The 72,089-nt window shown below is 37.7% G+C and overlaps 1 protein-coding gene across 1 annotated transcript; it reads right to left on the reverse strand.

Annotated features, from left to right (window-relative positions):
- Positions 1-328: 328 nt before the first annotated feature.
- LOC142395141 (VPS10 domain-containing receptor SorCS1-like) lies at positions 329-49,664 on the reverse strand. Its single transcript, XM_075478422.1, has 27 exons — positions 48,883-49,664; positions 33,830-33,897; positions 32,339-32,438; positions 31,969-32,127; positions 30,564-30,637; positions 26,169-26,233; positions 25,575-25,693; positions 25,149-25,238; positions 24,492-24,671; positions 22,739-22,885; positions 20,994-21,096; positions 20,589-20,665; positions 19,856-19,947; positions 19,613-19,720; positions 19,364-19,481; positions 17,154-17,287; positions 16,052-16,165; positions 14,815-14,986; positions 14,211-14,397; positions 13,379-13,512; positions 13,167-13,290; positions 11,060-11,172; positions 10,015-10,149; positions 7,344-7,443; positions 5,134-5,242; positions 3,992-4,146; positions 329-2,239 (listed from the first exon to the last, which is right to left on the reverse strand). Exons 1-27 carry the CDS (start codon positions 49,549-49,551, stop codon positions 2,181-2,183), a joined length of 3,705 nt encoding a protein of 1,234 aa, XP_075334537.1. The 5' UTR covers positions 49,552-49,664; the 3' UTR covers positions 329-2,180.
- Positions 49,665-72,089: the final 22,425 nt, after the last annotated feature.

Here is a 72,089-nt window from a genome sequence, read left to right on the forward strand (position 1 = left end):
CCCATTAGAATCACTCCAGGCTACTCTGTGTTTTTCAATGTCCTCCCGCTCAGCCTTATTGTATCAAGCAAATGGCTGCAGGGAAACTTTGAGCATGCTAAGCGACACTTAATAAGAGGCTAAGCACAAAAAACAACTAATCCGACAATGTGTCTAAATCAAACTCACCAGACAGACACACAGTCTGCTGAGGTGAAGACATGAAGTGTGCTGATTGAGAGGCAATGGTTGTCAACTATCATTTAAGCAGCGAGAATAAACTAATCCTGCTTCTAAGAATGAATTCACACTGCATTACTGTTGTGTTTCTGCTTTATTCTGCAGCCATGGTTACTTCTAGATCAAATGAAAAACACAGTAACAACCCACCGAATAATCACTTCACTTGTAATGAATCGTCGTTTAGCTTATTGAGAAACAGAAAATACTCCAGTTCACATTTTTAACATTCATTTTTTTTTTCCTACTTAAGACATATTTCAGGTAATTGAAAGAGAAAAAAAAAACATCATGCAAATATGTTCACAATTATATTCACAGGTTAATTATTGGGACATGAAGACAATTTAGGAAAAATAAATAACAAGCGCAAAAAAATAAATAAAATTCTTCTCATGACTGCATGGAGAGTTCATGTGAGTTTATTTATGCTTCTGGTTCAATCGGAGGATTGCAGCGAAGAGGTATGGAGAAGCCTCTAGTCAATTTGTCTTGCTGACATACGATGCTGACAACACTTAAGAAGAAAAGTTTGATGAAGAAGAACTTCAGTACTTATCCCAAAGAGACAGCAGCTGACCGAAGCGGTGTGCGTAGGCTGAGCCATGCTGACAGGAGATACGTCTTCTCTATCTCAGTGTCCCTCGCAGCTGAGGAGATGAACAAATCTGCAGCCTTTTGTCCGCTGAGTCCTTGGGGGCAAACCTAGAAGACTGCAGGCCCCTCTGCATGACTGGAAACTTGGGAAACACTGCATGGAGATACTGGTATCATGCTGGTGTCTAAATAATCCAGAATAAATGAAAGAGCTTATAGTGCAAAATAAGAAAAAAAAAAAAATTGTGTTGAGGAGGAACCACAACCTTCACAGTGAGATTAGTTAAAATAAAATAAATATTTTGTATATGTGTCAAGGAATCTTTTAACTTTGTAGCATTAAAGCAAATAACCCACGACCTTATGCAAAATTAAAGACAAAAAATGTGGCACTGTATCACGTTTTATACTGCATTACAGCGATTACTTGCTGCACTGTAACTATACACTTGTTTACATGACTTATTCAGTAAATTTCCATTTTGTGTTCATTGTAGAAACTGGCATGTGAAGGAAATTGCCCAGGCAACATATTAATATGGAGCACTAGTTTGCAGTCAAAATGACCATTGGACAATCAAACATGAGATTGCTGCTGCAATAATAAATCATATGAATGATTTAGATCAGCCAGAGTCAGATTTATGATGTTTCACTGTTACTAAAATGACAAGCAGGACTGCTCAGACTCTCATCTTCTCGTTATACTTATCCGCTATAATCTTCTGTTCTTTTTTTGTTATGACATATATAAAATTTTGAGCAGCAGAGCGACAGGCTTGATGGAATACACAGATCTGAGACTGGGAGCCCTCCATCATCTCCTGGATATTGCAAGCTTTCATTTGATGAGAATCTGGTGATAAGATTTACTGATTGCAAAGAGCTTAATGAATCTGCTTCCCTCACTGTCTTACTCAGATAAGTTAGTTCCACATAGCTGCATAAAGTAAACTTCACAAACACAAGCCCAAAAACAGGTTTAGGAGAATATCTTTTTAAATATTTCTACACATCCCTCTCGTGCAGCTATTTGATGTTTCCATGTTTGAGACAATGCTGCTGTAACCAGCTGAGACATAACTTTTACTCCTTCCATTATAGATGTACATTATTTACATAAAAAGATCAATGTCCTTGCAAAAATACAAGTATTTCAGTCAAAAAGTGTTCCTTTTCAAGAGGCAAGTATAAATCTGTACAGTCTCCTCAGAGGGATTTAGGCAGCACAGTGTGAACTGGTCCATCCATGCATGGGTAGCAAAACACTCGAGACCAGTCATTGTGACCGCGGTTTCCTAGCTTGCTGGAAGTAACTGCCAAAGAAGATGTATTGCTTTCGAGTCGGTCATAGACTCCAAACATTAAAACACATGGGGCGCTTCATCAGAGAGCTTGATGTCTGTGTGAGATGGCAGGTAGCCTGGCAAGGGAGAAGAAAGGGAAGAGACAGAGGAGGAATTTTATGTTGCTATTTGCATAAGGGTATATTTTTTCAGGCAAACACATTTATCTTGGTTGGGTCGATTGTTTACTGTAGGTATGGGAAGACGTAAATCAACGGGAACTTCATAGATATTTCTTGATGAAAATGCTTTCACCACTCTGCAGCTTTCGTGGTGAGCTAATTATTTTATTGGATCAAATAATTCACCCCGGACATTCTCATCACTTTAGCTGGCACCTGATTGTGCTTCACTTACCTGTGTATTCTAATACCTCGCTATGACTAACTCAGGATGGCAAATGCATAAATATACGACACATAATAATAGCTGCATCTTGGCAACTTGCATGACAATACAGCAGGAGGAAAAATGGCATCAGCACTTAACATTAAGTGAGTGTATCTTCGCTGTCAGTGAGCTTCAACTTGTGGCCACAGTTCCTCACTGTTGTGACTTCTTATGCTGTGCTAAAAGCTTATTTACAAAAACCTACTGCCACATTGAGCAGAAAGTTTTGGCTTTATATGCTGAGGTGGTGACATACGCATTTATGATTTTTGTCACAACCCCAAACAACAAGGTGATTAATAAGATGTTTTTCTTTATGCCTTGTCCTGGTTAAGACAAAGTCATTTAATCTTTCTGTTAACTTTTAACATAGTTAGTTTGACTTGCATGTCATGCTAAATACATTAATAGCCTAGTTGACATACAAGAAGACACAACTGTACAGAAAAATTAAAGAAGAAACCAAATTAAAGTGTCTCAGTGAGGTGACGGGCTACAGGAACAGCTCAAGTGTGACTATTTTTTGGATGGAACACAACTCCTCCAAGACATTTCCCCCATTTGGAGTTTTGATGATGATAGTGGAGAGCATTGTTCAAAACGTCAGTCCAAATGTCCAATAACTGTACCAACAGGTTGAGATCTGGTGATTCACACCATTTTCATACCCATCAAACCCTTTGGTGACACCTCATGCCCTGTGGATGGAGGTGTTTTTTCTTTTCTTTTTTTTCTTGTTAACATCATGATATGAAGGGGATCACTCAGAGCAAAGCTGTCTGGATTTTAAGTGACTCTTTCCTCTAAGGACACATACACTGTGTCAATTTTTTTTATGCATTCAGCTTTTCTCTTTAAATGGTCACCTGTCTGTATATTCAACAGTAAGACAAGCTTCATGTAAAACATAGATAAAACAAAAAGAAATGCCTAAGCTATATTTATATATGTACTTGAACGTGCTACAGCAAAAAGCATGCCACTATGAAAAGAGCATGCTGTGCAAAAGTAGCAAAGAAAGGACAGAGAGAAAATAAACTGCTGAACACATTATAGTTATAATTTGAATTTGTCATGTACACAGTTTGGGTTTGGTGGATATGAAGTGTAGCAATGAGTCTTTATGGCTTCTTTACAGACATTATTGTCCACTGTGTGGGTATGAGCCATTTCATTTTAATAAATAAATGAAAACCTTAAAGGAGAGAGCAATTTCCTTCCTTTGCTACAATTGAATATCAACTTACCTCCATTATGTGAGGCAAATAATCACAAAGTTTTAATGATTTAGGTACACCAACATTAAGTCACTCGGCAAACAGTGACAAAATAGTGCACAAAATGAAAAGTTGATCCCCTCTGTCCAACAAAAGCTTAAAAAAAAAAGTCAAGACTGAACAAACCCTGTAGCTTTAACCAGGAAATAGGTGCATTCATACCTCTGCTTTTTGAATCCAGCTGTACGTCCACATGATCCAGTGAGGTCAGCTTGTCCCCCTCTGGGTTTGGGACAGCTATGGAGGTCACTGCTGGGATGACCTCTTGTTCTTTATCAGGCTGCTCTGCTGTGTACGTGTTCATGCCTGGGATCTTCCTGCAGGTCACCCAGAGGAGGGGGTTAAAAAATTTCAAAAAAGACAAGTTGATGGAAAACTGCCATACGGTCTGTTTCACTAATGCCTTCACTAAGTGTCACACATTATTTTTAACTGTTAAAAATGGCAGAGGATTGCTTGAAAGCTTGAAACTAGGGCATATTGCATTCCACTGGGCTTTGCTCTCTCACTCTCATATTGTTCACCTCAGTTTTCAATCAATTTTTTATTCCCTCAGATGCATTCCCAATTCTGCTTAAAACTAAATTCTTGCATTTCTAATTTCAGATTTCCCACACGCTTGTGCGGTGACATTTAGGAAAGCTTAGGAAACTCTAAGTTGATGTCTTAATGTAGCAATTACAATCCAGAAAGTTGAAGTCAGGTAATTTTTTACTATATAATGAGTGACATTGCAGAGGAACTAAACCATTCGGCCATGATTGGCATGGGATTACCTGCAGCAGAAGATGCTATTTACTGTATGTCCCTCACTGTATAATATATGTTGTCTCAGGACTTATCTTCTCAACCTTTCCTGCCATTCTGCAAAGGATGCCTCACCTTGAATGGCTGTGTTTAGCATTTCCGAAAGGTCAACCCTCACATTGTCAGATAGATGAATATTGATAACTGCAGGACTCTGACACCCATTCAGCACTCTGGGAGAATTGATTAGGCTGTCATTCCCAGTAATATTCCACAGATTGAGACAGAGGGGAATTGTCTTATTCCTCCAGCTATTATTGTGTTGTGGCTGTCCATAGCTCTGAGCTATATGGAGTCTGAATACTTGTGTAAAGTTTTAGAGTTCAGCAGTGCAGCGGTAAACAGAGATAATGAAGGCAATTCCAAGGCTGTGTAAACAACAACCACACACATAGACATACACAACAATAAAACAATAACAGATCATTTCATCGATAATTGCATCAGTGTGTCTGAAAATCTCTCACAGTATATTTACTGTATTTACAATACAGTACCTTTTAAATTTATATATTACAAAGACGGCCAAGCCCATCAGTACCACGGACACGAGCATGATGACTGCAGTGCTGCTATGTACGCTGTCACTGCTGTCCACAAGAGGAGCTTTAAAGGAGGAAGATTGAGAGAATGAGCACACGTGGAGGTCAAATGTACAAAGGAATCCTATATGAATATAAATTATATATACAGTACTTAGCAAAAGTCTCAAGCCTCCTCTCATTTCTTTAAATTTTGCAACCACTTTCTTGTAATCTTTAAAGTGGTCTTGAGCAATAATTTCTCCAGGCTCTTTGAAGGTCTTTCAAAGTTTTTCCCTGGAAACCAGCTGTTTTTTCACTAATTCTAAGTCCAGTCCTTATACCTGACCATTTTCAGAAGAATGTGTTTTTTGTTTGTTCAGCCTTAACACTTAAAACTTATCTGACCATTACGTCCCTAAATCACAAAAAGGCATCCAACTCAAAGAATTAACCTTTTTATTTGAGTCTACACATAACAGACATCTTATCAAAGAACCAACTTTAAATTTTATCTCCAGGCACTTTGTTATTAGCAGCCTGTTGCAAAGACACATCATTGTTTTGAATCGCATCTATGAAAAACCTCAAAGATAACACATTTTGACAGACATAAAATAGTATTTTTGCACCAACAAGGTGATTCCCAAAGATAGATTTTGGACCGGTCTGATCCAATATGGGTATGTGCTCTGATGCAGATGAGGTAGTGGACTGATGTCACCGATCCATGTCCTTGTTCACGACTGAATCCAGACTCAATGCAAGTTCTAATGAAAGCTTAAGCTTTCAGCTAAAATGGTGTGACAGAATTAGTTCATTATTACTCTGAGTTTATACATACATGTCATTTCTAATGTAATCATGTGATGGAAATAGAAAAAAACAATCATAAAAACACATCAGTTTTTAATCAAATCATAGTGTTTACTTTCTGAGGCCACTGTTACTGTTAATAACATTTTTAAATAGCTCTTGCCTGAGTACTATTATTCCTTCTGATCTTGTTCTTCCATTTATATGGCTTTTTATTCTGCTTTGCTATCCGCTTGCTGCTATAACGTGGCATTTTCTCAATATTCTGTCTAATAAAAAGGAAGATCTTACTTTACTATTAAAGTATAAATAAAAAAGTTCCGGTATAAGAATGTATCGATATTGCTGAATATATAAATGTATGTATCTAAAGCAAATAGTGGGTTGGTGCATCTGTGCCCAAAGCTATTTGCCAAAAAACTTGTCATTTCTGAGCATGGTGTGTAGCTTGTCCTTTTCAAAATTCCAGAAAACTGAACAGGTAAAGGAAAAAAGAAGAAGTTTCAGCAGATTAACAGGGTCTGAAAGTAGAGTATTTCCCTCAGAAATAGAAAAAAAATTCCATCAAAGAGCTGACACAGGACCTGAGGCATGCACCTGCCCCTTTAGTTGATCCATCTACTGTTCACTGAAGCATCAGAAATGGTCTCCACAGAAGAGTAGCTGTCAATAAGTCATTCTTTAGGAAAGAAAATAGGAACAAAAGGATAAAGTATGCCCAATGACATAAGTACTGAACTGAAAATCAGTGGCAACAGGTCTTATGGAGTGATGAATCCTCCCCGAGTCCCAGACCTTAACATTATTGAAGCCGTGTGGGATCATCTTGACAGAGAACAGAACAGAAGGCAGCCAGCATCCAGTAAGAGCTTTGATTGTCCTTCGACAAGCCTGGAGAACTATTCCTGAAGACTACTTAAAGACATTACAAAGAATCCTTGTCTAAGAGGGTTCAGGCTGTGTTGAAAAATAAATGAGCTGATACCAAATGTTGACATTCGAACGTGTTGGAATTGTACCAACTTTGTTTTCGCTTTATATATTGCACTTCCTTTTATGTTTGCACATGTTTCAATAAATTGCTGAACCTATTTCCTGCTTTCCTGCCTCAATTCAGTATATGGAGAAATAAAGGATGAGTAAAGACTTCCGCACAATACCGTATATTAAACATCAATTAAATGACTTAAAGAGCTACTACAACTTATTCTAAACTAACATAAACCAAACCAAACAAAACTGTCCATTCAATCTCATACAATTGTTCTTTTCAAGACAACATTTTAACTTGTTACTACAGACTTCATCTTCAGACTCAAAACTGGCAGAACTGCACTAAGTCAGGCTGAAGACATCAATAGCAGACTTACCAGGAGACTGCCGTGTGGCGTACACGTTCACCTGTACCCCCGGTTTGAGTGTGAACTGGATGAGGTCCTGGTTCAGAGCACTTAGAAGAACTTTGGAAAGCTAGGAGAAGGGACACAGTAAAGACTTTTCGCTGCAGCTGTACAGCAACATTGCACTGTCATCAATATTTCAACCAGTCATTTCATCCAAACGTCTGAATTATGAATCAGAATTATTTTTTTTTCCCTCCAAAGAGGGGTAAATGTTGATATTACACATGCAAAACTGCTACTCAGAAACTTTGCAGACTTTAAAGAAGAAGAAAACATGTTCAGGTAAAAGGGCGTTCTGCTTGTAGTGCAGCAGTGACATTTAAAGAAATAATAATCTTTTTCCATTTCTGTCACAGAGGGACTTTTTCCGTTATATTTCATTGGCATAACTACTCTAAAGAGAATGCGAATTACCCATTTAAAAGTTCAACGAGTCAACGTTATAGGAAATCAAAGCATGTTCTAATATCATAAAAATTGTCGTTTTCATTTTTTTTTCCCTGACGTGCTCAAAGTTCTGTAGCTTTTTTACACACCTTGATGAAGTAGTCATTTAACAAGGGACCCAAATGCCTTCCCAGTGCCCATTTGAGTCCTTAGCCATGCCTCACTAATTCCATCTCGCTCTTTCTAAAATCTTTCTACTGGTTAAAATTAGACTGCTCTACACAGCATGAATAATTACTTTTTGTTCTAGTGGCATATCAGGGTCAGTAAATCTATTACACATTTTAATAAGCCGCTCCACACATACACTCAACGCACACATGTGTAAGCATGGGCACACGTTCATCTAATGCCTCCATACCGCAAGTCATTCACTGGAGATGAGAACAGTGAACTGAAGATTTATTACCCTATTGTCTGTGAGGTTCTGCCAGGTAATCAGACAGGCTTTAGATAAATACATCTCTTTAATTCCCAATCCCAGCAGCCTGCCCCATTTTGTCTCCCTTCTCGATGGTGCCAATTATATGATGCATCAATGTAATTAAATACCTATTAACTTAGTTCAAGACTGACTGTGAGCCCACAAAATCATGTTTATTTGTGATGAATAAATGAGCTTCTCTGCGCTGTGCTTTAGAAACAACTCTGTTTTATAATCCTTAAATAACATAGGAGGATATCAATTTAAAAAATTCTTAAATTGAGAAAGAAAGTAATAACTGTCGTGAGGCACGATGCTTTGAAATAATGTTGTTCTTATTATTCAAAGGTTTGTGTAAAGTCGAAACTTTTAAAATGCTGCAGTCTTCATTGATTGAATAGGAACTTCATTGAAGTTCTGGCATGATTGTAAATGTCCTTTCAGAGCTCCTGCTTTTACATGAGACAACATTGCCCTCTAGTGGTGACTTAAAGTATTACTCTTTAGAAAGGATTGAAACATAAGGAAGATGTTTTAAGCCAATAAATCATTTGGCACTTCAGCACCATAAATGCAAAATTTTATCGGCATTTCTGTGAAATAAAAGAAGCAATCAAGAAGAAAAAAGTTTATGCTGAATGGATGAATCATAAAACTACGAAAAGAGAAAAATTCAGAAGCAGGTCTTGCAGATGACTGCAGAGGTCTTGAAACTACACAAGGAGAATGAACTGGCCTGCTATTGAAAGTATGGCGCTTTATGAGATGAGATGGATGTTCCTGCACGCTTGGAACCATGAGCCTATCAAAAACACATTGCTCTTTTTCTCTGTGTGATCATTTAATTTACCACACCAGAGTGCGAGCATGTTTTGGCCCAATTATCTCAAAAAATGTACAGTCCTCATTATTGCTGACCTTTATCAAGGCAAAACACGAAGTTGTTCCTGCCCACTATACAGCCAGTGGCATCTATTTATTCTAACTTTGGTATGAAAACACAATAGCAGAAACTTTAAACTTGGCTGCCTTAGGTGATCTATTACAATGAGCATCAAGCTTGCATTTGTTTTTGTCAAAGTTAGCCTCACTGTTGTGTGATAAAGGGGGGGCAGATTCTCCTCAAGCTGCACAAAAAAAATTGTTTTTCTATGCAACAATATTGTTGCATAGAAAAACAATTTAGAAAAAATATATATATATTTTTATCATTTACATCATTAATGATGTAAATGGTAAAAATAAATGCGGACATGATTCTCATTGTGATGCATTGCTTCACTAAAATAAGTTTCAAATCTCCAAGAGAATACTGACAGAAACAGTTTAGTGAGGGTGTAACCTCTCTTTTAAAACACGGTGATCTCTGATCCTGAGCATCAGTATCAAGGTTAGGGTTATTCTTTAAATTAAGACTAAGATATTAACATCAAGTAAAACATTAGAAAACATCAAATATTTGCTGCATATGTGATAATCATGCATAACCCGATAAGCTGTTTTTCCATATATATCTTCTCACTCACTCATTTCACTGGGTAATACAGAATTAAAGTTACACAACGGCATGTTTCTATCTGCTGAGAGAAAGAGCCTAAATATCGGTTTTCTTCTAAATAAAGCAACAGAGATTAAAGTGATATGTCAGATTGTCACCTGATGTATTCTTTAGGGAAGTTTCTCTACACAGAAGTCTCTTTTGTGAGGATCATAGAAAACAACACCGAACACCGCCAGGGGCCTCTAAATGATCTGATGAGACAGTACCTGATCCACGTGTGCCCACTTTTCATCCATGGCTCCCTCTCTTGACCTCCTCTCAGGTACAATAAAAACCTCAGCTGTGGTTGGTAAACCCGGGAGCACTGTGACCAGGAGTTGATCCTCACTGATTGCTGTGACCTTTAATAACAGCAAACTCTCATGAGAACGGCTTTTTAATTGACACAGTTTTAGGTGGCAGTCTACGGTTCAGTCCCAAAATACAATCCTTAGGTAGTGTTTGTAAATACTTTCTGCTCCATATATCATTTGCCTAAATGCCAGTCCCTGTCGAGACATAATGTCTGGATCAAATGGAACATGCATGTTCAGTCTGACAGTCTTTGGTAAAGGCCAAGGCTTTTAGTGTATTTATGCCATAACCAGAGGACTCCCTGTCAGTGTCCTGGTGTAAACTGTGGTAATATCTGACAAGACAGAAGGTCAAAGTGAATGTTTCATACTGAGGGATACTGTTATATATATATATATATATATATATATATATATATATATATATATATATATATATATATAGAGAGAGAGAGAGAGAGAGAGAGAGAGAGAGAGAGAGAGAGAGAGAGAGAGAGAGAGAGAGAGAGAGAGAATAGACTATCCAGGTATTTTACATAACCTTCTGCACAGTGTCTGGAGGAGAAAACCAGAAACTCTTAGTCACAGTTAGTCTCTTTTTACTTCAGGTTTTCATGTTCTCTCACCAGCATTTCCCCTCTTTACAAAGCAAATGGAAACTGTCACAGAGCAGCACTTTCACTGGCCAGCAGTTATTTGACTAGTTCATTTGAAAGCTTGTGCTTCAAATAGTGATTTTGCATCTATAGGAAGGAAATATTTGTTAAAATCACATGTGTGCATTAGATACGGCATAACAAAGAAAATAAATGCTACTAGCTCACTAAATAAAGTTTTTCTTTTCTTCCATAGGAAAAGCTGCTGATTTCCAGAATCTAAATGAGACCTTTTTCGGTTTAGTTCAGTGCTGATTTTATCATGAGATGGCATTTATAACAGCAGCAGCTACAGAGCTGACCTGAACAATGTAGCTCTTCACAACTCTGCTGATGTCCTCTCTCCACTCAGACACCCCGGGGTTCAGCTCATCCAGATTAGAGGAAAAGGCCAGAGCATGTGACTGGAAATAATCTGAAATACAAGCAGAGATCTTCCTTCTTACTTCATAATACAGAAATTTACAATATAACAAGAACTTACTTCAAATAGTTTGTGAGGCCAACTGGACAGAAGCAAATGGAGATTTTCATCAGAGAATAAATGGTGGGCTGGAATTGCAATATGACTGCTAAATTGAAACTGAAAAAGATGAAAGCTCCGCTTGTTTGTTTGTTTTTTTATTTTGTTTCTGTGACCTTCTCTATTAAATTTGTAAATCTATTATTGATCCCTGCACATCAAACATTACCAATTGCTACATTCCCAGCTTTATCAGGTATGACTAGACAAGACGGTCGGGAATTGCCATGAGATAAAGCACACTGATCGTGTACTGTTGGCATAAAGGAAATTAATTGGTGCTCACCGAAAACCTACTTTAATGCTAACTCCATCATCAGCTTCTAAGGAAAGCCCAATGATTTCACAGAATGTGGAATTTATATATTTGCACTTTAATTCTTAGAAGCATTTAGAAACCTGGGAGCAAATTAAACCAAAAGTAAAACATGTAATTTTATACATGTGGCTGAAGCCTCTCCAAGCTGCCACAGGGCAAGAGGCAGTGAACACCCTGGACATGTCACCAATCCATAAAAATCTTAACGTTATTGTTACTGACGAGAAAATTATTATCTGATGGTAGATGCTCAAAAAGTTGAGCTTTGTGTTTAATTCCTAACTTTCCTGACCTATTTCATAAAAGCGAAACTTTCAACATCAAGGGCTGCCATGAGCTGCTGGTTATAAAATACAGATTAAGAGGTAGAAAGAAAGTCTCAAATCAGACTTCTGTTTTTGAAGAAGGCTTGCGGGTTCAAATGTGGGTCAATTATTTGAAAAAAAAAAAGAAGATATATGTGGAATTGGAGAGAGTTTTTCCTGCAACCTTTTAAAAAAATTGCAGCAGTTTTTACAAGGTTCATTCATATGCTTTTTCTGGTGCTTTTAGTCATATTTAATTACCTTAGGGAGAGGAGCCCAAACTAGACTAAAATGTTTTAGTTATACCACAGACTAGACTGATCAACGTTCTTAATCAAAGCTTTGATTTTTGGGATCAGATGGCCTCAGGCACCTCACCAGTAAAGATAAATGGAAAAAAAAATTGTTAATAGCTTAAGAACAACCCTGAGTGCCTCTCCTCTGACCACCACTGGGTGGCTGTCTGTCACACACATGGAGTAAGAGATTCCCACCGTTTCATCAATATCACCCCACACTTTCCTATTCAGTTCACTACTCCAGGCTTCAGCTGACAGTACATGGTCTATAATTGGGAAAATCTTGTTATGGGGAGATTGATATGACTTATTAACTACATAGTAACAACAATAACATAAAACATACTGTAATATATCATCAAATCATTCATATTAAAATATTACAGAGTATAGTAACTTGATGTCACATGAAATTTTTGGTAATGGGGTTTGTTTATGTGTCATACTGTAATCCAATCCAATTTTATTTATAAAGCACTTTACAACAACTTCAGTTGACCAAAGTTCTGTACAGAAAAAAAAAGGTTCTGTAAGGATCCTGCTACTACAGAAGTAAACAGGGACCTCCACGCTGACCTTCAGGTTCATGTTTTTATGCACATACTCGAAGACTGGCCTCTAAAATCCTGTTCAAATCCATTGGGGGCATTTTAGATGCAGCCACTGCAAAACTCTTCATGATCTCACACACAGTCCAGCCACTCAACAAAATTCGCAGGAGGTAGGAAAGCCTGTGCTAGGGTCAGTAATCCAGCCCAGCATATGGATCTTCTTGGCAGTGCAGTTGCTATTGGTAAAATCCATTTACATCCAGTGTTTTCATCACCAGATGTGAGGATGTCCCATCAAAATGTATAGAATCACTTCCAATTTCATAATTACAAAACCAATTTCAAAATTGTCTCAGTTAAGAAGTTGTTAAAATGCACTCTGTACATATTAAAGATCAAATCCAATAAATACCGTAAACTGCCACCCTCATTTGGTCCTGATGGAAGGTATTACCAGCTGAGGCCTGAACAGTTACACTATGACTTCCCTCCTTAGAGAAAGTGAAGGAGATCGCTCCATCAAGGGTCACAACAGGCTAAAAGGCAGAAGATAGTAGATGTGATTGTGAAATTTGGTGTTCTCAATAAATAGAATAAGAGAATGACATAGAATGTTGGCCTTACCTCTGTCTTGTTATCAAACCACCAGAAATAAGTGACGGTTCCCACATCACTGGGACGAAGTGCTGTTGTGAAATTCACTGCCTTGTCCTTGACAACCACCAAAGGAGCTGAGAGCTGCACTTGCTCAAGCTGACCTTTAGAGAGAAAACATATGAACTGCAAACTTGCGCCTTTTTATTAAAACTTGGCTTAATATAAAGCTTCCCATGTGCTCAAAATCTCAACAGAGGCTATGTTTGTAATAATATTTTGACAGAACAGGTGACTACCTGGAACACAGCGAACACATTGATGGACAGTGTGGAAGCTGTTTGCGCTGCAGTAGTGGTTTATCAAGAGCCCGGATATATTTGTTTATGGGTATTCCAGCCATACAATGGTCACCATTATAATTAGTTGAATTAAAGCTGTCCAGTGGTGGTTTTATGGAAGTGAGGGGTCTAAAAACGGCTGTCTTTTTGTATATCTCGGTTGAGCGGCTCTCACATTGTTGGATTTTGGTTTTGAATCGAGACCCACTTTAATGAGCCATTTTAAAGTTGTAGAAGCCCCCTGAGTATTTTGTATTATTTTTTCTTTCTAAATAATAACTAGTTAAGTGGTATAAACAATATGAAGGCTGTTGCATTTTATAGTCTTTGATCAGCTGTGACAAGGGGTGAAGATTAGCACATTGTGTAGTAATTTTTATCATATTAGCCAAACTGACAAATCACTCATCAGGCAGTGTGAACACTCACATACTTAATCCACACATGAAGTAAAAGGATATTACATGACTTTGCATGTTTAAGCCACACCTTGTCAAGAACCTTAACTTCATTGGACTCACAAGAGACATGCAGGTAAAGTATGACTCTGTCAAAACCCAGACTGTTGGTTGCTGTTGCTGAAACTTGGTAGATGCCAACTTTACTGTAGATATGCTTGACCCCGTCATCGATGGAGCTTATGTTATTGTATGATATAGTGGTTCCATCGCCAAAGTCCACTGTTATACTTGTCATGGAGCCAAGACCCTTCCAAGAGAAAAGAAAATACTGTCACTTGCTGACTCGATACAGAGTGCACTTTCAGAGACAGCTACAAGAACGAGGTCATGCTACAAATCATGTCTATCCATATTAATTTGATAGGCTGGTTCTTCAGTCTCTGTGCTAAAACATGAAGCCTACAAGCATCACTCTATAAAGCATACAGTTGAGGCTGGTGGTTGAAACAAAGTACGGTATGAAAGTACAACAGAGCAGGTTATCAAAGAGTTAATGTGGTTCAAGTCATTCTGAACAGCTCACTTTAACAATTTGATTATCACACAGTATCTACACAGGACATATTCAATCAACACATTGTTATTTTCAATACTTCCTCTGCTTTAACAAATGAGCCACCCCTTAACACACACTATTATTTCCTTGTTTAAATTAAATAAGCACCTCCTCCAGAAAGACTAAGAAGGTGACATTCCTCTCCAGTGTTGCCATCAGTGTTCCCTCACTGGTAAGGAGCTGGAGACCCCTGGGAGCCTGACTGGGACACTTCTGTTGCCTGGGGCTGTACTTTAACAGACTTCCCTCAGTGCAGTTGTTTGACAAAGTCTTGTGATATCTAGAGTTGAATCAATAAAAGACAGGTAAGAACTCTGCATAAAAGCAGACACATACAACATTCTAACTTAAAGGAAGACATTCATAAGATAAATAGCAGTGATTTGCTACTTTTTTGTCTTTCCTGTTCCTCAGCTCGATATTTAAAGTAAAATGCAATTCAGTATTTATTTTATAAGACATTTATCTTTTAACTTTTCACAGCTATCAACTATTTGTGCAAGCTGCAGTCTGAGAGGGAGGCTGCAGGTCCTCAAATGGTCGCATGAGGCTGTCTCAAAAAGCCTGTCAATCAATTCTGGCCACTTGATCCACTTCACAGAAGACATGACATGTGTAAAGAATGGATTTTGCCACCATTTTTGTCACCATAATTAATTTCTGTTTCATATTAAATGTGCAGGAGGTGAATTACAATTTAAATCACCCTTTTAAATTGTTTTGAAGCTTGAAATCACGCGTAATTAAGGGAATGACGACTGTTCGGGACAGTTACAACTGACCAACTTAACCTAAGCAGAGGTGTCCTTAAGTTTTTAGTCAGACCCATCAACTGCATATCATGTCTGACCTCATAAAACCAAAGACTGCACTGGCTAAATGACAAACTTGAGGATTGAAAATGGTTGTCCACGAACCGGTGAGTAAATAACCAGTAACTGTGGCCATCTTTTTGATAAACTCTACAGATGCAGGGTGTGACTCTCAGGACACTGTAACATGAGGCCTGTATTTAACTTACTTCATGATCAGCCCTTCATCAATTTGTAGTTCTATTTGCTGATCTGATCTATTCATCAGAATTTCTGTTTTTTATTTGGATAAGCTTGTCGAAAATATTTTTATGGCCGGTGACTGTAGCGATATGTAAAAGTACAAGGTACAACTAGTAGGGAATCAGTGTTATAGGCTACAGATTTGAAGAAAATGTGTATTCATGTTTTTGAATTGCTCTTATGGAAAACACACAGTATGCAATCTCCTATGTAACAAAGAACAGTGGCATTAACTTCTTGCTTTGAGTCGATACAAATCAGTACAGTATCAGCAGTATAATCAGGCGTACCCTGTTGTGTTGAGGAAGCTGTCCCCTGTAACACAGTCTCGAGATGTTGCTGAAGGAACAAACCAGAAAGCTGGAGTGCAGCTCCCATCGCTCTGCCTCTCAAACCCATAGTCACTATTATGGTGGGGGGGAGTGGACACACTGAGGCATTATCAAGTTATCATTTCTTTTTCAACTTTAAACAGAAATATGAACTTCAGAGAGAATCACTGAATGCAGAAACAGATACATTGTAGGTCAGTGAAGTTCTCACACAACGGGTCTGAGTAGTTGGGCTTTGATGTTTTATGTATCAAAAGTCTGAAGCAAAAAAAAAAACATTACTTTTGTTTACAAGTATTATTATACCCCAGCAACTGAGATTTGTCTTTTATTTCTTTCATCACAATCAGGGAGGCACAACCTCAGGTGATAAGAGAACTCTTAGAAGTAAATTGGGGTTAAGCATGTAATATTTTCAAAGGTTTTTCAATCAGCACCGAAGACAAGATAAAAGAAAGTGTGAGACTAAGTAAAGTTGTGTACAAATATGAAAGTGGTACTTAGTCGAATCTGTGGTAAATCATCACAGTTAATCATTGTGTAAATGCATTGTCACAGAATTGCCTGAGAAAGCTTGGCACAAATCTTTTCTGTAACCTTTAGTTAGTAACGTGAAATCAATCATTACAAACTAAAGGTTAGTTAGTAACATTGTGTAACACCTGTACAATAGAACAGACCTCTTCGCAATGTGCAAAGCTGTTTAGAAAAAAATGACCTCTAACAACCGATTCTCGGATAACTGATTACTGAACATTTTTGTTTCACACAGTTTAAGCTTTATATGAACCCAAACACAATGTATTGGAATATGAATAACCTGGGAAAGATTTCTTCTTTGTAAGTTAAAATAACTACTGGTATTGACTTTTTTTTACTTACTAAGCTAAGCTCATAAAGATATAACAGAAAGTTGTGAATTACAAATTAGAAGTCTTCAAACATTCTTCTTGTTGTGCCTCCGGTTTGGCTCACAGACTCTGCCACTGGAGACTGTTAAAGGGTTGTGCATTTGATTTAATGAAGTAGAAAGAGTATAGCTGCAGAGAAGGGAACTCACCACACAAAATCTGCCTCTGTGCACAGGCAGGAGTCTGACATCTGGGAAATATACTGATCTCTGGCCTTGACACATCGAACATTTGCCCGCAATTTTTGGAAGATTCTCTTCATTCCCATGATGCACACTTCCCCCTGTGATGAATAATGCAAAATAACTTTGTCAGATTTTCTTTTTCTTAGCTTTTTACCATCTTGATTTCATTGTAAAACCAAATCAAAGAGATTCTTGTGAGATTAATCAGTGACTGAATCTTGAGTCTTTTATAGTCTAGTAGCAAGTCTCAGAGCAAGTAACTCCAAAGAGCTCTGTTAGCACTGGAGAATGGTTTTATTTGCACCAATTTCCATTCTTGTATACAGCAAAAGACATTCAATTTTGAGTGGCACTAACCGCCGGATACAGCTAAGATGCTCCTGCATCAGTTGGAAAGCATCCTAGAAGATCTTTATTAGGAAGCAAGGACAATCATAGATGGAAGCTCACACTTTTCAAAATTGTTGACTTGCAATAAACTGATTTGTGAACACATACACAGCTATATAATAAGAATCACCACAATCTCCAAATTGTAGTGCAATTTAGCATAGAGTCAAAAATAAAAAAGACCTGTTGATAACCACATGCAGTAAGTGAAACGATGTCTGAATTGTAACATGACTAAAATAAAATGATCTATTCATTAAGTCACTGTGCTTATCACTTGTTAAATTGCTCAAAATATTTGAGGTGAACTGCTTTGTTTAATTAAAAAGTAAATGTATATATGCATCATTAAAGACTTCTAAGTAAAAGAAGCCACTGCATAAAAGAACTGGAGATTAAAAAATGAGAGGGTTGCAGGTTCTGATAAGGGAGGAGTTGTGTGACTCCTTCTCCTTCCTTTGTGCGCATATAGACCCAATTATCATTTTATCTGCCTCTTCTGGATTTGTTGCTAATTTGGTCAATAAAAACGTAAATAAATTAAATCTAACAAACAATTAAGACTATTAATGAAGTTGTAGGTCCCAGGGGATCTACATTTTCTTTAGCAAAGAATTACATATTAGATATTATGACAACTAATATTCTAAGCCAACATCTTCTTCTGATATCTATGATACATAAACAGGAATGAGGAATGTTTGCACCCTTTTATGGCATGTTCCCTGCTCTCATAGTGCCCGAACCATGCTGCAGCTACTACATTTACTTCCATCCATTTTTTTTCACTTATTTGAGGTCAGACATTCCTATCAACAGCAATGCTCTAATTCTTCTGCTAGGGAATCCCCAGGTTCTCAGGTCAGAAGGGATATATAATCTCTCCAGCTAGTTCTGGGTTTCCCCAAGGTCTCCTCGCAGCCATAAAACCTCCAAAGAGAGGTGACCACGAAGCATCCTAATCAGATGCTCGGACCACCTCAGCTAACTACAGATGCGGAGGAGCAGCAGCTCTACTCCAAGCTCCCTCCGGATGGTCAAGCTCCTTGACTTACCTTTAAGGCTGAGTGCAGCCACCCTCCGAAGGAAGCTCATTTCAGCAGCTTATGTCTGCAATCTCTTTCTCTTGGTCACTACCCAAATCTAGTGAAACAATCTAGTAGGAACAAAGATGGACCAGTAATTTTAAAGCTTTGCCTTTCAGTTCAGCTTCTTCCCAACCAACAGAACAGTGCAGCACCTTCATTACTGCTGACGAATCCCCTAATTAGACTGTCCATCTCTTGCTCCCTCCCATCATCACTCATAAACAAGATCCTGAGATAGTTAACTCTGGTGGCAAGGACTCTCAGGTGGAGCAGTAATAACTTTATAGGATTCATTCAAATATTCCTTTCCAAATATTCCATTCCTAATTGTATCAAATAAGGGAGTCTCCCAAAAAAACATCAGGAACATGGCTAGTTGCAAAAATCGCACTGTAGCTACGATCTGTGCTTAAATTACAAGATATTTAGTGTGCTTGAGCAGGCCCACAATGAAGCAAAGGTATTCTTTATATATATTTACAACCAATCACTGGAAAAACCAAGCAGACTCGTCTTTGAAAATCACACAAATCGTCAAAAAACCTTTTGTTTTTAGTTTCTAAGTTGCTAGATTAGTGTCTGTTGTTTTCATAAGATGAGGGGATTTAGCAAAGCAGAAGCAGAGTAGAATGTCATGTGAAATATTCAGGAATCAGCCAGCTCCTACCAACAGATCTAATGCAAATATTTCCATACCTCATTGTGCAACTGCCATGTCAGATAGTCTTCAGAAGTGCACCATTGTTGGAAAATGGAACGGAAGTCAATCTTTACAAGTTGCCACTCAGATCGATGACTGAAATGGCCAAATATCCTGCACAAACAAGTCAGGGAAGCAAGGTGGTATATGGTGCAGATTCTTCACTCGGGTAATATATATTTAGACAGTGCAGCAACTAACACTCTGGAAACACATCATCTTTTCATGATTCTTTCATATCTTACGTCATTATGAGGATGTCCTCTCCTGGCTCCCCGAGTACCCCATCAACATAGAGCGGAGAGGAGGTGAAGCTATATTTGTCCCAGTTTCTGCCCTCATCAAAACTCAGCCTAGGGGAGATAGACCCACCACAAATGGAGTTAAAGTCGGTAAGAAAAGTCTCCGCTGGAGATCAGTCTGACTGCTTGTTATTAAGATTGAGTACAGTCTCTAAAAAGATGCAGGACATCCTTAGAGAGCCTTACCAAATGTGCCTAATTGGCAAAGGTGTGTGTCGGATGGCCACCAGAGATCCTCCTTGATTCAGGAAAAACACGCTGTACTCCTCCTGAAAAACCTGCACACACAACCAGCTTTGCTTTAGCACAGCATAGAGAACAGAAGTCTACATAAAGCATACAATGGTGACAATATAGGGACCGTGCACGCTTTCACCTATACAATAAATCAAGTACTGTTGTATTCACAAGAGTCTCAGCTGTCTGAATAAACACAAGTGTCAAGTAAGTATTGCTCTCTTTGCTGATTTCGAAAGCCTTGAGCCACTAGCAAAAATCTGTATGCTCTCTTTGCTTTGTTTGTTTTAAAGATCAGAATGCACAAGGCTGACTGTCAAACCTCACAGTTTTATTTCTTTGCAAATGTGACTGCAGCAGCCACAACTGAAAGGGGATAAATGAAAGCCTGCAGTATATGCGATGAATACTAGTTGTGTTCTCTTGTTTTTTATTCAAATAAAGCCTGACTAAAATTATACATTCAAGATTTTGTCTGTATACAATTTTCAAGGTAATAATATCATTTATCACAGAAGCTATCTATTTTGTTGAATGAATAAAAGGATTTGAAAGAAAACGCAAATGTACTCAGAAAAATAAATTTATTCCAAATGTACAGGTTTTCAGATGTTTGAATTGCACGTAATAAAACGTATCACAAAATGAATACACAACCAAAGCGTAGCATTTTTTATATTACCTCTCTCCAGCTGTTTCCAGCATCAGATGTGATGAAGATACTGACATTAGTGTTGGTCAACTCAGGTCCAACCACACCTGAATACAAAGCAATGTAGAATAGAACTAATTCAACCGTATTCGTGATTATTTCAAGTGTGTCACTTTAATAGTTACCAAATCAGTTTTACATTTATAGACAGAAAGTGTCACTGAGGTGACATGGAACAGACGTACAGGAGTGATAGAGTGATAATGTCACTTTTTAAATTTTTATAAGCTGCAAAAAATACTGGACAGTGCTGGTAACCGAGCTAAAGAACAGATCTAAATGAGAACACTAAGGAAATATATCAAAGACCAGAATTAAGGCAAAAGTATAAGCGACAGTGCAGATGTGTCGATGTGAGTGCAAATCAAATCTCACCTGATGCTACTATGACTCCTGGAGCTGAATCTTTGCTGACAATGTTTCCTGAGGCATATGGGTTCTCCGAAACATGAAGGTGGAGATGCAATGAACAGTGTGGCTGCAAGAAAACAAGGAGATTAGTTACATTTTAGCCAATATGTAAAAATAAAAGCTGGTTATCGAACTAATTCATGTTCAGAACAGAAATTAATTTCAAAACATGATGGAAAAATCTGCACAAGGAAGGAATGTCTGAGGGCGATAGCCTTTCTGATATGAAGTAGTAAAACTGCTATGATGGAGGAATCTGTAAATTATTCAAACTTAAGTAAGCCCGAGGCCTAGTTGGTAGAGGTAGAGATGTATGAGAGTGATAGCTTTTATGACATGAATTACTAAAACAGTTATGATAAAGAAATGTGTACGAGGAACATGGAAACTGGCAGATCATTTGTGGTATAGGTAAAAGGTGTTCAGTGGCACTAAAAAAATAAATGATTTGTTTTAAAAGAACTTGGGCTTTGAAGTCTGAAGTTTTCACACAAAAGCCAGCATCACATGCATCACAATTTGGAATGAAATGCTGTCTCAGCTTCATGTAAAAAACACACTGAATTATCATTTATTAAAAGAATTATCACTTGTTTGACAACATCAGTGAAAAAGTTGATTTGCTAGAACTATTGGATAGCATCGCAATGGATTTCACAGGTCTTTGAAATAAAGCAGCCGATGAGTGTACATAATAAATGATAAATAAATGGCCAAATAGATTCAAATAATAGCTAAAGAAAGTATATCAACAGTGGTAAATTGGAAAAAAGAAATGTGATTAGTTTCAAAACTTTTGCTTGGGTTTCTTTCCTGACACATACTTCACATACTGAAATATGTCATAATATGGGCTTTCAGTAAATGGTTGGTTTTACTACAGCTTCCAGAATTAATTTGAGGCAGTGGAGCATTGCTAAAGCCCCAGACTTAAAATACTTTGTAGATGCAATGGTAGAGATGACATCTTGTGGGTGTGTATGTGCGTGTGTGTGTGTGTGTGTGTGTGTGTGCGTGTGTGCATGTGTGTGCATGTGTGTGTGTATGGTAGATTAAAAGGCCGTTTAGATTATCAGATATTTTCCTAGCACTTTTCCTGTTCTGAGGTAGAAATAAACTGCTCGTTTCCATAACAATGATGGTTAAGAATTTCTTATATAAGAACAGCTTCATGTTAATTTAATTTAATTGCTGACTAAATCTGCAACTTCTGGTTTACTCTTTATTATAATTATAATAATTATTTTCTTAAAAGTTTTTCTTGCTGCAATATACAAAAGTTTCACATTATATATATATATATATATATATATATATAATCATCATCTTTCTTCTCACTAAATGGTAACATAACTGCTCTCATTTGATATTGTCGGGCATTTATATATACAAAAAAGATAATTCAATATCTTCAAATTTTTGGTTTCACAGTTAATTTTTGACAGTTATGTTGGGCATATGTTATTTAAGTAAACCCTTAAAGTATTCAATATAACTGAGCAGTTTTGCCAAATTGTACAGAAGCTACAGTAAATTGTGAGGAAGGTCTCTTGAGTTAGTGACATATTCAGAACTGTGTTGCTATGAAACAGATGAATTCACCGCCTTTGACCATGTTACAGTATGGTGTCAGTGCAGTATTTTTGAGAGCTGATAATGGAAATCCAAAAAAAAAACACCCATCTATCGCTTGTGAGTGGCCCACTTACTTGTTCACAATAGACCTGGTTTCCCTGGAGATCGGTTGCCGGAGCCTGAAGAAGACGCCAGTCTCTCCCTTTGTTGTACGTGATATAAGTTTTCACTTGGTTCTCAACAACTTTATTTGACAGGAACACCCCTTTAATCCCGGCAACCTGCGAGCATGAGAGACAGGGAGCGGTATGGCAAATAAACAAAAAAGGGAGAAAAAAAGTAAATTATTCAAAGTCAAGTCAAGCTGGGGCCCTAGTTTGGAGAGTAAGAGATGTCTGAGTGTGATTGCTTTTCTGACATGGAGCACTATTTTGGACCATCTGTAGGACTCTACAGACTCAAAACAACATATGGTACAGCCCTGAGATATTTCTTCTTCGTTGTACTTGTGTGCAGACATGCAGTCTTGCATAAAGCTATCGCTTGAGTTCCCACTTCTACTCCATTTTGACAAATCTCCTCCATTTGACAAAGGAAAAAATGCCATTTTAAAACCACAAATGTGTGCAGGGGTCATCTCAGCCACTGCTGGTGGCTATCTTAGGTCTGTGTTTGTAACCAGATGACACTTCCACTGCTGGCTGAGGATGAGGATAATCTAGAGTGATGTTTACGTGTGCAACCTCATAGTAGATCTGTCAACACAGATATATGTTCAGGACACAAGTTAAATCTGCTGTTTAGCCTGCATTGTGACTATATGTGTAAGGTACGTTATCTGAAGACTGAACCGACCAAATGTGTTCAAGTGCAAAAAAGATGCCACATGAAAAAGAAAATAAAAGCAACCCTTAAGAGAGAAAGACACTGTGTAATGTGTCAACATCTATTCCATTATGGAGAAGACTTCCAAAACATCTGAGCACATGGTACTCTTAAGGAAAACACAGGAGAAAACAGCTTTCAGTTGCTCAAGGTTGCTTCCAAAATAGGAATTTAAATTTGTATGGTGCTACTCTTAGTTTGCACGCCATGTTACTTTCAGCGTCCTGACTTATAGTAAATGTGCTGATAAGGTGATTAGAAATGTTCCTAAATTGTTGACATGATGCATGAGACATTTGAATGAAGAGCATGTACTGTAAGTATAATTTTCATATTTGATAAATATGAAATATTTATCCTATTAATCATCTAATATTGTGACAATTGTAATTAGAATCTTAAGAACACAACTCTGTTGCCCAGTTAGAGAGGATACTATTCTGGGACTATTTTTAGCCAGCACACCAAAGCAATGATCAGTCTAGCTTTACAAATGTGACTGAATTTTGTGTTTGGAATATTGCAGCAAATTACCCATTTTTTTCTACAGATAAATGTGTGTATGTGTATAAAAAGATTTGGGGAGGACAGTAGTAACGATGACAAAAGTAACAATAACAGCAGTGAAAATCCAACTGTTTGGATTTTAAAAAAGCAGAACAGCTAAATCTAAGCAATTAATTTAGAAAACCAGAGATGGTAAATATTCAGGATGTTTGTTTAATGAAAAATGCAAATGATTACTTAGTTGACAAAATTGAAGCTCAAGGTTTTCTGCCAGAATTAACTAATTTCAAGGCTCCTGTGAAAATATACTAAATTACAACTGCATCATAGAAAGCATGTGCACGTGCAACTGGACTGATCATTGCTCAAATTAGCTGCTCCATTTCTTCCAATAAGCAATTCTGATGAGAACTGACAGTAAATATTCATGAACACTCTCATATAAAACATGTAATCATGTGACAGCCCCACCCCCTCAGCACAGTTGCTGCCTACCTCATAAAGGTCTATCATGATATTGTCCTCTGGACCTCCACTGCTCACAACATCCTCCAGAATCAGCGTGAGGAACAGCCCTCTGGACTCAGACATGTACAGGTTGTAGGAATCATTCTGGTGCCAGTCCTGAATTGCTGCCACCACCTGGCTATCGTCTGTGCTGATTATCTGCAAATCCTAAATATTTGAAGTTCATGAGTGAATGCTCCTGTGTGGATTAGTCATTTCACCAGCCACTATGTTTCTGACAGTAAAATTTAAAGAATGAAACAAATAAATTGTGAATTTTCATAGTGGTGAGCGCACAGTAGCCACACAGATGAGTTAGGGATTGGTCACTTCTAACATTATTTAATTGGAATTCATGGCAATTAGACCTCAGGCGCTTCATGCCAAGCACTAAAAATGAAGACAGGCTCCATTTAATTTTACTGAATCTTTTATTCACAGTGAAGCATGGTAGGCGATATGTGTCCTTTTCACGGCTGGATGGATGGGTGGATGGACACTTTGACAGAATTATCGAAATAACGCTGCGGGCACTAAAGCGCTCCTGCTGTTATGACACTGACTCTCAAACTAACTAAGCCACCCCACTGTGCTTGTGATAAATCCCACAAAAAAAACCTCAAGCTTGTTTAACAGTTATCTTACCTTAGGGATGGTGTATTTGGGAAGCTTCATCGGGTAAAAAGCATTTCTTTTATAGGAGACATAATGGACGGACTGGCCACCTACTGGCACCTTCAACAGAAATGTAGGACAATTTCAAGCACATGACATTTCTGTCAAAAATCTATGAACATTCTTGAATACAGCGACTTCTAGAAGATTTCGTTGAAATAATTCAAACCACCATCAGTACTCTGGGTTTGCCTCAAATTATGATGCTGTATATTGTGGTAGAGTATAGTTGTAGTAATAAAAACAGTAATTTCATTTCGACCCCTCCTTCCTTGGCATAATGGCCCTTTTTAGTTAATGAAAAACATGACTGTACATTAAGATGTAGCTGAACGCATTGATTTTACAGCTTTTAATTGTCTTTTAATGAAGCCATACCTTGCAATAAAAACCTACCTGGATGAAAACGTATTCATCCTGAACCACAAGGGAATTAGGGTTGATAAATCCAGGGAACGGTTTGCTTTTGTTTCCATCAGAGCAATTCTGAAGCTTGCAAGTTATGTACTGAGACCCTGTGGGTAAGCAAGAAATGAGATCTAAAAAATACAACAAAGACAGAAACAAACAGCCCTCTGTAGTCTACAATCAAGGTTTCACACTGCTTATGCTCATGGTATTAAGTGAGACAGGCAAGATTTTGGAGGCCAATCTTTACTCTCACTAATAGATAAAGTAAAAGGAGCTGTCCCAGTGTGTTAGCATCAGCCAAATGAAGCAGTCTCCTCAGGGATGGGGCACGGAAGGCCATATGGAAGTCCCCCTTTTTCCTCACGTTGGCCAAGAAAAGAGCCAAATCACATCTCAGGCCACAAAAAATGAATTAACTTAATCATATTATAAATCTCAAACAGACTATTCAGGTGGGGAGGAGAGTTCTATATGGATAATAATTTCTCACCATCATATTAAAGTTAACAGATTATAACAAGCATTAATTTTTTGATGTGTGATCTCGGCTATGTGCAGTAACATGATGTCATGACTCACGTCCATCCGAGACGCAGATCTCCAGGTGAATCATTCCTTGTTCTTTGTCCAAACCCAGTCTGGACCTGAAACATCATCACAGACATCTAAGAAACATTAGATTTATGCTTAAACGCCAGAGTCTGTTGTATATCATTATTATTGAAGCTTTGGCGAAAATCCAGAGGAAGATCTGATCCGTTTCATTCACTCTTTCTTGCCAATTGTGCTTTTTCACCGCTTCTCTGCCACTCCGGTCTTTCCCGTGATGTGAGACCTTTGACTTTGATACCACTGCTTTGGTCTAATGGTCTTCCTGTTCCTTTTCTCATTCAGTCAATCAATCTATTTTCCATTCTTTTAAAATCTCATTTCTTCTGTTGTTCTCCTTCTAGGCCACACATTGCGAACACCGCATCCTCAACAACGCTACCCTCTCCACTTTAACATAATGGAGCCTCAACAGAAGCCCACCTGAAGCATCTAGACTCCGGGGTCTTTCCTATCATCCATTGTGTCACGTTCCGTCTTGATTGCTATTATCATAATCATTATTACACCATATTCAGAGGTTTGAAACTATTATGGCTTTTGACCTCTTAAGAGGGAAACAATGTTATGACTATCCAATACAGCCCACTCAAAAAATAGTTTCTTCTGGGCAGTTTTGTTCTTTCATCTTGTTCTCAAATTGTTTTTTAGCTCTTCGTAGGTTAGCTTGTTCATATAACTATACCCCAGTAACAATATTATTAGGTGTAAGTGTAACAACTCGCTCAGTTTGAAAAAAAAACATTGTGATTCAAAATTCCAAATAAACTTTCGAAACACAACAACTAGGCCATATGATTAAAAATTTTAGATCTCTGACATTTTCATTGAAAAAGTGGCACACCAGGGATCATCACCCTGGTAGAGGTAGAGAAGGAGAGGCATGCACATGCTACCCTGATATCACATCATTTTGATACATAATGCGCTTAAAATGATGAGGTTGTGGTCATTTTACATCTTCAGTGAGTCCAGGCTGACTTCAAAGAAGCTAATACATTAAAAAAACAGAACCAGCTTAAATGAACTGGTGACAAGAAAATCAATTAAACTTATCCAAGGAAAAAGTTTAATTTTCAATTTGAATGAATCCACAAAAGTACACTGCCATCAAACGAGAAAACTAAATTAAATGAATGTGAAAGAAAACTTTATTTCAACTATAGCACCAAACACTTTTTAAAGTAGTCTATTAAGAATTTAAGAACTATTAAAGGCGGGGTAGGGGATCTTTTTCTGGAACATTTTTTTACATATTGCTTGAAATACTCTTCACACCCTCATTGCAACCAATTAATTAAAAGTTTTGACACAAATATGAAAAGTTTTAGTGGCCTCTAGAACGTACAATCTAGGAAAAACAGTATCCAATCATTGTGAACGGACCGTTCACAATGATTGGATACTGATGCCGTCTATCAAACTGCAATCTGCTCCTCCCTCCCCCTCCCCCTCCCTCCCCCTCCTTCTCCCTGTGCGCGTACCCTGCTCCGTGAACGAAGCTTGGCAGGAAGCTAAACTAGAGCCAGCTTGGCTAGCACCTAGCATTATTAAACGTATAGTTAGCACATACTAAATACTAAATACTAAATACGGCAACGATCGATGCTTGCTGTCAGAACAGCGCTCATGCACCTTCGTGCTCGTGCGCGTTCATGTACTCTAGAGGCGTGCCTTCGGGGGGAAAGTGAAGAAAAGGGTTGGGACTTTTTACCTGTGTATTTTCAAACTGCAGCTTCGCTGGACTCAAAATCCAGGATCTCCTACCCTACCTTTAAGACCAACTGTGTTTTACAGCCTGATGTGAGTCTTGCAAGCCTAAACAGCTTATGGCAGGATGGTCTGTCATCTGCACTGATCAAATAATAGCACAGCATTCCTACTCACAGTCTGGTGATGCCACACAAGGGAACATTAATAATAATCTCTGTCTTTATTCATAATTTAATTAAAGCTGCACTGTGGCAGCAGTTCATATACATCACAAAATATGAATTGCTAGAGTACACAATGTGTTAATTAAATACACAAAATCAATAAATTAAGTAGACAGGCTTTGTGTTGCACTTTCAGTTTAGTCTGTTGTTGATCTGAACAGTCGCCTTCCAACTGTAGCCCTCCAACAGCAATCCTTCTCACTTTCTCTTACTATAATCGTGCAGTGAAACATCTTAAGCAGATATATATATAGCTGAGGCCCACCCCCAAAACACTTAACAACACAATTACAGCCATAAAAGGATCTTAATTCACAGCTAAAGCCAATTTTCCATAGACCATTTATGTGGACATGAACCACTCAAATCGGGTAGTGACAAGGACATACAGTACAATAGACTGATTGTTTTTGTGTAGCAGAAAATGGTTCTTTATCTTTCATATAATCATCTTGCAATGCATCAGACTTATCTATGGAAGCTAAGTTTTGATCAAGTTACAGTAGGAACCATTATCTGTAAGCACTGTCTTTGAAAATTTTGATTACAATTTATCACAAAAAAACCAAGAATTTTCTGTGCTCTTCTGACAGAAGAGATGCAGCTGAGGGCTTTACTGTTCCTCCTGGGCTAATGATACAATGACTTAATGTATAGACAGTGTCCTGAAGGTCTTCTGATCTGTACTGCTCGTTCTGTCTGAGTTGCACTTAGCCATTTCATTCACTTGAACCAGAGATTCTTCATGGCAGCTGTTAAGTGCTGAGCAATGGAAGTGACCACTTGTTGTATTAATAGCAGCTGTTGTGACAGAAGATGGGTTTCTTCTCATTTTCCATACTGTGTCTGAACTATAATATAAAAAGCTCCCATCCTGCTACCCTCAGCACTCTGTAATTGCCTCACAGCTCCATCTCTTTTAATGGACTTTCTGTCAAATACTTCATCCAATTCTATCAGTGAACTGCAGCCCTTGCTCTTAAATAAAGCCCCACAATGTTACAGCGTGTTCCTCTATAACGAACACATACTGCTGCTGTGTGTCTACACAATGAGAGGGGGGCTGTTAACATGTTTTTGTAAATCTTGTTTGTTATATATTTTTTTAAACAAAGTGAGCATTATTTTATGATGAACTGTTGACATGCAGAGCTATGTTATGCTTTGATTTATCTCTTTGAAGACAAAAAAAGGCGCTTACATGCATAAATAAATGCCGCTTTGATGGATTCTTTTTTGGAAACAACCACCCACACACACACACATATCTATCTATCTATCTATCTATCTATCTATTTATTGGTCAGATTGTTTTTTGCTTCTTTTTTTTTCCAAAAAAAGATTGCATTGGCCACGATCTTGGAAGAAAAAATTGTTGTTAGCAACACACACACAGAATCACAAAATGTTGATGGTTTCAGGGATTCAGATGCAGACATTCCAACGAACATGCAAACTCGAATACTGTAGAAGAAGAAGGTGTAACATAGAATTTTACCTTAGTTCCTGTATGCCATTTGATCTATTTGTCTAGATTTCCATTATAATAATATATTGATTAAAAAAAAGACAACATCACTGTCTGTTTATATTTTTACCTCAAATGTATTTAGTCATTTCTTTACTAAAGATTATTAGTACGTTAATAATTGTATTCCAAAGACTAAACTTTAAAAACACTGCACTGCTCTACAGGAGTTCAATCCAGTACTCTTGATCAATCCATGGTTTTATTTTTCATATATATGGAGAAGAAAAGTGTGAAAAAAAAGAGCATTTTGTTGCCAATAACTATAAAAACCTATTATAAATCTAACATTTATCTTTGGCCATAATCCCTACATGAGCTCCAGTGAGCTAATAACTCTAAAACCCCCAAAGGAGACACCAGAAAGCCTCATTCAGAGTATTATACATCAAGCTACATAGAACATGAATAAAAAGCTGACGGATAATGTTAGGATATGACTCAATTTGTTGCACACTGTGGTATCTCAACACTGTGTCAACATTATTTCATAAGGAAACTGCATTCATCAAGCATTCATCTGTTTGAGTAACCCTGACTCTTAGTGTCATGTGTGAAAAAGAAAAGAAAACTTGTATTATAGGTAGAGGGGAAAAAAAAAAGCAAAGGTGTTTAAAATGTAAAATGCAACTAATTACTTTTAACCTTACTGGAATAATAAACTGAACCGGACTTTTTTTTAAATATCATGACATTTCTTAAAAGTACACATCAGAGCTGTTAAAGGGTTCAAATCAAACTCAATAATATTTATGTTCTTTACTTTTAAATGCTGCCTGATCGTTTGCCTTCTTCTATTCTGAGCAGAATGCCAAACATGCACACGATCTAATCTACGTACTGTATTTCATAAAAAATATTACACAATTTCTCTACCGTATGACCGACTATTGATCTCACCAGTAGAATCTGTTGGGGACGACGTTGTCATGCACAAGCTGCCATCTTTTCCCAAACTCAATGGAGACATAGAGCTGAAAAATGAGAATGCATTAATCAAACAAGTCAAGTATGAAGTACAGTATAAATATTCATTTTTCCAAACCACAAAATACAAGTGAATTACTTCCAGATGTATGCCCGACTGTTATATCGAGCTGTTATTTCTGTGGAGTTTGTGACATCGACATGAGTACATGGTTTCTGTAAAAATGCATCAGCCAGAAGAAAACCTCAGCTATTGTAAAAGTGTTGTAATATTTTTTTTTTACCCAGGTTTTTAGAATAAAAAGTTAAACATACAATGACTAACCTAATCGTTTGTGAATGTTGTATAAAAGACTTTTGTTCTTCCAATAACTGAGCAGGATTTTTACCAGACATTATAAAGCTCCTCATTTACCGTTAGTGTAATCTTTCTCCATAAAGTCATTCTACTGGTGTCCGCATACTCTGAAGGCCTGTCATCTTGTGTCATTTATCGATCAGCAAGCATCTTGAGCTCTATAAGGGGCTTTACAAGGATCAGCAGCGTCGTTTTGACTCATCTCAGTACCCTCAACTTTTAAAGGACATGACAGACAATCAATAAATGTAAACTGAAACCAAGCTCAGATTTATCTAGTTCCTTTTGGCAGCGATAAAAGGAAAAACAGCTGAAATACAGCTTTACAAAGACATACAGAATGACCTGAAGACAAACTTCACTGAGGCATGTTTATTTTGGCCCATCGATGGGGCTCATCTAGGCTTTCATGTTCCAGGCTGTACCATTTATTTCACTCCTCAGACCTTGACTGTTTCTTTCTAAAAAAAATAAAATAAAGTCATCCAATAGAAAGAGACTGACTAGGCCTGAGTTTGATGTCTGTGCTGTTGAGTAAGGCAGACAGCAAGGTTTTCACACATGGTAATAGAGGATGTGTGTTTTTGCTCACAGTGATGCGTGTGTGTGTGAACTTGTGGGTTGTCTGTGGTGTGTCTCCCTCGTTAACTTTCTCCTGTGCTTTCTAGGACACATCCATTCAAAGCTGTCTGCATTCAGACCTTATGGCTTGCTCAGGGGCGCAGGTGATCCAGTGCTTCTGCTTTGGCAACCACAGCTTGGCTTGAGTGGCAGATGTCTGCGCACATGTCCTCAAAGTTAGCTGCTCTCACCAAAATCAACATTATATTTGTATAATTCTACAAAGAGGGTCTGTGTTTGCGCTCACAGTGACCACAATCAAGCAGAGCATCAAAAAAAAGCGAACAAAAGCATAAGTAAACAGCATACATATCAGCCCTTATGCTCTCATAAGAATTCTATTTCACGTTTCAGTTAATTTTCCAGTTTTTTCAATGCCATATGAAACCTACACGTTACCTTTTGGTTGTGGCTGTAAGCCAGTATCCAGTCCTCCTGCTCGGGGTGAAAAAGCAGGCTGAGGATATCAAAGGCTAAGCTGTGTTTCTGATAGGACGCCCCCTCGTCAAGACTAATGAGCAGGCTGCTCTCCACCTCTGGGTCTGTCAGTAACATTATCTGAGACAAGAAAAGAGATGGGGGATTCAGTGGCCCACTTTGACAACATCCATTCCACAGAGCTTAAGTGTGCTTGTTCAATGCACAGCTTGCAATAGGCACATATTGCAGGCTCCTGCAGGGCTGCTTTGTAGTCAAAATGATAATATGCTGAAAGATTTATTCAATTCAAGAGAGATTTCTCTTGAATTATATACAAACTGAAACTTACCTTCCTTTTGTTGTTTGGACTCACGTATAAGTAGCTCAGTATGGTTTTGGTCCCGACTTTCTCATTAAGCTTTTCGTATGTGGTCCCATAATCAGTTGACCTAAAATTCAATTACAGGGTAAAGTAAATAGGTTTTAATGGAGGGTAAAGGGCAACAGGGGAACTCCTGCTAATTAATATGCTGATGGTATAATTAGGGATGTCAGGCAAGCAGAAAATTGCAACAGCAGAAGGCCTGCAGCAATTTGTGAAAAGAATGAATACTTTTTTAATAATCAAAATAAACAAACAGATCCTGTGTGTAAGGCAAAGGTTGAGATACTGATACGTTTATAATGACTGTTTGGATAAATGGAGGATCGGACAGCAGAATTGTCTGAAAGCTTGTCACTGAAAGATTTTTATTTCTTTTTGAAAATACCCAAAAGTATTCATTCATTTACTAAACTATCTATATATCAATCTATTTATTTATCCAGAAATGTCATTTTGAACATCATTTATTGTCACCAGTGAAGATATTGATCTTAGTTGCTTGGTGACATCTCATTAAAAAAAGCACCCATTACATCTTCAGTTCTACATGATCTTGTATCTCCTGCTAGGACTGTTTTGATCAGTGGAGGATTGGAGAGGAGATCTGTCTAAGAGCTCAACAATGACAGGACTTTTTCTTTTTCTTTTTTTACAAATATAACCATACACCCATTGTTCATGTATACATTTTACACTGTAAACTGTATTTTTAAACTTTTTAAAAGCATTTATCAATTATGTGTTCAATGATTATTCACAGTTTACTTTGATTGCTTACATATCAATACAAAACGTATTTGATGAATAATGACTACTACTAAAATCCCATTCACTAAACTGTGAAAACTATTCTTGTTTTGCCCGAGATTCAGATTCGTAGAACATATACAAACAAATCCATTCACATATCACTGTCTATATGATTTGTTTTAGAATAGAATAGAATAGAATAGAAAAATACTTTATTCATCCCCCAATGGGGGAATTTTGCTGCATATTCTGACTTTAAGCAAAGCGGAACACACTCTAATGTTAAAAGCCAAATACTCCTGTTTTCCAGTCATGTGGAAATAAATGTTTCAGAGTCAGTGAAAATCCTCAGCCTGAAAGGTATTTCTCAAAAAGTTTGCTTTAAGTGCCCAAAACTGCATTTTCATGTGAATAATTGACACAAATGCATTGTAAAATTTGGGGTCAACAAAATACTTTTTGTTTGTGTGTACTTAAACTATCAAGAAAGTGACAAAATAGAGGCTCTAATAAGAAAATAAGTGAAAAAAAATACTGTTATATCCTATAAGAAAAAAAAATGAATGAGAGAGAAATGTACAAGATAACTGTTAGAATTTACCTTGGAATTATAACTTATAAGAGATACAAATGTACATTGAGTTTGTTCAGCAGCATCTACCATTTGAATGTATATAGACATATATAATAGCAGAGAAATCTTACCTCCATAAAGAACTCTCTGTTACTCTGCCAGAATTGAGGTCGTAGTATTTTGTCAGCATGAGAATCACCTACAAAACAGATCAAAAAGATTACAGCTTTGAAGGAGTGTTTTGTGAGTATTGAACAGCAGCATTGATCTTCTACGTGGTGTAACCGAAGGCTTTGGTGGGCATCTGAAATACGTTGCTTTGTTTCACGAAAAGCTGTCACGGCTTGTCACTCCACGACTGATCAAATTTTGCGCACATTCTCTACGAATAAACTGTTCACGTATGTATATTGTCAAGCTTTTTAAGACCCAACTGACAAGCAGAAAATGATGCCTCTGATAAGTGTCAGTGTTGCAGTTGCTTGTGGTTTACAATTTACATGAAAATCAATCATTTAAAAGATTCCTTTATCATCTGTGATTAAACAAAAGAAGGAAACATTCCTACTTCTTTGAGTAAAGTAACCCCTCATAAGACTGTAGTTTTAAGAATAAAACTACAACTTTAAGTCATTTACACAAAAGCAGCTGCTTTATCTTTTTACAAATTAACTGCTGAAGCAGTTTCCTGCCTCCACAGTGCAATCATGAAGTCTGCACATCATGCAGCTCTCTGGGGTACCCCTTTCTCGGCATCTTGTTCAGTTTTTCAGAGCTACAGTGCTTCCTAATGATCAAGTGATATGTGTGTTTGGGGTGACATTCTCTATAATAAGAAGGAATTCCATCATGTAAACAAGGATTTTTTTTTCATCTTCCTAATTGAACCCCAGCTTGTAGATGATGGGAGATTTTCAAAGGTAGGATCATATCAAACAAGTCAGTCTTGGCGTTTTATTTTTTACGAAAGTATCCGACCTCTAAAACCAACTACTACAGACACACATGAAGTTCCAATCAGAATTATCTTAATAAAATGTGCTATTGTTAAATTTTCAAAACATAATAAATCAGATTCATGAATTAAAAACATCCTCTCGTTTTTTACTAATACATTGAGAAGTCTTAGTTGTTTAAAGTTTTCCAACTTTTTACTCTGTACTACTATATGAACTAAGTTTTCCTCAGTTTGGTCAATTAATCATCTGAAAGTGGAAGATGGTTATCATAGTTTCCCCGAGTCAGAAGGCTGGATCCCCTGAAACATATTCTAGTTACACTCCAAAATTGAATCTATTTTTTTCTAGAAAAGTCAGAATTAATTTAGATATGATTCATTCTGTCTGTCTTCTCCCGTTTTTGACAATGACACAAGGTTTCCAAGAATGCTCATGTTTATATATTTGCCATGTTTATACAAACTGAGTGTGCACTATGAGTCATGTACAATATTACAACAAACTGACTTCTAAAATTTACAGCTGATCTAAGAAACATCTGACTCTGCTCCTGCCTTGTGCTGTATAAAATGATTCATACAACACTTCTTTTGGCGATAATCTGTCACAGTTTTGGTACAGAGTGCCCAGGTCGGGCTGCAGAGATTTATAGTCTACCAATAAAATCGCCTCTATACCTTCCAAAAGTTATACCCACCCAGACACAGTCATTCCAAATAAAACAACTTGCAGCAGTATGAAAATTAGTAGAAATTACACATTAGCCTATTCTTCTCTGTGGCAATTTACTTTATGCATTTACTTGGGAAGAATCCAGGATTACAGTGAGATTTAATGTGCCAAAAACATTTCCTTTGTTCTGATGGATGCCTTGTGGTTGCAGTCAATGCATCAAAGCAGTTATAAAATATTCTCTTTGTAGCTGTGTCAGACAGGTGTGTAAAACCCAACATGTCATGCAGGCCATCAAATTGCTATTCCGATATAACTGGGTGAGGGCTCCTCTTCTTATGATTAGACAACTGATCTGATGTTGGCATCTTAAAATCTGTATTTAAATAGTAATGCCAGATATTTTGCTCTTTTTGAGTGTCAAAGGTGCCGTAAAGAACCGAGGACGTTACACTGCTGTAGCCCCTAACACATCTTTAGACTGGATTAACTGACATCCAAGAGCAAACAAATCGATTTTTCAACACTAATCCTCAGTAAATCTTAAACCTTTGGGTTAAATGGACTGGGATAAATTTGGTCATTATGTCCGAATGAATGGGAGCATAATGGTGACGTGCAGGTCTTATGGTGAGAAGATTACTGCTGTGAAATAATGTGTGGGGTAGAGGTATTGAGAAAAGAAAAGAAAAGAAATTTTGTCATTGAAGAAATAAACACAAGAGTGCACATTACAATTCATTCCCACTCTCACCAATCCGTTGATCCAGCCTTATCAACTGTTGGAATTAAGTTGCCTCATCAATAAAACTGTCATCGCATTTAGAAACAGCAATTAAACAGATGGATGACTCCATAAAAGCATTTGTTGCAGGAGCTACTGACTGGAATGTTAATAATAAAGGTAAATATTACAGATCAAAAATTTTCTGAGGCTTATGCTCAGTGCATGCTGGGATAGGTTTTGACCCTGAACCAGAAAAAAACACATTCACATGACACGTTCTCATGTGAATCACAATAGCAACTTTAATCCTGATGATTTGAATTTTATATCTTTATATGACATGAAGATATTGATGATATTCAGATATGTGTCATTGAATGTCACAACGAAGGCGAACTAATTCGGAGTAGAGAGGCCAGAACACCAACATAAAAGAGGTAAGCAGCACAGGAGTGTTAATATGGCAGCAGATGCCTTAAGCTTCTGTGGGCAAGTTCATATGCCCACAGGAGCTGGAATCACACTAAATATGAAACTTTAGTTGATAAAATCCCCACATTAAACAGCATCCTTTAACACCTTCAATATCAAACGAACAGTGTATTTTTATTTCATTGTTTATTGCCCTGCAAGTCATTCAGCAGCAACATCAGCCTGCAGAGGGGCACACAGTCGTACTTCAATACCACCTGAGTGAGACACATAATGTACAGAAACTTTTGTCTGTCACATCAATTTATATCACTTCATTAACAAAGGCAACAGTTCCTTGTAGACCAGATGTCGTGCTGTAGCTGGGTTGTTTGAAGTCAGAGCTGTTTGCTCTCCCATGGATAGCAGGTCACTGCAATCATGAATTATAAAGCAACTTCACAATATCGCTTTACGAAACACAAAGTATCTGTGTCCTCATAAAACTCACATATACATTCAAGGGGGAGTTAATCAAAGTGAATAAATGTGCTCAAGTTTTGTAAATAAAACATTTTGAGTCCTTACAGAAAATCATGGTTTTTCAGCTGTGACGCGAATGATGGCATTCCACAGATCTGTGAACATCAAGAGGTAAGTTAAATGGGCACGGTGCACATTCTTCATGTAACAACTCTGGCTTTCAAGCAGAACAGCGAGCGTCCGACTTTATTGGACTCCTCATGCAGGGAGGAGGGCACTGTGTCAAAGTAGAAGCTTGATTGATAGACCATCTAAAATGACTGCCATCTAGACACTCGCATGAATTCCTTCTTCGCCATAATTGAAAGCCCATGCGAGTTCAGCAGCTTGGCCAAGGCAGCCCACTGGGCTTGGAAGCTTCAGCGTGCATGAGGAGGGGGTCTGATCAATGCAGGCAAGATTAGACGTTAAGTGGGTTGGTTATTTAACCCAACTTGTGCCCGCTGGGCAAGGAGTTCTCTCTTTTTTTTTTTTTCAAAAATCCCTTTTAAAGCTTCAGCACTCAGCATGAAATCTGGAAGTGCTGAGGGAGCTGGTAAAATATTTGTCACTAGTTTGTTGACAAACTAAAAGTTCCCTAGACCCTTAAATACAGTACATTCCCCCTGACATAAATCAAGTAAAACAGCAGATTAGATAAATATGCTGGGGAAGGATTTATCTCACCCACTTGTCCCATTAGTCTCACCGACTGTGTTTGAGACGTTCTGTTTGCCAATAGTGCATCACAATAAATCTGATATGAAGAACTTAAGTAAGTGAATCAAAGTTATGGTTCTGAATGTAAGGCTTTTTTTGGAGCAGCCAGATGGTATAACTCATTTAAACTAGAATTGCAGGTGGCGACTGTAAAATGAAAGTGTTCCGAGGCACAAAACAAGGCCCAAACTGAGCAATGGCCAACAAAAGAATACTGACAACAGCAGCCAAATGGGAGGGAGTTTATGATTCATATAAGTAGCACTGAGATACTGAAAACTGAAAAAGCATTTCAGAGATATTTTATGTATTTGAATATTACATTTCCATACAAAAACATCATTTCAACTGTATGTCTGCAAATCAGCAAGCTGATTCCTGGCTTACCAGCTGCTACTGCAAATATTCAGAAACATTTTGTTTTATCCTGAACCTGTTCATGAAACAACAGTGAGTCACGGAGGAAACGGGCAGAGCACTTGGCATAAGGCTGATTTAAGCCACCACAAAGACTGGCAAACACAAAGATGTGTCTCCGACAAGAAAAAAAGAAGAGGTGCGATATCATCGTGCATTGTTTCCTGCAAATAAACATTATCCTGTTCTAGAGCAAAATTTTTACTTGACTTGGATTGGAAATTCTGCTCTGCAGTCACTAAAGAAGAAAGAAAACCTGTGAGAGAAGCAAAGCTTGCTGGTAAAAAACACACTCAGCAGGATCTCAAGGCGTCAGAGAACCTCACCGCAGGAAGGCTTGGTGGCTTGACAGAAGTGAACTCGGCCTAGCAGTAGTTTCTATGCAGTACTGAGCATTAACAAGCAGTCCCTCTTTTTGTCCATGCAGCAAAGGCACAAACTTTTCAAAAAATAAACTTTTTGGTTGCGTTATGTTAAGTCATGCTTTTTTCTTGAGTTGCTTTACGTGTGTGATGTTCACTTTCTGAACCAATGCTGTCCATCAAAGCCTCCCAGGACAGACAAAAGTCAGCGGAGGTCCGTTCTGAAAGCATCAGCCACTGGTTATCTGAGCATGTCAACAAGCTTTATGGATTAAACTACATGTGTCCGGAAAGGGCCAATAAGGTAAAGTTTGTGTTGGTATGCTGAGGAGTCATGGCAGTGCAGGGTTATCTTAACTGAATTTCACTATTGATCATAATAAGTCCTCTTTTCAAGCCGAAAAGAAAAAAAGAACATCTGACCAGTACACACCACATCACATTGTTGCTGTCTATGAGGCCTTGTTAAAGATAATCTTAGAACAATGTTTAAAAAAACAAAAAGAACAAAAAAAAGTCTAATATAAAAAAATTAATTAGTTAAGTAATCACGCCAAATCACATTCTCTACCCCACCAAAGTTTTGGAGCTGTGTATTTCTCTGCAGAAAATGCCCTCTACTTAGGGCAGTTTCTTACTTACTACATGTTACAAAATACGAGGTTACAGAGTTACAATAATCTACACTGTCAATGTTTACACATTTAATTATTTATGGGTTGTGACTTCCATCACATTGTGTGAACGTTGCCCAACAAACAACAACTACCTCAGGATACATTTCCATCTCAAATTTACATTCATGCACTGCAACTGAATTTCCACATAAAATCAGGCAATGCAGCACCTTCCTGCAAGGCATTGGGGAAATATTTGGAGGTGTGAAACTGTCATTTGATCTGTGCCTCTGTGAAACAAATGATAAATATAGCTATATACTGTGTGCACAATCATAAGGCAAGTCATATTTTTGAGGATTTTTTGTATTATTGAACAACTACAATGCTCTATGTCAATCCAAAATGTTAATAAACCTCAAACAAAAAAGTAAAAGTGAGGTTTTGGCTTTCTCAGGACAAAATCTATATGTGCATAATTATTATGCACATTTTCCCATCTCACTTTCATCTGTTTAAGTGAGAATTATAAACAGACAACTCAAAATGTTTAAAACAAACATTTCTAGCAATTGAAAAAAAAATGTAAATAATAATAAAAAAAAATCAGTGACCAATATTAGCCAAACTTCTTTTCAATAACAGTGATAAACCTTACATTCATGGAGTCTGTCAGTTTCTTAATCTGTTGATGATCAACTTTTTGTGCAACCACAGCTTCCCAGACACTGTTCAGAGAGGTACTGTTTTCCTTCACTGTAAATCCCCCATTTAAGAACTGCCCACAAGTTCCCAATTGGGTTCAGGTCAGGTAAGGAAGGGGGCCATGTCAGATTTTTTTCATCTTTAAGGCCTTTACTGGCTAGCCACACAGTGGAGTACTTGAATGCATGTGATGGAGCAATGTCCTGCATAAAAATCATTGTCTTTTTTAAATATGCAGACTTCTTCCTGTACCACTGCTTGAAGAAAGTGTCTTCTAAAAACTGGCAGTAGGTTTGGGTTGATTTTGAGTCCATGTTCAACCCAAAAAGGTCCAACCGACTGATCTTTAATAATACCAGCCCTTACCAGTACCCCACCTCCACCATGCTGGCGTCTGACTCGAAGTGGAGCTCTGTGTCCATTACTGATCCAGCCATGGCCCCATCCATCTGGTCCTTCAAGAGTCACTCTCATTTCATCAGTCCATAAAACCTCTGAAAAAAAAAACCTTTCTTGGCCCAGTCTTGGCGCTTCAGCTTATGTGTCTTGTTCAGTGGTGGTTGGGTTTCTGCCTTCCTTACCATGGCCATGTCTCTGAGTATTGTACATCCGTGCTTCTGGGTACTCCAGGTAGGTTGCAGTTATAGAATATGACAACACTGGAAGATAATGGGTTCCTGGTAGCTTCACACTTGACTCTTCCCAAATCCTTGGGAGTTAATTTGCATCTTTTTTTCTTGATACGTTTCTTGCGATCCTGTTGACTATTTGCAACAAAACGTTTGATGGTTATGTGATCACGCCCCAATATCCTAGCAATTTCAAGAGTGCTGCATCCCTCTGAGAGACTTTTTGTCATTTTTTACTTTTCAGAGTCAGTTAAATCTATTTTGTGGCCCATTTTGCCTGGGAAAAAGAAGCTACCTAATAATTTTGCATACCTTGAAATAGGGTGTTGACCTCCTTAGGCCCCACCCTCCCTCATTACACAGATACACATCACCTGCTATGGTTAAAAACCATTAAGCATTCAAGTTTATACAGCTTGGAGTTAGAAAATATGCATTAAAATGATGATATGGTCAACATACTCACTTGCCAAATAAATGTGCACGCAGTGTATTTCTTTGATTAATTTTCTTTTTTTTTATGAGGAAGATAGAGCCTTTCTTTTACAGTTACTTTCTGAAGTGCAGCTGCTCCATCTCTCTGAATCATTGAAGAAAAAGAGGACAGGTCAAGTATGAAAAACTTGTAGGTTTAAAAGCTCTTCAAATCAAGGTCTCTTTTCCTTTAAAAGGAATAGTTTAATATTTCAGATATACTGACTTTCTTGCCTACTACTCCCATCCCTTTACATATGTGCTCAACATTTTTCCTTCAAATGTAATTACATTTTCAATTTTTATTTTCACATGCATACCAAATTAACATTTTTCTTTGAGTGATCCCAAGTTTGTACATAAAATACAGTATTCTTGCCTCAGATAATTGACTCCGGTAACTCTGACAGAAAGAGTATTTGTGCAAGAAAGTCAGTCATTTGTCAATTATCTATCTGTGTTTTTGTTTTTATCATAATTTCTGCACTATGATGCCTGGGATAATCTAGAACATTTTGTTTAGCATAATGAAAATTGAGATTTGTTTTGATACATTTAATTAAATTCTATTTTGTTTTAATTTTGTCATAAATTATGATGATATCCTGTAGTTGCTGTTTTGCATTAAAATAGGCTGCTAAAATGTACAGATTAAAAAAAAGAGAGAAACAATAGACTGACACTCATAAAAAATCATGGACTTCATCGGGTAGAGGCTGAAAGGACCTGGCAGACTACAAAGCTAAAGGTGACAGTATGATAGAAGCCTAAAGAATAACTTCTTTATTTCCTTTTTTTTTCCTTTCTGTTTTTGCACACATTCCGTGCTTCAGGCATGTAATTTGCATTCACCTGTTGCATTGTGGTCTGCTGGGTTTCTTCAGTTTCTGTTTGATGAGCCCTTAATGCCCACATATTGTTTGAAAATCAGCCCCAACCAGGAATGTATAATTAAAGCCATATCAAAGTATGATCATTATTCATTGCAACAACAAAATGGGGAGCCCCCTCAGTTTCATCAGGCTGTTTGATCTCACAACAAAGTTGTGGCCACCGCTTAATGTCAAATTCCCCATCCAATTCATATCACTTTTCCCCACCTTATTAATGTTGTGACCATATCAAAATGTCCCCATCCATTGAAGCAGAGAGTCTCCAAATACTTAAGTTTAAATTCAACTTAAACTGCACTGACTTACTTAAGTTTTTCATGACTTCACAACATTATATACACATATAATTTAAATGGTATTTCCAATGCCTCTGCATACGCATTGGTAGAGTTGAGGCAAATGACTGAACCCTCATGATGTTTTTATTTTTCTTTGATTCTGAATATTTAATTCATCCCTTATCGTTTAACTTAGACTAACAATACCACCGCTGACGGACTTAAATGTGTGTGAGTAATTATGGTTTTAACTAAATTTAATTAGTCTAAGTAGCACTAGCTGTTTTTTTTCTCTATTCAAGCGTGCACATCAGCTTCTCACGTCTGTTAATACAATGGAGATTAATGGGGGGTCTGTTTCCACAGGTAGCTGTTTTGCTCTGACAGCATCTTTTTCACATATAAATCTGCGATGTACAGCATAAACAGCGCTCTATGTCCTCACCCTCAGCATTTAATAAACCACAGCATACACGATGTTTTTAGTTGAAGAACGTTCCAGTCTTTAAACACAGATGAGCTCATTGATTTATTCTCCTTTCTTTTTTTAATGACCAATCAAATTCCAGAAAGAGATCTGACCTGCAATATCAACACTGTGAATAATAAGAAACGTAACATGGTTGTCAGTCATTATGCTTTTTGAAACCAAGCAACATTAACCACTTCATAGACACTTCAATCAAAACCCTTTTGATCCCAACTCAACATTGAATTAACTCATTTTCCTATCTGGGAACACTGAAAAAGTGTCATGAACATTTTTGGGCAGAATATTATCATCAAACTTAGACTCTGAGCTCGACAGGCATTAAGAACAACCTCAAGAATCTAAAAGTTCACTGAGAGTGAACCAATGCAGACAATGGTTTCTCAAGAACATTGGTTAAAATCATCAAGTGAAACTGTTTGGTGCCAGAGAAAAAAACAATTTATCCACATTTCAGTCAGTAAGCCAATATACTGTATATGGATCTACAGAATACTGGTCCCGTTCTTGTTCATACACCAGTTCTGTTCAGGAATCAATAAATCAATTGCTCCATAGAAAACCAATACATTTCGCCCACATCTTCATTTCAAGACTGCAGTCAGATATGCTGTTTTTTATTAGTTTATTATGCCAACTGATACAAACATTGTCATCTCAACTCTTATTCGGGTTTGACTGACATTTAGTTGTGGCTGGAAACCAAGATTTGACTTTATAACCAACGTCTCTTTTGATCAAAATGCTCTGATTGTCTGCTGATAAAAAATCTCACCAAAGGCAAGGGGACAATTTGAATGCAATAACTGATCTGATCTACCTCAGATTTCCATAAACAGATAAGTTAATTCACCAAAAATCTAAAAGAAGCAGGGTAGGAGAAGCTAGGCCTAAAGCTATCAAGCATAAAACCTATGAACAGGTGAAATCCTCCAGCAGCACTGGTCCTCTTACTTGAAATTTTTGAAGCACCATGTGAATTGACTTAAACACTTTTATTGATTTTTTTTTTTCCCATCTTGACTGCCTTTTTGAGGACACAAAAACATAATAAACTGCCCAGCAAATTCAAATGAAAAATATCAACTTTAACAATAAAACTGAAGTTTGTTTTGTCTGTAAATTATGAATTCGCTGTTAAATTGTATTGCATTACATTTCATCTAAGTTGATAGGTTGGTTCATGTGTCTCTGACAATACACACGTTGTGTCCTTTCTGGTAGTCAGACTTACTTAAACTTAGTGTCTGTGAACAACTCAGCCTTAGTGTGACCAATGAAGTCAGTGAATGCAGATCTTCCATCATATTGTGGTAGGATGCATTGAATTATAGTCAGTCATTTCAGTGTGTGTTCTGCAAACTAATCAGTAGCCTAAATTCCTTATTTGCAATGCTGCAAGCTGGCACATTGCAATTCAGTGCACCTACGAATATATAACACCCATGTCATGCCAATTGTCTTGTGAGAGCCTAATGCTTAAATGGTTTAACTTCATTTGCAATAGTTTAACGAATAAAGTGTTTGAGCATTTCATAGTGAAAGGAGGGAACGCTGTCTTTTTCCAAACAGCATACACATCCTATACTAATCAGAAATAGGGTGTTTGTGATCTTTTGAAAAAATAACTGATAGCTCTAAAGCAATCAAAACAGATAGGAGCTCTGTACCCTGTGCTGTGGTGATGACAACAGCCTCATTAGCGAAGTATTCTCCATCACTCAAATGTGATCTCCTTATGTTTTTGCCTTTTTATAACATGCTGTTTCAATAAATAAATGCTATACATTTAAAACACAATGCAAACTAATGAGGGATATGTTTCCTGCCTCACTTGGTCAGACAGTTTGAAAATTTAGTCACACTAACAATAAGAATGACAGCAAAATGTGCCTATATAGCTGTAATCTGGAGCTATACACAACAAAATTTTGATTTTCAAAAGTTAGGAAGGCTGAGTTACTCAAAGCAGAGAAAAGACAATATTCCCACAAGCGTGAAGCTGATGAGAAATACAAGAATTGTTACAGACATTGAGTACCACTGAGCATGCCATTCAGCTAAAGGCAAAAAAATGTCACAGTGGGAGATTTTCCAACAAACAGAGAGCAATGGAAAAAAAGATACTTTTTACTAAATGCCCCAGCAACTGAAGAGCAAGCTCAATCTCAAGGACAGGAAGATAAGATGTAGACGTGATCCTGTAGGGCTGTATAAATATATATATATATATATATATATATATATATTGTACTTCTGAAATTATTGTTGGTATGTTGGTATCTTTTTGAAAATATGGAAATGTAAACCATTACTTCCCAGCACTGCTGAATACAAGCTGTTGTTGATTGCACCAAAAAAAATGACATACAGGAGCTCCACCAACAATCTGACTTTTTACAATTATCCTGGAAGCTGTTGAGATCTTCATCATACCAGCCCCAATACAGAGCAAGAAGAGAAATTGGAAAGTGGAATAAGTCGGTGCCACATTAAGCCCTGACAGCATACTTTTGAAGACAGCTGACAGAAGTGTATTTTTCTTAGTGAGATAAATAATATAATGGTTTTATAATAATACAGTTCTAAGCATAGTGAAGATAAAATAGGACAGATTTGTACAAGGACTTTGGGGGCTAAGGCCTTTCCCAGCACACACTGGGAAAGACTGAGGACAGTTTGGCAGTCTCACAGAGCAAACAGAATGACACATTCCCACCTGCAGGCAACTTAAACTTTTTGATTCACCTTGTAAGTCTTTGAATTGTCAGAGGAGACTAGAGCACCTGAATAAAAAACATACATATAGGCCTATCAATCTCTCAAATAAAGCTCAGAGTAAACGCACCTATTGTAAGAATTATACTTCATGCAACCTGGTAACATAACCCTTGAAGAGACAACCCTAAAATGACTAACACTGATTTCCAGAGCTGTCTTCTTTTTTTTTTCTTTTTCTAACCAGATCAATGATGAACAAAGTTTGACGTTCAGAAGCATACTTCAAATACCAAATAAAAAAGCGACAAATCGTATGCATCTGAACAAAATAAAATATGCTCGGCTTCAAGGTCTTTTGATATTAATCCCGTAATTTCTAGGTATTAAACATGTGTTTAATAACACATACAACATTGGCCATTCATAAAGGCACAGTGACTCTTTGATAGGCTAGAGTTTAATGGAATGATTTATTTACCACACTGCCTGCAGAAAAACGTCTCAAGGCTTAAGTTAGCATGAATGCTACATCAAACGTGTATTTGAATTCTCTTAAAGCAAACATTCAAATATTCTCAATCCATTACAGCTTATGTTATTCTAATTTAATCATTTAAGTATGTCAATTGATTGCTTCAGCTGAATTTGTTTTATTCCAATGACTGAATTATTGGCATTGAAATGTTATAGAAAACATGTATAGTACAGCGCACCACCTTACACAGTTTTCAAGTGGATAGCAGGGCCATGACAAATAGTATAGAATCGATCAACAATGCTTCAGCAGCAATTGACTGGCTGAAGGTAATCTGGAGCTAGAGCTAAAATCTAATAAAAATCAAGACAACTCATTAAGAAGCACAGACAACATGTATCAGAAACTGTGGACACTGATAGTATGATATTTTCTTCTTTTTTTTTTCAGTTGATGATCGCCTAAAAATGTGGTTTTATGTATGGCAAACTCAGCACAGTTTTGCCCAGAGGAAATGTTAAATGTTCATGTACATGCGATATTTTATTACATAAGCCCCTGAGCTCTCTCCTCTCTTTTTATGTGTAGGTCAAAGCATCTAGCAGCATCACAAACTTCCTCTCTCCTATCGTTAATACAGCAAGATAAGGTTGCTTACTGATGTGTAACTGCCTCTAAATGTCATCTTGTAGCCAGGGAAGATGATTGAATGACTGGAATAACAAATAAAACCGAGATGCTTAATTGGTAACTTGGATGATTTTGAAATAAATTACCAATTTTAGAATGAAGAACGCTCGCTGGAAAATCTGCTTTATTGGTGATCGCCTGCCCTGCACGTACAAGGGGAGAGGGTGTGGCTTTGTGCTACACACAAATTACATCACAGGTTTGAGAGGAGAGATAGTGCATAAGAAGAAAGTGACAATTAACTGCAACAATGATTTTGCCAGATCCTGATGACAATGACTTGGATTGCAACTATCTCATGCATGTTGATTGTTACAAATTAAGATCGCACAAGACATATGAGGAATAAAATGTTAAAGTGAAGCAGGTAGATGTGACCTATTGGATAAGGAAAGCCGGTTTTCTCCCTTGCTTCCAGTCTCAGACTATCAGAAACGTACATATCATCAAATTTAAAATAAAACTCAACACGTCAGAAAATAAGCCTTAATTCTTCAAGAGTCCAACTATTACTCAAAGGCAATACTTGTGCAACAAACTTGACTTGCATTGTTTGTTGATGTGTTCTTTTTTTCACTTCTATAACTCAGCAATGTAACGCCTCTTACGACGAAGCAGAATTATGCTTTCAACCCTCACATAGTGTCTTCAATGTGAATTTTGACAGCACAAAACTGTATACCTATCAGCCGCAATATTAAAAACACTGAGCGATAAAGTGAGTAAAAGTGGGCATCTTGCTAGAATGCAATATTCTGCAGCGAAAAACCTGCATCCTGGCATTCATTTGGATGTTACTTTGACACTTGCCACCAACCTAAACATTTTTGCAGACCAGACACACCCTCCATATCGCAACAGTCCCTCCCCTACAGAAGTAGCCTCCCCCAGCAGGAAAACAGTGGGTCCTGCACAAACCGATCAAAAAGGGCTCAAAGAACACGTCAAAGAGTATGAGGTGTTCACTTAATCTCCAAATCCATCAGATCCCATCAAATAGCATTTGTAGAAAACAATGCCAATCCACAAAGACCGCACCTTACAACACACAGGGCCCAAAGCATCTTTTGATGATGTACCTGTATCAAAAACTCTAGGACACTTTCAGAACTTCTTTATCCATGTACTTTATGGTCAGGGCTCTTTTAGGGCCAATGAGGAGGATTTATTTAATCTTAAGCATGTGGTCATTATGTTATGGCTGACCCAACTGATACAAATGCACTCATATGCCGCATGCACTTCATCATGTGATTGATGAGTTATATCTGTCCTAATGCCAATAATAAGCACCAAGGCAGAAAAAAAGATGAAATATCCAAAAATCTTAGATCTCTGCTCAGTTTTATATAACAGATTTGGATTTCTTAAAATGAAACAAAATTGCACCTCTAAATGACTGTTATTTTATTTCAGCAGTGAAGCCATTTCAAGAACAAAATGCATAACAACTGCATGTTCGCTGGGCTTACTGTAAATTCTGTCCAGGGATGACAAATAATTCAAATGGTTCCTGTTGACCAAATAGCACAGAGTAATTGTTGTTTTAGTTGAATGTGACATGGTTGCACAAATCTTTTAAACTAAAAGCTGATATTTCTTTGCTTAAATATTGAGCTGAAAATTGTGAGGGGGGCCATGTTACATGGAAGACTCCCTGGTGTTTTAAGTGCATTCAGCACATTCATGCAACACAGAAAAAGAAGAATGCAATGTTAGACTGTATTCATGTTCTTGTGATATTTTTATCCTTGTTTTTATGCACATTTGTTTTTTTTTTCTAAAGCATTACATGTCTGCATTCAAAGAGCACCACATGAAGTTCATTATCATTATCAGGCAAGATTATTATTACTATTCAAACTTCCTAACAAAACCTTTGTTTTTGCACAAGACAGATGAAGACTCTATTCGAAAGAGAGGCAAGTGGGTTTTTTGCTTTGGTTTACACACAAAATAGAAGCCTATAGGCAGCTGATCAAATCGTTAATTGCCCAAAGCAGTATAAACCCAACAGGATGAGCTTTTGTGTACCTGACTGACACATTAACCTAAGAGGAAGAGGGTGTTGTTCCCTTTCAACTTTGACCAAAAATCATTATATGTAGAATACATTTTTATTTCTTCCTTCAAATTCAGAATTACCTACCAAACAGCAAATTAATTAATGATGACATGGATAGGGTGTGTTGCGTGTGTGTGCCTGAGATATAAAAGGGGTGGGGTGGACACACAAGACTGAGACCCTTAAACTCTACAAGCTGTCAGCAGTCTCAGTTTGCATCTGTTTCACACTCCTGGTGGTCAGAACAAAACCTTCAAATGACTCATATGCCACACAAGACGTGTGAATGAACACTGACCACACTGCGTCAAAAGATGTCCGTGCGTAAATCTGGAGCACTCAAAGTAGGCTACTTACGCTACTGTTTTGTCCGGACCAGTGCACCATCGCCTGGTTGTGAGCCGTGTCCCCGGTGAGTGCAAATGTCGAACTTGTGAGATGAAACTCCACCTGGTCCGAAACCGAAGCATCGTCCACGCCCTCAGTTCTGAATCCGGACCAAGTCTCTGCGCTCCTCGCACTTCGCGATCGTCTCCAACTGGCCACATTCCTGTCTCCGGTTGCCGTCATATCATCGTTTTCAACAAAGAAACTGTCATTTCTCCCATCCCCAGTGCTATTCTCGTTTACTTTACTGGTAAAAGCTCGTGGAGCACTTGAAGAGGGGTGTGAAAGTTTTTGATTGCCATTTAAGGCGTCCCTCTGCGGACCAGTCTCCTCTGACCGTGCATGCACTTTGAACGAACTTTCTTCGCTCTCGGTTAATTCCGCAGCATTGTGCTTTTCGTCCCCGTCGGCACTTGGGAATCCATCAAGAAATACAAGGAATTCCTCTGCAGGTGCCGCGCCAAAATTAGTCAAATCCAGCGCCGACGTTTCCCGGGATAACGCTTCGACTACCGGCTGCTGGCACGAGGGGATGCACCTTACCTCTGCTTTTGTTCCGCCCAGGATGGAAGTTATAATGAAAAGCCAAATCCAGCCGGAGAAAATGATAAAAAGGCAATGACCGAGACGCGTCTCCATTGTACACTGATACCGATCTTAGTCGTGTTAAAATCACATTATTTTTAGTCAGGCGACGGGTTTTTTTTTCTGTCATCACCTGGTAAAGAGGAGTCCGTGAATGCACTGAAGGGAGGTGCAGCACTCGCAGACAAGTGTTCCCAAGTACTGATGCAAACGATGCATCAGAGGAGGAGCTGGAGGCTGAATCCTGCACGAGAGGGGAGTGGGGGCTTTACACCCGCACCCTCATCTCAATTTGGGGGAAAAAAGACGAATGGTCGTAACCTCACTAAAGTTATTTTTCCTAAAAAGGCACGTGCTCTCCCATGGGTCTAAACTCTGTTTTTGATCATCAATGTGCCAGAGATTATGTCACTCTATGAAATATTTTTAGTCGGTGTTAAAACTGCTTGAGAGGTCCCAAGATAATGGGGTCTGAGCGGAAAAGTCTCCAAAATTAGTTTGTCTCCATCTGCTTGTCTCTGTGCAGAAATGTTGGGGACAGGTGCTGCTGATACAATGAAGCTTTGCATTTTCCATTACCACAACTCTGGGTAATCAATTAACAAGATTGCTTGTGTTCACTGTCAATTATGCCACAGGTAATGTCTCTGTTGTGGCCTGCGTGCAAAATGGCTTGGAAATTGTTTCTCATTGCAGGCTGCTATCCTGCATCATCCCTTTAAAACAGCTGGACGGGGAGAACATATATTCCCCAGATTTTAGCTTCTGTTTTCCAGGGCCTTAACAGGTTAATGGAGACTTGTATGACAGAAAATAATGAGGAGGATTCAAAGCAGAGGTGAGGAAGTAATCGCTTTCGCTGCAAACCGCCTCTGATCTCTGCAAGTATTCAAGTGCCATGGCAATAATTGAGAGCCCATTATTGCCATGCAGTGCAGACCCTCAGAATATATTGTTATATTTCCCTATTCTTTGGGCTTTGTTCCAGTCAGCTAATGGTAAACCATTAGGAGAACTAGAGCCTGTCCAAACCCTGTGATTAGATTCTATTTCTGGGCAACGTTTTGTCAATAAGATGAGAATGTTGTTGACTGGTGACTGATGCCGAAGAGACTCCCTGTATTGAGCTGTGTTCTCCCCATCACTCTGAGCTGCGACGTGATCCTGTTCCACATACGGGTCAACCGCACAGAGATGTCTTTCATTGCCAGCCATTAGTGATGCAGTGAGCAGGAGCTGTCTCAATCTGTTTCAGTTAGCCCCCACTAGACAAGGGGAAACCAGTCTATAATGCAGATTGATGGCTGACTTAGAATTTCAATCATTGAGAACATTGGCTAAAAAGCTCAAGTCTTGACTGTAATGCAAACCTATAGCATATCCTCAATATCACAATGCAGAGTACCTTTTAAGGAATGTAATGACTCTGTAAGTGTGAGACACCTATTCACATTTTTAACTAACTGTGACATTCTTAGGGACTGATCCACAATGAGAGTGACAATAAGGGATTGTTACCTGACTTGTCAGCTTAGTTTAGATATTCATGGATGGATGTGCTAAGTTGTTTGGCTAGTTGTGATCTTTATCATTGTTATGATTACTATTTCTGCAATGAATAAAATAAAAGATGCATGTGTTGATAATTGCTGTCAACACTTTTTTAAAAAGTAATCTACTGATTACTTTGTCAAAACACCTATTAATTGTTCAAATTAGTGATTAGTGAAAATTGACATGCAGGGAGAAAGTATTTCAAACTTTTTTTTAGCTAAAGTCTAAATGATATGCTTTCCACACTTCTAGGATATCTTTTCACCCTCTTTAAAATGCAGTTGCATCATCTGTGTTGCACAAAAAACTAAATTATGTGAATATTTTTTTATGATTTGCTCAGATCTTGATTAAGAATGGGTTATATGAGCTTATTTTAAGTTGTAAAGTACCACTGTGCAATGGTAAGCAAAATGTGGTCCACGGGAAAGCTTGATTAAAAAAAAATATATATATATATATATATATGTATATACCCTTAAGAGTTGCATGCATGTGCAAATACTTAAGGAGTTACTGCTTTGAGAACTCTAAATACAGATCATCCCTTTGTTGATATCAGCAATTCAATTCTGTGGTGTTCCAAAGAGCAGCAAATAGGTTGTGTAACTCAATTAGTAAAGAAAGGGTCTTATGAGAAAGATTTTTTGTTTAACTAATTGAACACAGGTTCACTAAGGAAGGTAGTGCATTCATAATCTTCTTCATTGTGAATCCCAGTTAAATTTAAGCTAAACGTTAACATTGAGGAGCATTTTCAAATGATTCTTAAAAGGTTTATTTTCTAACCACGTCTCTTTTCAAAGGTGCAGCTTCTCAACCGAAAAATGCTAACAGGGAACCAATTAAATCCTCTGTTGACTGACTTGTTGTTGACTAAGCATGTAAACTCGTGATGTAAGTTGTGTTAGTATTGATCCTTTAGATTCCTCTTTGAAATCAGTGAGGGAATACATTTGTGTTTCAAAATATGTGGCTTCAGAAATAATATTTTGCATTAAAACCTACAAGAAGAAGAGAGCACAAGCCAACTTGGTGTGTAAGGGTGCAATACAATGTAGAATGTGCATTACAAAACAAAAGTTGTGGAGGATGAATGTGATATGTTCACAGAGTTCAGTTTACTGTGAAAGCTGACAGATTTCAGGACTGATGTCGTGTACAGCACATTTGTGTGCACAACATGGCAGCTGAGTGGAATCATTGTCTTTCGACAGACATATCTGCTGCTTTGCCGCCTGTCACACTGACTGAATACAAACTCCCTGTTACGCTCGCTGAGCTTCTACTCATATGATGGGAACTTGTGCACGCAGTGTGAAATGCACACAAAGGAGCAAGGCGTCAGCTATCTATGTTGTTAGATTGTTCTGTATTTTTAATTAAATAGAATTCAGCAGAATAAGAAAAGAGCACTCCAAAGGCCATCTCTGAAATTAGTCTTTTCCACTCTGATGTCTAGTTCACTTTCATAACTGTCCTGATTACTCTGATCCTTATAACATGAAAAAAAAAACACTGAAGACAGTTAGGTCATTAGTGATTCACAGTACATTGTCTCAGCCTTTTGTTCCGACTAAAAAGCTAACATCTGCCCTCAAAGCTGTTTAGAACTGAGTATGTGTAAATGACAAAACCCATACACAGCTGCCATAAAAGCATCCTCTAATTTCTGCCTCCAGTGATTCTGTACCTTTAATCTTCGACTTGAAATCAGAAGGAGGAAAGTGTAACATCTGCGCAGATGTGAAACACAGCATCTCATGCTGGGTTAGAGGGTGTCGAGGCGGCAATAGTGTACAGCTCACATTAATAATAGACACCTGCGACATCTACCTCAATTAATGCTGAACAGATCTCTGGGGCACAAGGCGAGGAAATCACCCTCTCAAATAATGATTTCAATTAAATTATAGAGAGATGCAGTGAAATTCAATACAGGCAGCAGGCTAAGTGCTCAGACCGCAGCGACAAGCTGCAGGCTGTAATACCACAAAGCCCGCTGCTGCTCAAACAAATATGTGATATGTGTCCTGTGGTGTCAGGGAAGTTAAAATGTCCCAAACAGATCAGTGCAGATGCATGTTCAGGTCTAAGTAACAGACATTTAACATGTGTGCAGTTAAGACTGCCATAAAACTGTACTTAGATTATTGTGAGTATTTTGTTGCAGCTTTTATTAACGGACTTTGAGCACTTATTTCAAGTATTTCAAAGCATTTATTCAGCAGATTTTAGAAATGATCGGGGTGGATTTCCCCACTGAAGTACTTCGTCAGCCTCACATCAATCTTCATTCTTCCTAATATTTGGCTCAACCTTCAGTGAACAGATTTTTCCTTGGCGCAGCCCAGGACAACAACAGCAGGCTAATGTTATCACAAACCTTCCACGTTTTGAAGCTCATTCTTCACACTCTTAAAGAAAGTGCTTAGTTTTCAAAACATAGGACAAAGATAAATTTGAGGACAGCAAACAGAATCTTCGAACACATTACAGGATAACAAGAGGAGTTAACACAAATATGGGTTATAAAAACTAGAAGCAATATGCCACAGGTTTATTTATGGGTGTGTATGTCGTGTTGAGTAGGTTTACACATCTAAAATCCAAATACAGTAATAATAATAATACTAATAGTCTCTCAGGGTACAACGGCTTCTTCCTCTCCTTTGTCACTGTGTTAGCCCTACGATGGCCTGGTAACCTGTCAAGGTTGTACGCCGCCTTTAGCCCGATGGCAGCTGGGATAGGCTCCAGCCCCCCTGCAATCCTGAATGAGATTAAGCTAGTATAGAAAATGGATGGTTAATAATGATAATAGAGATAATAAAGATTTTCTGTTCTGAGCCAGTGAAAGATATAGAGGTCACCATCAGGTAAAGTCAGCCAGGTTTCACTGAGAATTTCCTCTATTTAGCCTTTACTTTGGTTGTTGAAAAAGTTTTACGTACAAAGTTGTCCACAAAACTTAACAGAGGAGAGCTGGTCAATTACTTTATCCCTTCCAAAGCAACCGCCAAACCCCGGAAATGAAGTCTGTTTATCATGAAGTGAGCGCTCTTCTAACTGTGAAATGTATGGCTGAAAGGAAGGATGCCCTCATCTTGTCATCAAGTCTTGAGGATCCCCCAGCACACCCATGGCCTTGACCCCAGTTTCTATGGACAGGGCAGAAACAAATAATGACTATATAAACCACAAACAAATTATGGTAACAAAAAGACAGATAAACAGAGACAGACAGAGAGTAGAGTGTCATTGAGAGGGTTGGATGTATTATCCATGATGGAGGGTAGTTGGTTCATAAATAAATAAAACGTGCAGGTGGAATGTTCCTGATACATACTAGTATTGCTTGTGTTTTGACTATTTATAAACAATCGCATTTATAAATGGATGTGTTCAGCAATGAGTTACAGCAGCAGCTCACAGAAAAAGATCAAATATTTACAAGATCTGGTTCATCGGTCCACTAAATGTTATTTGTTTCATTGAGTGGGCGGAACTCATTTCTGTTTTTAATGCCTAACCTAAGGCAAATAGATTTTTATGTGTAAAACAGCAACAAAACTGCAGGTGAAAGTGCAAAGAAATAGTGAATGATTCCTAAAATGACATTTCAAAGTAAATTTCCAAACGTGAATGGTTGGGACTTGTTTTTTCGCCTTGACGGTTATTTCGAAAGGGGACTTTTTGGCCACTTAAATGTGATTTAAAGAGTAATTTTGTGACTCACAAAATACTGTGACAATGTCTTTCTCGATGGAGTTATTTTTGTGTGCAATGGCACAAAAATCAGTGAAGCTGTTCCTGCGGACACATAAATACATCAAGTTGTCATGACAATTTCACAGTTTGCTAGGAAACTAGTTTGGATATAAAGTACAAAATTAATTGAAAAAGGTACCTCTTCGGTAATGGACAAGCGGTGAGTAAATAGCATCATTTCACATGTTTTCTTCTATATATTTGTATGTGTGCGTGCAAATATTAGAATATTTGGAGTATTTCAAAAGTTTTCACAATATATATGAATTTACAGTAAATAATTAGTAGTGATAGAAACTACAAAGGTACTAATACTACAGTGACTGTACACTGTAGAACCTCAGTACTAATTTAGCTGTGATTATCTTATACTGAAGATATTCATTGTTTCCTGCATTAATACTCGCATACTGAAAATGTGTTTACATTTGTGTCTGCCAGAGTCATCAACCAACTCAGTCACCAAGAGCTATTTTTGACAAAGCTATATTGCAGACCTACACTCAAGTTCTATTGTAATTCATATGCTGCCTGCAATGACTGGTAATGTGGTTTCAAAGATGTGGTGGAGTAGAAGTAAAGAATTTGAAAAAGTGGAAATACCCTAAGCTGGCTGTACGTGTAGCACTGAAGGCGATGTTTTTAACCAAAAAGGCAAATTTACTATGGCAACCATGATGTTCTACAAAGTTCTACGTTCCAGACAAAAATCTGGTGTTTACTTAAAGCTTATCATGTTGTCTTTTCACCTACACTAAACTAAACATTATAATATGACCCATCCTAAAAAAAATCTGTCTCAATAGGACATACATCAGTATTCAGAAATGAATAGTTCTGACAGTTGAGTTTTTCATGGACTTGAAAAATATGTCAGAGTTAGAGTAAATGTTAGCACTAATAGCTTCCGATGCTTGAGTGTCTATCCTTCAACTAAATGTAATTTTTATGTGGTGCCCCAGATAAAAAAGCCAAGAGGAAGTCATTTCTGAAGAGAAGCCTCTAGACTCTCGGTGAAGTAATTTTAGGATGAGAAATTTGAACAAGTTTTCAGACAATGGTGCTATGTTCTCTGTAAAAAAAAGTTACTCCTCTGGGAAAAGGTGGCTGGATGATTCATCCCACAATTATACTAACAAATGTGATTCCAGAGGGATGACTTTGGATGGTCAAAAGAAGCAGAGAAAGTTTGAAAAGTAAAATAAACGTGGACCTTTAGTTTAGGACACCACGGCTGCAGACGTAAAGATCTGAGAGAAATATTGAAATGCTGGCACAGCAGGTCTAAACATTTCCTGATCTTGCTTATAATTAAAACTTAAATAAGTCCCTCGTGTCCACTTAAACACTGCATGGTAATGACAGAAGTCTAGGCATCCTGCTGAACATCAGAAAATTTTGTCTCATTGTCTGTTTCTTTGACCCGCTTCCTTAGGAGATCATTAAGAGTAAACTCTTAAGTAATACTCTAGCATACTGTATAAATATTAGAAATGAACTGGATAAACATTTGCACAATGTTCTTGGGGCATATTTAAGAGATGAGCAGGATAAAACCAATCCTCATTTTTCAACCGGATAACTCAAACAATTTTCCTCACAGTAGGATTTCAAGCTAATATCTGCTCTTCATTAGCCTCCAGCTGCAGAACCACAACCGTGAGGCACAGACTTGTAATTATTAATTATAGATGTAGCTATTCAAACTGTTTCCTTTATCTGCAAATTACTTGACATAAATCAAGGATGTTGTGGTTAACAAATGAAAAATGCTGATTGTCTGAATATACTGTCTCATGTGAAGCAGACAGCTAAACCAAATGCCTGTGTCCCATCCCACGTTTGACTGAGCCTTCAAACTAGTATCTTACGCAACATTAGAACTTATCATGGACAGAGAAAACGGAATATCTTATTACACAAAGACACACAAAGCCAACTAATGAATCAGGCCCAGCGGAGCTACTATATTTATCTTATATTTATTTATTTTTCTTCACATTTCTGCACATAAATGTCCATTATCTCCTGAGGGTTGAAAGGCCTCAAGTTTGTGGTTTAAATGCTAAGTGCTAACACAGCGCTCTCCAACATGATAAAAAAAATGAATGCATTTTTCTTTATTATCTTTCTCTAATCAGAATCATTATTTATTTAAAAAAAGACAGCTAATAATGTCACTATTGCCAGATGTACTGCTGTCCTGTTTTTGCCCAACATGGCTTTATTTACATATAGTAACAAGATAAGATCCAATCAGTGATCCAAAGTGATTTCTGGAGACACGTGGATGCACGATCAATGCCAAGTTTAAACTGATGCACTTACAGCTGTCCACTTTTGATCATTCAAAAAGATTGCTAATGCCACTTGTAAACATGGCCATGAAATATATGAAGTATATATGATCTCTGGGAAGTCTCCTTCTTCTTCCTGTCATGTTGTATCGAGGGCATTAGACATACATACTGGATAAGAATCTCAGTGTCTGGAATGCGTGAAATCCCACTTCATTGTCAGAAATTAACCACGCTCTAAAGAGGACGGGATGAGTGCTTTTGCTGCAGCTGAGACTGAAAATGTTCTGTCACTGTCACAGCACTCTGATCTGTAGGCGAGTTTGATTATAGTAGTGTTGTGGTCCTGACAGCAGGGTGACTGATCAGATGTCTTCAAGACCAGATACAGCAGAACAAGCATCTGTTTTCTTCCAGAGCATGGTTTGTTTACACAATGATCATGGATTTCACACATTCACACAGAGGTTTTCATCCAGTGTCACAATTGCATCTAGAGGCACAAATCCCGGAATCCCTCTTCCTTTCCTTAGCCCTACAACTTGGCCCCTCGTAAGCAGAGCAGATAAAATGCTTAAAGATTTATCTAGAAAAATGTAAGGCAAGCAGTGGTAGACTGCTGGCTGTAGCAGCCTGTTGCAAAATAATGGTGGAAACATTCTTCTCATGCATCTTTATGTTCTCGCTGCTCCCTATTCCCCAAAACACTGCGTTATTCTTCTTAACTGAGCTTACATTCTGTATTTTAGCAGAGTTTCCTCAGGAGCAACATGCTGTTTTCATGTTTCACCTTGCAAAACAAATTCTGTTTGGTCTCCATTCACCTTATTTAATTAGTTGTGGATAGACACATAAGAGAGGAAGAGAATGTCTTTTTTGCTGTTTACGATACAGAGAGAACCTAGAGGATACACATTCCGAGTATCCAGTAATGAGGTCATCGTAGCCTTTTCTTATCATTCTAAAGGCCACGGAAAACTTAAAAACACTGAACTCTGCACAATAATAAGACATCCAGGAGGGGTGGGAACTCCCACACAGTGCATCAGTTATTCACAAAGTGAAATATTTCATCCTGCAGAGGACCCCTCTTGTTTTCAGGAATGTCGTTTTTGAGTCATGTGAAGTAGTTGCGGAGAGACATCTTTCCAGATATCAATTATTAACCAAAGCTTATATCTCAACCACACAGATCAAAACAGCAAGCTTGTAAGATACTACAGGGCATCTCATATAGTTATTGCTCTCAGAGAAACACAAACCTAAAACAGAAAGGTTAGGTGTTGAAATCTGACTCTGAGCTCATGAGTCTTTGTAATTTCCCTGACAGGTACGCGATATGGCAGACGAACACTGTAGGCTATGTAAAGCTATCTTTGTACTCCCCCATCAGAGGCAGAGAATTTTGCACCACAACAGAACATGGTTCCTGTGAAAATGAATATTTTATGACATTGCTACCAGGCTATGATTTGTAGCTTAAATGTAGATTAGCATTCTGAATTTGCCTGCTGTGCAGAATTTTTTAAAATTTTTTATTTTTTTAAATCATCACATATAAACCTTTCCTTAGATATGTCTTAATGTGCTTGGGTATAAGGTCAAAGGTCAAGGTCATGTTTATTTATAGAGCACCTTGTAACAACCTACGTTGACCAAACTGCTTTACATAAATGAATAACAATAAAATCCAAAGGCAAATTCCCAGACAATTTCAGCAGAAGATATATACAATTGAACCACAAAGACAACTTTTGTCTCATCCAGGTCCGAAAGCCTGGGAGAAAAGGTGAGTTTTAAGAGAGGATTTAAAAATTTCCAAAAACATGCGTTCTGAGGTTTTCTGTTTCTCTCACCTGATGTTTAAAACCACAAGACAGGTGAAAATACTGTATGTATCCTACATTAAAAGCTCACAACTCCCTGACTAATTGGAGTCACTTTTAGGGAAAGCAAGATTTCTGCTTTTGCCGCTTTTTCTTTTGCTGCTAATCGTGTTGATGATGATAATATTTTTTTTTTTTTTCAAAACGTGTCCTCTCCTTGTGGGAGCTTAAGTGAGACACTTTTTATACCAAATTTCCAGCTGACAAAACCAATCTAATTTCTGATGATTTTATGCACTAAAATAAGTAAGTACTTATTTTCCCGTATTAGAAAACGTCACACTTGTAGTTGGGCAATCCAGAGTCAAGGCAGTGGTCCTGCTTTAAGCACTGTTGTGAAACAAAGACGTTAGAGGTAATATGAATAATGTAGAATCGTTTCTCAGTAAGAAGTCTGGACACTTGCCCCAAGACGGGGCTTCATCATTCTGTAAGCCCTTTTATCCTATCGTAGTGTGAGCCCATTTTTACAGGCCAAGAGAGAGAAGAACTTTCCAATACAAAAAGGCAGCCACTGTTCAAACAGATTATTCATAGTTAGCTGGTGCTACAATGTGTGAATGTGATACAGTGTGTTTATCAAGACAATATACCCCCAATGTCAGCTGAAATGTATTTTTATGTTTTTTGGTTGCAGTCCCAGATACATAAAGTGCTTTGTAGCAGAATATGGGGGATGTCTATGATCTAAAAAAACAAACGAAAGCACACACGAAAAAATCTTAACAAAACAAAAATAGCCTTGTGCCTCTCTATTCTCAAGCCTACTCCATCTTTATACAGAGAGCCTGTCACTATACACCTTGTAACAAAAACAAAGTGGAACCACCTCAGGTAGTGGATGCTGATTTGCATTTTGTATCAAGTTCTTTGGTCCAGCGCCAGCACAAGCATAAAATTCTCTGCCCGCCAGATATGGAGGACCCTGATTGAAACTGTAGGCAGAGTGGAGTTCTCTCTCTGTGTGCTCTCTGTATAGAGAGCTCATTAGCTGGAGAGACCTGTGTGCATTGTTCCAAGTCTGCAGAGTCAGCGAGTGAGCTCCTCATCACTCCGCAGAATCCAGACTCCTGCACATCTGGTCTGGCAGCTTCAGGGTGACCTGTGTGTACCCACTGAAACACACAAATGCGCATGCAAATGCTGGCATAAAAGCAAATATAAATACTTACCGGAGCACAAAGGGTACCCTGATGCCTGAATGCACATAATCTCCTGGCTGATCACGCAGAGCTCTGAGGATGAACACCACTAAAATACAAAAGACTATACACACTCTGACACACACCTCGACACAAGCACTGTCCAGTTTTGCCTGGGATTTACTGGCCATTTTACACTGAATTCAGATGGCCACATCCAGATATGACCTTGCACTGGAGCTCAGGGAGTCTGGTGTAACACTTTGCAGCATATCTCCTAGACTCCCCAAACATAGAAGGCAACTGAGCTGTCAATCTCCACTTACGGAAGTGGGAATGTAGCCATGAGTGTCTAAAAGTAAAGCTCATTTAAGTGAGTGACTACAGTGTTATTCCCATTTTCAATGGTACAAGCTGGTCCACACTGCAACATGTTGTACTGTGCTCTAAAGCTGCAACTGTGTCAGCTTTTATCTTAACCGCGGTTTTCAGGATTCTACAGCAGAAGTCAGCAGCACGCAGGGGATTCTGATGAATAACACTTAAATCTGTTAAAGAGAGAGACAGGATACCTCTATTAAGGGCATGTCAGAGTGCATTCTATTGACAAGCTTGTTTTATCTGACTGCATAATTTCCAAGACTTGCTGAGCTTTGAGGGAAGAAAGAAGTTGACTAAAAAAAAACAAAGCAACAGGCCACATATTGACTTCCATATCAGCGTAAAAACATTTTTCTTACTGGACCCATGGCTGCTATTTCAAAAGACTAAATTAATCAATGGAGTCCGTGGCAGCAGCTTTCAGATAATGACACTCACAGGGAGCTGTCATTTACAATAAAAACCACCGTTAAAAATCAATACTTTTTGTTTCCGACGGGACTCACAAGACAGTCCAGTATAGAGGCAGTTGTACAGTGTGGCTAAGGAGCTACAATGAGAGCTACAATGAGATCACCACCAAGGACAGAAAATATCAATATTATCCACCTTGTTCCCGCATCACGATAAACAAGACTTTATCAATTATGAGTGCAACATCAACTTGCACTCGTAGTCCCACTGGTGTTTCACTTTCTCTTCCTTATTTATGGAGACGGAGGGGGATAAAAAACAACAGCAGGCTAGACCTAAAAAACTATGGCACAACTGTCGTCTATGACTCAAAGATGGGGAGATGCCTTGAGAGTTTTCAAATTACGTACAGTAGCTTACTTGGCAAGCTTCACTTTATTGATTTTGTTGCTTCCGACAGTGAAACAATAAACAATCTGAAGGGCTCAGAGGCTTATAGAAAAAAAGTAAGAGACATTTAATAAAAGGAGATTGACAAGTTTGGATTTTGAGCCAGGCCATATGGTCGCGTAGTAACGCGTTACTGTTTTTTATTCTGTTTTACTTATCATTATTCAGATATTGGTGATAGCCTGGGTACAATCTTATATTATTTATAGTACTACTTCTATTACCTCCCAGCAAAGTGAGCCTTGATGTGAAAACACTTCAGACCCCTGATTGGTCAGACCTGTGGGTGCAGCACCATCTCTGCAGAAACTCTGACATCCTGCACACACTGGTAAACTTAGATGTCTGTCAGAAATCCATGTGCACAGTTTATAGATCTATGTACATTGAGGGAAGGAACTGTCAACAGGGATTCAGTCATTTAGCTTAGTAAAAAGACTATAAACAGCTCAGGGCCAAAAGCTGACAAAATCCAAATGTTGCTTTTGTGTTGGTTATGATGTGTTGTGCAAAAAATATTGCACATATTTGTGCAATATTGTGTGTGAAAACTATTTGAAATAGTTAGCTATAGATAATTACATAGATAGATAGATAGATAGATAGATAGATAGATAGATAGATAGATAGATAGATAGATAGATAGATAGATAGATAGATAGATAGATAGATAGATAGATAGATAGATGGATAGCAAACTAACAGTTTGACCATTTAATCATTCCAATAAGTTTATAAACCATCAGTTCTGACAAGATTAGAACCTTCTGACAATTAGTTTAAAGGGGTAAAAATTCTGTTAATGTTACATGTAATCTATCAATAAATTAAACTATGAGATGGGGTAAGCTTGCCAGATTTAGAAGAAAGACTCATGCTAATTTCTGTCAGATGTTTGTGTAAATCTAATTCTGAGATTAGTTTGAAAATACATCGCACATTCAAGAATAGAATTACTGAAGACGTCTGTGAAAAATGAGAGCTATGTTATGATGAATTTTAAAGATCAGTTTTATATGCCAGGCTTCCTAAAATCCGTAAGCAAGATGGCATAAAGATAAAGCAGATTGATTTTACCAACAACAGATCAAAGAGTTGTTGTGCAGTTGTTAGGTGGAATATGGATGTACACAGACAACCAGAGTTACTGAAGTTATGCTAAATAGATTGAAGAGCCAAATTAACGAAGAGCTGAGAATCACAGGTAGTGTGCCTCTATCGTGAATATATAGAAAATAACTGTATTAATTTAAAGTGTATAGAGCTGTAAAGTGGTGAAAATAATTAGTTTCATCTGAGTGCTTTTGTGCTTTCACATTGAGGTGTTTGATCCGATTAACAAGATCCTTTTTACACACCCCCTCACGTCTCATTCATGTTTGGATGGATGGTTAATGACCCTTTTCTGTATTATCACAATTTCCATACATATACTTATTGGTGGTTTATGTGTATTTTAATTAAACTAACATCAATTGTGTTAAAAGGCTAAAGGGTGTTAGGGTCTCTCCATGACTTTTATATCATCTAGGAATAAGAGAGGACATCTATTACAGTTCTACTCTTATTTTGAGAATATACTTGATATTACCTTGAAGTATGGTACCTCTCTGCAATTGTGTGCTTGCTAACAGCTTGTTCATCTGGCCTGTGGGTCATCCTTCGCATACGATCATTGTAGGGGGTGTCTAGCACAGAGCCAATATTAGCATAGAATGCTGGCAATAACCTAACAGGAAGACATTATTTAATTTCCAGATAACAACAAGTTTTTATCACCCAGCTTACAATGATATATTGATCTGAGAGAGCAAATAGTTTGGTTGTAGCCCCAGACGGTTGGCAAAGATGGCTTTCTGGTTCCGTTGGGTTGCCCTGGCATGGATAACTACGATAAAGATTCTTTTAGAGGAAAAAATTCAATATGACAAGTTCGTTGGCTCAGTGAAACAACTTTCTTTTGATTTTTCATCCACACTTTGCTCACTGTCTCCTGTCAGATAATAATGAATTAAGTCACAGTACTTCTAGCAAGTGTCAGCAATAATCTCACATTTCTTTTCTTTCCTGCTTTCGACAAAGCTGTGCAGGTCTCTCCCCAGTTTACAAAAACTGTAATTTGGCAGATAATGTAAGCTTATCTGTCAGCTTGGACAGATGAGCTGCTGGGATTAGACAAACTTTCATCCAAACATGTCCGGTCCATTTTCATGATGCATTACCTGATGTCGTTTTCTGAATTATTATCAAGCATATTATCTTTGTTAGATTCTCACAGTGACTTTAGATCAGTTTGAACAACTGTAAATTGTATTCCCAGAGTGTGAAAACACCTTCTCAGAGCTCTGCTAATTGGGAAGACACAGCCTATTCTCAGTAACAAAGAAAGAAGAAAAAAAGAAAAAGAAAAGACGAAAAATGCAAGACTTGAAATCTCAGGCTCGACTGTCATAGCATAACATACCACAGCTCCTCTGAGATTTGTCTCAGTGAAAAGCACACACAAAGACTTGCAGAATCCTCATTCGAGTTGTATCAGAGGTGTAAGAAGAGAGAGTTGTCAAGGCCATCAGAAATGAATTCACAAACCTTGTGTGGGTTCACATTAATGTGCGTGAAGCATTGCACTGTGACGTTAATCAACTCTATTTATGGATGCATTAGTATTCAGTGTTAAGGTGATGATGCTGATACTTTTAATACCTGTATGACCTCATCATTATCCAGCTTGAGTTCTATGTTGTGAAAGCTTGAAATAAGAAACACAAATTAGGTACAAGCATCTCACATGGGAGACCATCAGAGTTCAGTAGCAGCTCAGAACATTTTTGATGTGACAGCATTGGAAATATTGCTGGAATCAAAGCAACACATTTTGGGCCAAACTCTTCCTAATGATTCATATTCCTGTTATTGTATTGTCATAAAGCTAAATAGGTACAGGCAGTTAAATGGCAAAGAAGCCCATCTGATATGTATACAAAAAAAAAACATATAGTTAAGTGTATCTTTATTTACTAAATATAAAAACTAATTCCATATTGAAATCCAGTCTGAAATCTTCAGAGACATGTTAGGCCCAAGCCTTTGTAAAAGAACCATAACAGAGCACGACTTAGAAGTAGCCATTTGCACTTGCATTAAAAAGGATTTTTGTTGAAAAAAAAGCCAATCAGATGTGGTTTCTAGAAAATTGTCACAACCCTAATATGATTTCTAAATATAATGGAAGGTTCAGTAGGGGCTGCCCACACAATGTACTAAGAAACTTTACCCTTTTTTGGACACGCAGTGAATGTGTTTAGACTTTCAATGTGAAATAAAAAAATTAAAGACAACATGTCTGAACTTCGTGCTCTGAAAGGAGCTGAAACTTTTATAAGCGCCATCCACTTTTTTGAAACCTGACGTAAGGAGCTGAGCCTTCTCTGTGGCACACTTTTCAGACTTCGTAAATAAAATATGACGTTCACTTGGGTGTGCTTAAGAAACAGAAAGAAATTCTGTCTGGGATGTTCTACAATGATTTCAAACACATCTTTCAGGAAGAAAAAAATAGACAAACCGACAATTCAAACAGAGTCCTTGTCTCTTTTCATCTGTTAGTGTTTTGTCCTGATGTAAAGACCACTAATGCAAATTAGTGTAAAGACAAAGTATCAATCAATGTATTTGAGTTTCCATTTGGTTATCCATGTGTAATATCAACGAGGGTGTTTAACATCCCATTCCCATCTAATAGTAACTGATCTGTTTAATTACATAAAAGAGCATGAGGGATTTATTAACTCAAATTGTGGCTGATGGGCGAAAAGAGCCCATTTTAAGATGCACAATTATTGTACCACATCTGTAACTAAATCTTCTTAAGATATTCATTTGACCTTTGTGGAAATCAACCCATATTCATGTGAAGATGACAAAACAATACTAATGAAAACTTTTATCAACGTAAATAATTAACTGGATGTGATAGAAATGACTTTTAGAGAAGACATGTTGTGCCCTTTTTTTCTAAATTTCTTGAGTTCATAAATTGTGGCATGGATTACAAAACCACAGAGATGTGGTACAACAGCTCCTCCCCCAGCCCACATCTCTGCTTATAGTGGACCATTTTAGTGGGTGGAGTGAGCAAGTCAACTCCTTTTTTCAGAAGCTGTGGTTCTTTTGAGATGATTAGTACAGCTTTTAGTGACCATGCAAACATAAATACAGACACAAATTACACTACTTGAGCATATTATTTCCTGCATTAAAGAGTATACAGTACCGAGACTGAAAGCTATCACTAACACAGACAGCAAACCAAATTCACTCTCTAATTTGACAAAAATATACTTGACTGACATTTTTATTCTCAAATATTCTCCAATTCTCCAATATTTCCCTCCTCTATAGTTCAGCCACAGGCAGTTTGTACTGATAACTATTTTAGGAACAATCTCATCAGAAGTTATGTTTTAAAACATTGCACCACAGATAAGAAAGCTGAAGAAACATAATGGCCTGCTGAGAGGTTATAGACTAAACAAATATCCCATTTTAATCACTCCATCACATATCCATATTCATATTCCATACTCCATACATATTCCATAAACTCAGAACTTACTTTCTACAGTCTAATTTTAATAACTCACATCACCTAATTTTGACTTTCATAACATTAGTTCCAGTGCTGTGTTCTTAGTACTAAAGCTGCATTCATTAAAGGCCTTGTTAGACTGTTAAAAAAAACCAACATCAACACCAGCTAACATCTGGCTATTGAGTGTTTAATTGGCATTCAGTCTCATGTTAAATGACCTTGAAGAAGATGTGGATTTTAAATCAGCTCTAACTCAGCTCAGCATCAGAGGGAACAAAGAACCCATGCAGATGCACATTAGTTGGGACAACAAAAATGGGCACAGCTCACAATCTCCTCAAAGAAATGCACATCTACTGACGTCTCACATGGAGGCTTTTAAACTGACTGCAACAGCCAATGGACAAAAATAAATGAGATTGATCAATGTATCTATTTATTTATTCATTTACTCATTCATTAAATTATTTATTTCTAATCTGTCATCAAAATAGGCACCCTCTTGAGTCCCTTCAGGAATTAATGTATAAAACAGAAAGGCAATCTAAACTAAACTAAATATATTTGATTAGCCTATATTAGAAGATAAGTCTGCAGAGTCTGCAACACTTTGTTCTTCATCAGGATAAACGAATAACTTATACAGTCATTTCACTCTGATACTTAAGATTTTTTTCTGTCCTGCTGTGTGTGGCCACAATCCAGTCAAAAGTAATAACGTAAAATTTCATAAAAGCTTGTTATATAAAAATAATTACTTTAGTGTAAGTAGAGAAGTTTCATTGTGATATCTTAAGTGTTACTTCGGTGATTCAGATGCACTTTGTGTTTAAGTATGCTAAAATGTTCTATCATAGTTGCAAACATGTAAGTGGTAAACATCCCTATGTTAGCATGTTAACTTTATTTCTCCCAAAAGCCATTTCACTGTTTTCATGTCCACGTATACACAAGGTCTATGTGAGGTCAATTTTGCCAACTGGATGCATCTCCAACTATCTGCATTCAACACTCAAATATTTGTAACTGTGTACTATCTAGGAATGCCAATCCAAAGAAGCCAAAGACAAGCAGCAGCAGAACAACATGGATGCTTGTTTTTAGGAGAGATTTTATAAAACTGCTGTATCCACATCTGTACAATGTACCCCAGATGAATATACACCCGTGCATTGGAAGCTTTGACACAGCTGACACGAAAAAGTGGTGTGTATAGGACTGCATTCACATCTGAAGAGTCCCAGTCGGTTTGTGCATGCAGATACAAAACCGTGCACCCAACCTTTGTTCAAAGTACCACTGGGCCTTAGAACATCCTCACAGAGCTGCTAGAATGGCTCTTGAAGGGACAGTAGGCTCTGTCATAACTGTCAGATGGTTGAATGGCTTTGGATACCCCCTTTCTTACATTTTGTACATTTCAGAAACAGACAATTTGACATCCTGACTCCCTTTAGGCTGTGATTTATTTGTAATAGTAGAAAATGAGGGCGAGTCTGATCACTGAACAGTCACTGTCAATTTTTACGAGAACAACTGAGCCTGACACTATAAATGTCTAATCTATTCTGAAAGTTTCTTTCCAACTACAGCTGTTTTTTCACTCCAACTTTTAATTATCCACATCTATGATTTTGAGCAGAGGTTTCACATCGCCTCATAGATACCACATGCTTCCAAGCATTTGGCCTTGAAATTGTTGATTTGTTTGACAGTGACTTGAAACAGAAGACAAGACAGTTTAAGATCACAAATATTATTTTCGACCACCTTCAGCCTTAGTTGCTTGAACTCCTTGAGTTCCTTCACTGGAGGATCGGTGATCTGTGAACATAATCCGTGTGGCTATAACCTCTCTTATAAAACATACAAGTCGGAAAAAATGTAAATGTAATATCTGGAAGACTTCATTTTCACAGGTTTATTGACTGTGCTGATTTCTTGTCACCAGTGAGGCGGACAATATAAGATCATTTTCTCAGGATCATGGTATTGCTGTGGTAAAACCAGAGTACATCCTCACCTATTGAGTATTTTTTCTCCACCTGTGTAGTTGAGTGAGTACCAGTGGATCCCTATGAGTCGTTTGTTGATTGCCTCTGAGAAGCAAGGAGGAGACCAACCTCGTTAAAAATAAATGTATCAGGGGAGGAAAATCAATGGTTACAACAATGGAATATATTTAGTGTGGACCAGGCAATGGCATGAGCAACATCTTAGTCAGAGATGATATGTTGAACTCATTAAAATGATTGAGGTTGGTCTTCAAAGAGCTACAGTTCAAATCCCAGGACAGCAGGCTAACATGAATCAGAGCCAAAACACTTAAGTCATGACCTGAATTCTTTTATTCAACAGTGCTCCTCTTTAATAATGACAATGACAAGCAAAAGCACCTGATCGGATCTCACCTGACACGCAATCTGGGGCTATAATTCATGGACCAAAAGGGCTTACATTTACATTTATTGCATTAATTATCTTGGATGACAGGTAAAGAATGCCCTTAGGTTTCAACTTTCCTTTTTCTGGTGCAAAGGAAACGATGGTGTAGTGGGAAACAGGGAGAAAGGTGATGTAAATATAGATACAGATAAATATACAGACACACTACATGCAGAAATGGACACAATGCCAATGAAAGGCAAGTCTATAAAAGCAGGTTTTCAAATGTTGATTGAAGCCATTTACTCTACTGACCAATCCAAAATCAATAGGCTGGCTTGCCCTTGGTCTTTTAAGTTTCTACAACTTCAGCTTTAACTGACCTGCAATATAAAGTACTTTACTACCCGTTAGTTTGTAAAAAATCACATACTTACAACTGAATACAAGTATTTACTGGATGAAGGCTGCCCAAAACAAATTCCTGCTTTGTCACAGAGAGATAGTCAGCTTTTAAGAAAAATATCTTTATTTATTTCCAGTTTCAGTAGAAGAGAGTTTCATGTGTGGTGCACCTTTTCATAAAATACTTTCAATACCTTTATTTAAAAAGTTATTTCAAAAAGGTGAATTAAAAGAAATTAAAAGAAACAAGCTGAAAGCAGTTGCAGACAAAAAAAAGTCAGAATTTATTAGTACAGTTTTCTGAAAGCTTACACTGGTATGTGACTCACAGAAACCAATATTGCCTGCTAGTGTTTTGTAATGACAAAAATAGGAGCTTTGGAAAGACCTTGGAAAGACCTTAAAATACCATCCATTCATTTATCTTCTTCATCTTAGTCTGGGTGGTAGGGGGGCTGGGAGCCATCTCAACTGACACTGGTGGAGGCAGGGAAGATCCTGGCAAGTCTTCCAGTTAAAATGACCTAATATGTATTTTGTTCATTACCGTTGGTTCGTTAAATCGTTTGTTATATATTATCGTTAATTAGGAGACCCCCAGGCGTGTCTTCTAATTTACTGCTCCTTGAAAATCATTATGGTTATGGCTAAAATACCTTCTTTTTACAATGTGATGTCACCTTCATGGATGCCAGTTTGCTATTTTCATTGGTTACATATAAACAAAACATTTTACAACAAAGAATTGTCACTTCCTGGTTGAGTTTAGGGAATGATGTCACCTGGTTAGGGTTAGAAATCAAAATTTCTGGAGCCTATCCCAGTGGTCACATTAAAAAATCATGGGACCGAATTTGAGAGGACGACAGATTCTCATGCACTTGTACATGGTTCATTTTAAATCACTAGGTTCGAAACAGAAGCCTTGCTGTGAATGGTAAATCGACTGTATTTGTTTAGCACTTTTCTAGTCTAGCTGACCACTCAAAGTCCTTTTACACTACATGCCACATACACCCATTGACTCACGCACACATACATAAAGGCTACCCGGTGCTTTCTTCGACATGCTGACTTCACACACCGAAGCATCTGTAGGCAGCCTGGGGTTCAGTGTCTTTCCCAAGGATGCTTCGAAATGTGGTCTGGGGAAGCTGGGAGTCACATACCATACACCATGTGATTTTTAATTTTTTAGCTTAAAACCATTTCTTTACAAAACCAGCTGTTTTTTTCGTTTCAAGGTATTTCACACAGGAATTTAAAACAAAGACCTGAAAATTGAAGCTATGTGTTGCCATGTCTTGTGAGACCCTGGCAGCAGCGATATGAATAACCTGCTACTTTTTGAGACCTTGTCCAGTGTCCATCTGCTTTTGTTGAATGTGTGAATACTGCACATCCCTAAATCAAATCTAGAATAAACAGTAAATTTGTAGACATTATTCACAATGTGACCAGCACTGCAGATAGCTGCAAAAGGATTTCATTTTAACACTGAAATGTTGAACAATGATTTTACTGTCGAAATACATTATCTAAAGAAATTATACACAACTGATGTTCGAGTGGGCAGATAGATCTTTCTAAAGAAAACTTCACTATATGCTTTAATGCATTATTTTTGTGTAGTGAAAAATACCTTTGCCTTGGTAAAAAATGATCCCATGTCCCGTTCTTTATCTTCTGCAAAAAAAAGCACTGCTTTTTTTTATCAGTCGCTGCTTTGTGAATAATGAAAATCTCCAGCGTTCTGATGTTCAGGAGCTTTACGTTTGGTTTAACTAGCTTTTCAACACTGAGAAGAAAAATCTTTAAACCTTTTCTCTCATTTGCACTCAAGTGTGCTGCCAGAGAATGGATGAATTGTATCTGAGAATCTAAACTGTCAGATGCAGCCAAAGTTAAGTGAAGTTTGAACTCAGGGGACTGTGTCTGCGGCATTCTGCATTCATGGTCTGACTCTCGAGCCTAAAAAGTATGTGACTCCCTTTAGACTTCTATTGTTAAAGTTGCATAAACAAAAACAGTACACAAATCGGTCAGTCTGAATTTGATTATAGAGGCTTGTAAGCTTTGTCTCTCCAGCAACAGAGCTTATGCTGTCCTGAAGACAAAAATGAAGGCTTAAGAATACAATAATAATGAAGAAAAATAAAGAATACTATAATGAATAACGATAAATACAATTGCATCTAAATACAGATTCGAGTTACCTGCTTTTTGACTCAGCTGCTAATACTTCTTTTTAAAACTGTTGTTTGTTATGGTTTGGTAGTATTTTCCCCCGAAACCTCTTGCTTCCATCCCCTTTTCCCTATTGTCTCGTGTCTTTCGCATGCCTTTCTGTTTTGATTTAAGCATCACTAGCTTGGGTAATTATGTGATTCTTGACTCTGTACACCTACAATACATCAGCCATTCATGTATTTTTACCCTGGCTTTTTTGATCACACCAGCATCACAGAGTGTTAGCGTGGATATAGACATTTGAGCTTGTTCATATCATAACCAGATGTCCTTACTTTGAGTCCCCATTTGGAAAACGCTGCAGTAATCGTGGCTCCTTGAATAGTGCCAGTCTGATGAGGGGCAGCATTAAATTAAACCTAGATAAGCTATATATGTCTTCACTCCCTTTGCTAAATGCAAACTTCAGCTGATGGTGCTGCTCCTTTACTATAATTTCTGCTAGCACAGTGAAAAGCCTAGAAGATTCTATGCCAATCACATCAAGGGCCACCCAGGGAACAAGTTCAGGCGCAAATTCTGAATGCACTGAAAGAGAATGTTTGTATCAGAACAGTCTGTGCTCAAAGATTTCGAGACAAAATTGCCACAAGACAATTTCACTAGTTTCTTCTCTCTATTTCATTTTCCCCTTTGCTTCTGCAGGAATACCTAATCTGAGAAAAATACACGTGTTTATTTAAATGCTGTAAATTCGAAGGGCTGTGTGCTTCTTTTTTTCTATCCGTCTAAAGCTTGTTGAAAACAGCTTTTGATTTCTCAGATGTGAATCCAATGACCAGGTGTTGTTGTGTGGACAAGACAGTGGAGTGGAATAATATCATGATACTTTTTATTTGGTTTGTTTGTTTGAAAAAGCCCACGTAGATCAATTAAACAACCGCACACTCTAGGGACAGTAAAAAGATAAGAAATTACAGCGTCCTTGTAAAAGCCAGCTTCAAACGTCTGAATTTTAAATACCGTCATAGTTTTACATTAGAAACTTATTGTATCACTCCTACATGTAATTGCCAGAATATCACAGCTCTGACAAGAGTGATCATCCACATCATCATTAAAAGTC

Source organism: Odontesthes bonariensis, chromosome 2 (assembly GCF_027942865.1).
Source record: "Odontesthes bonariensis isolate fOdoBon6 chromosome 2, fOdoBon6.hap1, whole genome shotgun sequence".
NCBI lineage: Eukaryota > Metazoa > Chordata > Actinopteri > Atheriniformes > Atherinopsidae > Odontesthes > Odontesthes bonariensis.

Bases quoted from the DNA above. Each gene is read 5' to 3' on its own strand.
- LOC142395141 (XM_075478422.1), bottom strand. From the start codon at position 49,551: ATGGAGACGCGTCTCGGTCATTGCCTTTTTATCATTTTCTCCGGCTGG. The intron at 25,239-25,574 runs GTAGGTTTTTAT...TTTCTGTTGAAG, and splicing joins ATGAATACGTTTTCATCCAG to GTGCCAGTAGGTGGCCAGTC. The intron at 7,444-10,014 runs GTACTGTCTCAT...CCCTTCTCCTAG, and splicing joins AGTGGGCACACGTGGATCAG to CTTTCCAAAGTTCTTCTAAG.